The sequence below is a fragment of the Danio rerio genome, chromosome 3 (assembly GCF_052040795.2).
Source record: "Danio rerio strain M-AB ecotype USA chromosome 3, GRCz13ab, whole genome shotgun sequence".
Taxonomy (NCBI): Eukaryota; Metazoa; Chordata; class Actinopteri; order Cypriniformes; family Danionidae; genus Danio; species Danio rerio.
The window spans coordinates 1202577-1274665 of NC_141023.1; the positions used below are offsets into that span (position 1 = coordinate 1202577).

Consider the following 72089-nt stretch of genomic DNA (forward strand, 5'->3'; position numbering starts at 1 on the left):
AATAAAGATGTTTTAATTGACCCTTTTCACAATGACGTCACTTCACTCCCCCTATCGGCACCGCAGTGTATTTTTAGTTCAGGTTTAGCTTTGAATGAATGGGAGACTTCCTCTGAAAAATAAAAATATTAACATTGCACAATCTGATTTAAGACTATTACGATACTGGGCATGTGTTCAAACGTTTCTCTTTCAATACTGATCTGCTTTTTGAGTTAGAAAATGATTCTCTAAATTATTAAGAATAGAAATAAGCTATTGTTTATCAAGGAAAGTCTATGTTTTAGTGCTGCATCAAACGATTATTTTAATAATCGATTAATCTGTCGATTATTTCTTCGATTGATAGATGAATCAGATTAAAAAAACAAGAAAAGCATTAATTTCCAACCCCTTTTTAAAAAAAAGCTCATCCCTCAGCTGTTATAATAATAATAATAGTAATAATAATAATAATAATGTTACAGCCAAAACATTATTTTACATGTAGGCCTTGCATATTGTGTTGTGCTCCACCCTGCCCCTCTCTCTCTCTCTCTCTCTCTCTCCCCCCAGCTTTCAGGTTAATTAGGCCTCAGCTGCTAATCATTATGAACCTGCCTGAATTGGAGTGGTTTGGCTATAAATACTGCCTTCTGAAGCTAGTGAGCTGAGGAACACTCGGTTACTCCCCAAATACATCCAAGTAAGCGTCTGGTGAACTTAGAGAAGAGCAGATTCAACTTTATAGTTACTTTCACTGTGTGTATGAATAAATCACATCAGCAAATTATATTTGAATGGATTGTCAGACTTCCTTGTGTGTTTTAAAAACTCTAAATTTGTTGTTTTACTAGTACTTGTGTATATTTACATGTCTAATTCATAAAATAAGCATTGGGTGGTTTAAACGCTGCATAATTGTGATGATATGACACGTCTTTCTCTGGCTCAGCGCCAGACACCGCGCTAAAGCTCTATTTGAGTTCTTCAGTTGCCGCTCTAAGGGTAAATGAGCTAACGCTAACTTGTCAAGCTGGATAACTAGTAAAACATCAGCACCAGGTACTTTACGTTCCTCACTTCAAAATGGAACAAAACTCTGAATTCTGTAGTGTTTTACCCAGCTGTTGAACTCCCTCCCTCCTCATTCCTGTTTATGAGGTGCCGAACTCTATACCAGTGCTCGAGAGAGACCGTGTTCACTCCACTCTGCGCTAAACTAATGTTTTTTTTAAATAATTGAATAAATAAATAAAAAATAAATAATTAAATAATTTTCACGTCGCGAGACACAAATCGATTATGAAATTCGTTGCCAATGCTTTTAGTAATAGATTTTTATCGATTTAATCAATTCGTTGTTGCAGCCCTATGTTTGCAACCTTTTCACTTAATTTTATTTCCTCAATAATGGATTTATTTTTACTTTAATGCTGCTCTGAAAACTAAAATATATTATCTGTTATGTAAATGCTCCAGAATGAGTACAATTCTTTATTAAATCTCCTATTGCCTGGTATGTCGTGTATATAAATGCGATCAGTTTGATCATTGTATTATCTACTGATCTATTAATGTTTTGTTCAGTTTCTCCATTTGAATGAATTAATTGTTTCACCCCCACATTTTGGGTGGATTTAATTTGATATCTATACTACCTTTTAATTAATAATGGTAAAAACTAATTCATAATAGAATAATACTGAATTTAAATGCCGTCTTCTTGTATGTATTTTTGCAATTGTAAAGTTTTATAATGATTTTGTTCGATTAGTATGAGTCATATACAGCACTGTATTCTATATAGAAACAAATGTCAGCAGTAGAATGTGAATATGAATGTGTTTGTGAATCAGCTGTCTAAAGTAACACAGCAAAACACCCACAGTTTTATTTGTTTCTTATTCTTCAGGACATAAAATATGAAACATAATCTGACAAAATAAAAATGTAAACATCGTAAATCTTTATTTGACAAATACTGACAGGTACATATCAACTCCATCTGTAGTGAAGACAGCAACACAAAGCAATACTCAGTTTAAAGTCTTATTTTTACAGTTATAGCGGAAATCTGGATGATCTGAGGTTTTTTTAAGATGTCAGATGTCTCACCTTGCTTGGATGCAGACAACAAAAAACAGCCGTAGTCACAGTCTAACCGTATCTGAATCGAACGCGTTCTAAAGTGAAACAATGACGTGCTTCAGTGCGGACATCACAACTAAAGTGGACAAACAATATGAACCCCATGCTGCAGAGATTATTTCTAACAGGCAGTATATATAACTGTCCGTGTGAACGATCGCTGGGCGATTCATTTGCACGGATCTAAAGAGTCGATTCTTTTGAAGTCATCTTTAAATAAATCTTTAATTCCTTCAGAGCTAAACATTTGCTGCGTCTCAATCCGTATACTATCCGTCCTAAAAAGTAATTTGAAAATAAAAATTGAGCACGTCCCAAATCATAGTATGTTGAAAAGAGTATGCCCGGATAGTTTATTATTTTTTGGTAAAGTTTTCAGGTGTAGAAGCGTCCATACTCTAATTAATCCTGTAATAATATTGCATATGTCCACACTGCCAAGGAAGGATCTGTGACAGGGTGGACAACGACACAGAGGACATTATTGGCTTAAGATAGCATTTATTCAACACATGTTGTACCTGCAGCAGGTGAAGTGTTTCTCTATTTAAGCTCTAGCACACAATTGAAAAGCTTTATTTTTAATTTCTAAATTTTTTAAATATTGCTTAATATTTGACTCTGACTGGGTGGACATGTTAAGCTTACAACATTCAGTTTCAAACACAATATGACGAAACATAAGCGTGGATAGTGACACTTGTGTGCACAGCAGATGCTTTAACCTCCTCTGAAGAAAGGCAGAATGGGCACGGGGAGGCCAATGAGTACATCAGAGAGGGTCTTCAAGGGGCAAATACCACATCATAGTCACGTGCAAAATGATTAATAATGTTATAAAAACAAAATAAAAGTGATTAAAATTACTTATTTTATCAAAAAAGTTGTTAAAGACAATAAGAATATTTAAACCTTTTTTTTATTTGATCTAATTTTCCTCCTTTTTAGACTCACAGAAGTTGGCTGAGCAGTGTGTGGGACATTCAATTCAGTTTATTTTTATTTCTACAGCACGTCCACAATGTGGATTGCAGGGGCGGACTGGCCATCTGGCAATTCTGGCACATGCCAGAAGGGCTGGACCATTTTTTTAAATTTGGGCCGGTATGCTTTTTTTAAATTATTTTTTAAAAATGTATATGTATTGTTTTTACATGCAGGCAGCTTTTATCCCTTGCAAGATGCGAATATTAGGATGATGATAATAGTAATAATAATAAATGTTAAGCGTGGGCCCAATCAACAATGGCCGGCTGGTTTCAAGATGGGCCGACCCAATTAGAGGTTACACGGATGTAATCAAAATCTGGCAGGAATGTTGAAAAAACAACAAGCTAATTGTCAGAGATGGACTGTAAAAAAGAAAAAGCGTGTTTCAGTGTGGAGTTTGCATGTTCGCGTGGGTTTCCTCCTGGTTTCCCCCCAAGTCCAAACACATGTGCTATAGGTGAATTGGGTTGGCCTAATTGTCCGTAGTGCATGTATGAGAATGTGTGTGTATAGGGGTTTCCCAGTGAAGGGTTGCAGCTTGGAGGGCATCCGCTATGTAAAACATATGCTGGGATAGTTGGCGGTTCATTCCGCTGTAGCGATCCCAAATTAATAAAGGGACTAAGACGAAAAGAAAATGAATGAATGAAATGACTGTATGTATATTTGTTATAAACGGGTTGTTTTTGTTCCAGTCACATACATTAAAAGTTTAAATATCTATTACATATGGTACTGCTTATATTATTTCACCATCTGTACACCAATATAAGTTGTTAATGTGCGTGTCCGTGGGTGGGGCTGAGTCAGTTTGGTAATTTAGGCTGGTGTGGCTCCAGTGCCAGTGCTGATTTTTAGTCCCAGTCCGCCCCTGGTGGATTGTGTCAAAGCAGCTTCACATAGAAGATTATTGAAACCTCCAGTCCAGTTCACTTTAGTTCAGTTCAGTGTGGTTTAATTATGACATGGCAAAATCACATCCATATAATGAAAGATTATGGCAAAACGTGACAAAAACATTTATCAAAACACTTACAATTGGTTCAACATTTACACACATGCAGGCAGAATTATATTAAAGCATCATAATTTCATTATTTCACATACTGATTCAATCTTGTGGGACATCAGAGGTATGAAAGTGTTTTAAAATGAAATTGTTAATCTGATTTTCATTTCCAATGTTTATTTGATTTATTTAAAATTGGCAGGATTTAACATTATTAAGCTGTACCTGGAACACATAGTGTCTGTGGCGAGCACGTTTCCGGTGGATCTCTGCGTTGTTTTTGGAGTTTCGCTCCGCTGTTTCTGCTCAGATGTGAGTGACGTCATCGACCCGAGTCCTCATTGGGTAAATCGCCATCCGCTATTTTCCGCTGCTTTCCTGTTGTTTTGTTTTTGCGTCGAAAAGCAGAACCTCCAGGCAAACACACACACTTTCTTTCAGTCATGATGTCAGGAGGAGTCGCGAGCGGGATCTGTGCTCTGCTCTGTGTGTTTCTGCTGTGTGGGGACTTGCCGTCAGCTCAGGGCGGTGAGTGAGAGTAACTTCATGAGTTCATCCAAAGCGAAAGTAGAGTTTCAGCTTGATTTAAAACTCCGTCAGTACATTTGCAGAACTTAAATCAGAAGAAATGCACGTCGACATCATGTATAGGTGCAGCAAAACATTAAAAATACACTTTAATACAGGGTGAATGTTGTGTAATCTGGGATTTATTTAGTTATTTAGCAGTTTTGATATGCTGCGATTTATTTTAACGTGGAACACTTTATAATAACACATTTGACGTCTGTAAAACTCCTTAAATGTTTTCTAACCAGTCAAGGTAATGAATAAATACTGTAGATTTTACACCCAGAGAAGCTACGCCACATCTGTTATTGCCAAAAAAAACATGGCCACTTCATGTTGTTGCACGCGTGAATCAGGCCTTTATAAAGCACATATTTGCCATATACTTTATACTTTCTGCATGCCAAACAGCATTTCACAACTGTCACAATTACTGCAATCTTAAAAAGAAAATGTTTAATCCTATATCAAGAAAAACGATGTATTTTCCTCCACAGAACTAACAGTCTGCTGTGTGGATTCATTAAAAACTGATTAATTCATGTTAATTAATCCGGTCAAGAAAGCACATTGAATACTGTGAGAGAAGCTTGATTTTTAACCTGTGTTAGAGAAACACTTGTGATTCTAAAAGCAAATAAAACTTAAATAAACAACGACCAAAGTTCTCCAGCTGAATTATTTATTAATGTAGTTTAATCAGCAAAATGGCGAGAGATGGAGAGCCCAACAACATATTCAATAAATAACCAAACTACATTTTTGCCATTTAAAACAAAAATCAATGTAAATATGTGCAAACTCAGTACAAGCAAATACATCTCACCACATTTATGAACAAATAAAACAAAATAAAAATGAGAGAAAGTCTATTAACAGCATACAATCCAATGTTTAAACAGTTACCAGGGGTATAAATAAATAAATAAATAATAAACAATTGATTAACCAAATGGCACACTTTGGGTCCATTAGTACCAATTGAGCATGGTGTCAACGCCACAGCCTACCTGAGTATTGCTGCTGACCATGTCCATCCCTTTATGAGCACAGTGTCTCCATCTTCTGATGGCTACTTCCAGCAGGATAACGCAGCATGTCATAAAGCTCAATCATCTCAGACTGGTTTCACCTAGAAATATAACATCAGCACATGTCTGTTGGTCCATGTTGCATGCAGAAACAGCTTTACTTGTTCTTGCTTTAACAACAGTAGTGTAGTCTTTTGGTTTAACAGGAACTTAACATTTTTTCATCAAGTAATCGACTAAATATAAATATTCCATGATTGATTAAATATAGACTTGGAGAGTGAGGGATCCGCTTGCTTATGTATTAAAGTCTGACGTCATCAAATCATCCAATAGGAAACAGAAAAGCTAAAAGACAAAGCAATATCAATGTAAAGCAGTGAATTATGGAGCAGGAGTGGACGCCACACGTAACAACTTGTGTTTAGTATTAAATAAAAACCTAATTTGGGCAGTTTTCATTTTTATTTTTCCTTCTTGAGCGTTTTGAAAGCCATATAAAATAAGCAGGACACATCCTGTTTGCAGTTATTAAACACATAAACTGTGTGTGTATAAAGGGGCTTAATTATGTACTTGTGCTTCGGCTGATTTTCATCTGGTGTGTAGATTAGACAGTACATTCGAGACATCATTCGGCTCCTGCAGAGACGCTCTGTGTTCACGATGGGGTTTTTACTGCTTTATAAGCGCCATCTACTGGAGTTTTTATTCAGCCTGTCCGCTGTGTTCTTCAGATGTGTTTTATGTAGCATGTTATATCAGTCAAATCAATTATGTTTTTAGTTACCTACTTATTCTGATTAATTTAATTTAAATAAACAACTGGTCAAGCTTATAAAATGTGCATCAATTAAGTTCATATAGTTGCACTGGAATATTTAACAATTATAAAATATGCAATACGCTTGATTAGAGGGCACACGGCAGACACACGAGACACCATGCTAGCTGTGCTGTCAAATTTGGGTAAGGTTTTATATTAGCATAGTTTTTATCTTGTTTTTTTTGTTTTTTTACATAAGATTATTTTGCTTACCTCATTGGCAGATTATTTGACTTGTTTTAGGGAAAAACTCACTTCACTTTTACTTTTTTTTTCTTAAAACAAAACAATAATTTTGAAAAAGTTTTTCTTGTCTAAAAATGCTTCTTGATTTAGGATTCTTTTGATATTTGGACTAGAAACAAGACAAAATATCTAAATAAGAAAATCATTTTTTGCACTGTATGTTGACTAACCGTCAACAACAGGCCAAACAAACAGAACCACTCACCACTATAGTGGGAAAACAGCTGTTATTAAATCATTTTATTGGTATTATTGCAATCAGATTTACTAGAAAATAATCCTTTATTAAATAAACAAATCAGAAACTGACCAGATTTATAACCTTTTTTGTTGCTCTTCATCTTCAGAGAAGCACTCTCTGTATTACATCTACACGAGTTTGTCCAAACCTCTGGATCTGCCGGGCATCTATGAGTTCTCTGCTATGGGTCTGTTAGATGACAGACAGATTGACTCTTATAACAGCGAAGAGCAGAGAAAGATTCCCAAACAGCAGTGGATGAAGGAGAAAATGCAGGAGGATTACTGGGAGAAAGGCACTTGGTCGAGAAAGAGCAAAGAACAGTGGTTTAATGTGAACGTCCACATACTGATGGAGCGCATGAGACACAATATGTCAGGTGAGCAACACTCATACAATTTAACAGGCAAATACACACAGTCCTAAAATGTGTGATAGTGTATTAATGCTGTCATATAACAAACATTTCAGATCTTCACATTCTTCAGTGGAGACACGGCTGTGAAGTGGAAATACAAGGAAGTGAAGTGAAGTTTTCCAAAGGCGTTAGCGAGTATGGCTATGATGGAGAAAACCTCCTGTATTTTGATGATGCAGAGTCTCGGTGGGTCGCCCCAGTTGAAGAAGCGCTGCCAACCAAGAGAAAATGGGACAATATACCCATCCTGAACCAATACACCAAAGGCTACCTGGAGAAAGAGTGTGTGGACTGGCTCAACAAATTCAGAGAGTATGCAGATGAAGAGCTCAGAAAAGCCTGTGAGTAAACGTGCTTGTGCTTATTTTATGATCTTACTGGAGATGAAACTGTCTGATGGTCTGATTGCTGTGATTTCAGCTCCTCCAGATGTTTATAAATTGACAAAAAAGTCCACCAAGGATGAAACCAAGCTGAAACTCACCTGTCTGGCCACTGGCTTCTACCCCAACGACGTGATGTTGAACATTAGGAGAAATTGCCTGCCTGAAGATGAGACTGAATCTACAGGAGTTCGACCAAACCATGATCAAACCTTCCAGCTGAGGAAGAGTGTGGAGATCAAGGAGGACCAGATAGATGAATATGACTGTCACCTGACCCACAGGACCTTGAAAAACCCAGTTACTGCCACACGGGCTAAACAAAGAGGTATAGAGAGCTGGAATTTGTTCTTCACATATGGGGCTCTTCATATATGGTGCTGTTAGATGAATTTGATTATTGATGATTTGACATGGTTCAGGATAGTTCTATCCAAACATCCTTCTCTAGCCGCTTATCTGGGCCAGGGGGGGCATAGTCTGTTCAGCATGCCTAGGGTTGTCGATTGTGTCTCCTCCTGGACGTGCTACCTCCCTTGGTAGGCATCCAAGAGGCATCCTGGCCCTGCAAGTGTCCAGGACTTACTGCCGGCAATGTGAACCAAAATTTTTCTCATGGTAATCTGGGCGTATCTCATCCACTCCCGCTGCTTTTCCACTGTGAAGGTTGCAGACTACCTCAGTGACTTCAGCTTGGGTGATGGGTGTGTCCAGCCCTGCATCCTCGGTCTCTGCTTCCAGAAAGGAAGGTCTGTCAGTGGGATTGCATGGGGATTGTATTCTTTTCACCATCCAACACAGATCCCTACTTCCACTATAAACGATGTTGATGAAGAACTGCTTCCCCTTCCTGACGCACCAGACAGTTTACCAGAATCTCTTTCAGGTCAACCGGTAGTCCTCTTCTATAGTCTAGCCAAACTCTTCCCAGCATGCTTAGGCTGTTGGTAGCCATCAGCTGCCTCATGAGTCCCACAAACCATCCAGACCTGGTAAAAGTCCTTCTCCAGCTTGACGGCATCTCTTACTTCTGGTATCCACCACCATCTCAGTGGGTTGCTGCCATGACAGGCACCACAGGCCTTACAGACACAGCTTCTCAATGCTGCATCAACAATGGAGTCTGAGAGCATGGACCACTCTGTCTTGATGTCTCCTGCCTCTCTTGGGATCTGGTCAAAGTTCTTCTGGAGGTGAGGGTTGGAAACCCCTCTGACATGTGGTTCTGCCAGACGTTCCCAGCGGACCCTCTCAATATGTTTGGGTCTGCCGGGTCTGTTTGGCCTCTTCCTCTGCCAGAGGATTTAGCTGACTACCAGGTGGAGATAGTTGACAATTCTGCCCCTCTCTTTACCCGAGTGTCCACGACATGTGGCCGGAGATCAGAGGAAACAACCACAAAGTCGATTCACGTTTAACTTCGCCACAACTCCACCAATTCTGCCTGATTTGTAGTTTACAGTCTTTTTTTTTCTTGCTTTGCTGCTGTGTATTGTGTTTTGAACTATGACAGGACATGCTCTATGAGTTTTCTTAAGAGTCCAAGTCGTTTTCCCCTCTTCTGCATGTTGCTGCTAATTGCACAAACGTAATTATTATTAGTAACTAGTGCAAGACTTCTGTTTGCACAGCAGATTCATACTCATGCACAGCACACTCTTTCTACTGGATGTATAAGATACTGTAATTCAGTGCACTTAGCTTTCTTTCTTGTTTTGTCTATTTCTACATTTCTTATTGCTGCTGTTCTCTCTCAGAGCTGCCAAGGGAATTGTGTTGTGTTACTGCAATGACAGTAAAGTCTATTCAGGCTTTAATTTGTTGGAATGGTGTGTTTTAATAGGCCAGTTTTCCATGTTTGAGCATTACTCTATGAAATAACAAAACTGAGTAATATTCAGAAATTTCTGAAAGCTCAATAGTGTGAAATGAGTCACATTACTGTACTGATAAGCCACGGGCCAGAAAGCATTTTATTGCATGGATTCCTTTATGTTGACATGTTTCTGAATGTCAACAATAACTGTTTGTTTAAAACACACTCATTAATTCTTAGACTAAAACTGGCAGATGTCTTTGATCTATACTGACAGCACAGGCCAGTGTTTGTCACTATAGATTACAGTGCAAGTTAAAGCCACGTTTTGCTTGTAGTTTAGAAACATTATGAAGAGTGCTTGACTAGCCCATTGTCTTAATGGTGTGTCATGAGTTTCTCTTTAAATGACTAATGTCTTCTGTGTCGTGCATGCAGGTTTAATGCTGAAATTTGCTACAAAAGAAGATGAGGTGGCATCATCCAGCACTGCTACACAGGCACCCAGCAGCTGCACAGATACAGACACAGGATTCAGCACAGGGGACCGTCCATCTACCAGCCATGCAGGTACAGAAAGGCTTTTATTACTGACCTTTTGTAAATGTTTACATATAAAATGCAGACGACATGTTAATGTTTATTTGATGTAAAATATTATTTCAGAATGTCACGATTGTAATGTAGCATACATTTCACAGTTTATATATAAATGCATGTTTAAATCCGTGTGTGTGTGTGTGTTTTTCCTCTGAGGACACAACAGTAAATTCCTTATTTAATTCATTCATTCATTTTCTTTTCGGCTTGATCCCTTTATTAATCTGGGGTTGTTACAGTGGAATGAACCGCCAACCCATCCAGCACATGTTCTGTGCAGTGGATGCCCTTCCAGCTGCAACCCATCACTGGAAAACATCCATACTCATTCATTGAGGGATGGGGGGTTTCTTCGGAAAACGAAGATAAGGGAGTAGATCTTAGCTAGGTTATTTATAGTGAGTTTGGATCGATCCGATTGGCTAGCTAATGAGTGTAGATGAGTGGCCAGCTGCAGTCAATCATATCACGTGCTCCACTCGAAATTAGCTTGTGAAACTTCATTTCAAGAGTTCACACTTAGATACTGTTTGACAACTTGTTAGCAAGTTAGCAGGTTTGGCATGCTGTCCTGGGAGAGAACCCTGAGCTCGGAGATAGTTGAGCCCAGGGCTCCCGCCAGGTCCATAAAGCATGTGAGGGAAGTACGAGGTCAGGTGTTCTCGAGAGCTCCCCAAATGCTTGGGACTCGGGACAGCAGCCGTGTATTCGAAGAAACTCCCCGAAAGGCTTGAAATGCTATATCCGGCTGCTGGATATAGTGGTTTTGAAAAGAAAGCAAAGGGGGCTCCAATGGGAGCAAAGGGTGATACAGGCTCCTGCGGGAACCCGAGCAGAGTTGGCGTGGGCTATGAATAATCCTGCTGGAGTAGAGACTTAGGGAAACCCCTGCGGGGGTCAGAGCTGTGGGGTGGACGGGGATCCAGTTAGAGTCAAATAATAAGGAATGGGAAGTGAAGACTCCAGCTGGATGGGGGGTGACAAGGGCTGCAGGGGGGGTCAGGGACTCCAAAGGAGTAATTGCTAGAGGAACACTCCTTGCGGAGATAGAGCTGTGAGGTGACAGCCCTATATATAAATATATATGTATATGTATGTGTGTGTGTGTGTGTATATATATATATATATATATATATATATATATATATATATATAGATATATATATATATATATATATATATATATTAAGGGTGGAGCCGAACCCGAATACGGTATTCGGAAAGGCACGAATAGCGTGTTTTTACGAATACTTGATTCGAACAAATACTTGAAAAATTATTTGTATTCGGGAGCAAGAAAAACACTATATCAAAAAGCAGCGTTTCCTCATGAGACCACAGTGCATGCCCGCGTGAGAGAGAGAGAGAGAGAGAGAGAGAGAGAGAGAGAGGCAAAACGCGCCAAAGCCCGAAACTGAAAGCGAGACGTGACTTTTAAGGGGTTGTTTCATATGGATTTATTAATCATTCTTACTGTTCAGTGATCGCAAACTGCCGTAGTTTATTAAAGACGCAAACTCCTCACTGCACGACAGCTGCGCGCCTTCAGCAGACCTCCTCATTCTTGCAGCACGAGAGCTTTATGATTGTTTATGCGCGCCAAAAGTGGCGGATCTGTCCGGTGAAATATCTGACTGCGTGTCACCGCATCCCTAAGGACTGTTTGGCGAAATATTTGACTGCATGTCACTGTATATCAAACGACTGACACGATATAACTAGAGAACTCTCCACTGTGCTACTGGATGAGAGCGTATGGCAAGCCGTTTTAGCATTTAAACCTTGTTCAGACTATCCATAAATATATTTAGAGATATCTCTAATTATATTTTGACTTGTCATAATTATAATTCGACTAGTCAGATTGGAGATATCTGCAAATATATTATGATAGACTAGTCATATTCCTCCATTGACTTCCATTGAAAAATATTTGCAGATATCTCTAAATGAGTTTTGATTAGTCACAATTGTAATTAGAGATATCTCCAAATGAATTTTGACTAGTCAAAAATCCAATTCAAGATATCTACAACTGTAATTAGACTTTTAGTAAATTAATTAGAGATATCTTCAAATATATTTGTAAATAACTCTAAATATGATGAATTAAAGATATCTCTAAATGTATTATGACTAGTAAAAACTCAGAGATATCAATTACAATTGTTACTAGTCAAAATTCATCTGATTTCGTACTAGTACAATTGTAATTGCAGATATGTCTAATTGTCATTCTGAGTAGTGGAATTATAATTATGACTAGTCAAAATATAATTAGAGATATCTCTAATATATTTATGGAGTCAGAACAAAGATTTAAATGCTAAAAAGGCTTGCCATAGAGAGCGCTTCTCACTGAACAGAGCACCGCGCAACCTTCTATGTAATGTATTATCACATGCACTAAAAGCATCCTAAAAGCATCAACACAGCCATATTCTGCCCCAGCAAGTCAGTTTCAAACATAAAAAAAACAAACAAACAAACTTTGTGTCTTTTTTTGTGGCTGGCAGATGATAATAGCAGGGCTGTAGTATTAGTTTAGTATAAGTTCAGGGCTGTAGTTTAGTATTATATAGAATACTTTTGTTCTGCCAGATCTCCCGGGCAGGGTTTTATTTAGATTTATTTAGTTAATATTAGTATTTGGAATTCTGTGCATTGGAAAGAAGTTCTTTCAGAAGAAGAACAGTTTTTTGAAGTATTATTTGTTTTTATTGTCTATTCAGCGTCCTTCAACACGAACGGTGGTGGTGGGGTTCATAATAGTCACAATGGTATTTTATTAGTTGTTGGTTTAACCATGGATGAGATAATGGCTTCTATGTTATTTTCTTTTCAATGACATTTCTTATCACATGTTCAAAAACAACAGCCAATATTGCATATCTATAATTTATATAATGGGTATAATTAAACAATACTTTCACTATAACGTAAATTAGAAGTGTAATAGAAAAAATATATATTTTTGCGCCATTTTGAATTTTACTCGAATACAAATACAAATACTTTTCCCCCCTCAACAAATACAAATACAAATACCGGCTGCTCCGCACATCCCTAATATATATATAAAATGGGGTAAATTAAGGCCTTGGGGGGCCGATATTACCTGACTCCAGCAGGAGTCTAAGCTCTTTTGGGCTCTCCTGCGGAAGATAGAGCTGCAAGTGCCATCTCCAGCTAGAGACGGGAAGGATGGAGGGCGGGTGGAGGCCCCAGCTGAAGGGTGAATGGCAGTTGTGTGAGAATGAAGGTGTGTAATAAATGAGCTTATTGTAAGCAGGGAGAAATCTGGGAATATGGTGTTGTATGTGAAATGAAAGTGTTTGAATGTTTTCCATGCAGTGAGATATGCTTGTAAGGTCCTTGGAGCCACTGCCTGCAGAATGAGGGATATGGATGTTTGGTGCAGCTCATGCATTGGATGATTTATTGGAATATCATCTCTGAATAAGGAGGGATGGGAGTCGGGTGCTGCTTTGCCTCCGGCGCTAATTGTCTGAATCTCTGGAAAACAAAGCGAGAAAGAGAGTCAGCAATTTGGTTATAAAATCCGGGCACATGTACAGCAGTTATGATAAATTGTTTTTTGGCTGCAGTCCAAATAAGGTGACGGAGAAGCGGCATTAAAGCGGGAGAGTGAAATCGCCCTCTGTTAATGCAGTGCACAACGGCTTCGTTGTCACAGTGTATGAGAATGCTAGAGGCAGACCATTCGTCTCCCTATAATAAGGAAGCGGCTACTATGGGGTATAATTCGAATAAAGCAGACGAATATTGAGGTAGAGGAATTTCCAACATTTGTGGGGGCCAATCAGAGGCGAACCAGCGGCCCTGATAAAAACCACCGAATCCTACCGAGGGAGCTGCGTCCGTGTAAAGCTGGATGTCTACGGGGGATGAAATTAGATTGCTGTACAAGAATGAGCAGCCGTTCCAGCACTTAAGGAAGGAAATCCACAGGCTGAGTTTGTTGCGGCAGGGTTCGGATAAAGTTATGTTTTCGCCTAAGCTGTGGACGGAAGCTGCGAGTTGTAGGAGGTGAGTGATAAACGGGCGTCCCTGAGGAATGATACGCATGGCGAAATTAAGATGTCCTAATATTTATAGCAGTTCGCGTTTAGAACATTCTTGTTTTTCCAAAAATATGGAAGATAGAGAAATGATTCGATCGATTTTTTTCTTTGGGCAGCGAAGCTTCAAGTTTTTAGGAGTCCAAATTTATGCCCAGGAATTCTATGCAAGTGCTGGGTCCAGCGGTTTTTTTCTTCTGCAAGGGGAATACCCAGCTTAGCGAAAACAGCTTTAGTAGTCGCTAGGTGTTGAGCAGGTGGTGTATGAGGGGGAGAGATGATGAGGAAATCATCAAGGAGGTGGACTACGTGCGGGATTTCGTAATTATTAGCGAGAATACAGCATATGGCTTCTGAAAGCATATCGAAAATTTTGTGGCTGCTTCTGCAGCCGAACGTAAGACGGACTGCAAAGTAAAATTGGGATTTCCAATTGATGGCGAAAAGATGCCAGAAATCGGGGTGTTATGACGTAATGTCAACTTTAGCGAGCCAAGCGTTACGGCCGAGGAGTTTAATTAGAGAAATTGCTTGGTCTATATCATGGTAGTTCAATGAGAATTTGTCGGGTGAAATTAAACTGTTAATGCTTGAAAAGGCGGAATTATGAGGAGAACACAGGTCGATTATTAGTCGTTTTTTCTCAGAAAATTTTCTGGTTGCTACGCTAATTGGGCTAATCCGATAGGTGCTAAATGGGGGGTAAGAAAGGGACCGATTATAAATTTGTTATCGATCTCTTTCTTGATTAGATGCTCCACCACATCTGGTTCAGCGTTAGCGGATTGAAGATTAGGCCATGCGAGGTTATAGGAAGGAAGGGTCGAAACACCAGGGTGGAATCCGTTAGACAGACCTGAAATGAGAAATTCAGAAAAGTTAGGATCAGGGTGCAAGCATAATTCAAAATACACATTAGAAATATCAACAGGAGTCGACAAGTAGTTTCTATGTTTTTTATTTGCTTTAAGTACTTGGCAGACGACAAGAGCGTGTGCACCGTTGCAGTAATTGCAAGTGTGCAGGAATTTGCACGGGTGGCGAAAGCATCTAGCAATGTTGAAGTTCTGACAGGTTTGAGAAAAAGGAGGGTGTTGAGAGGAGGGAGGAGGAAGTAGAGAGGGGATAGCAGAAGTAGAAGGGCGAGGTACGTAGCTGGTGGATTTTGGGGTTTGTAGTTCTTTATCGGCGGAGGGAATTACGAAGGGACAGGAAGTGGTCGGGTGTAGGTTAGAGCGGCAGACCACGCAGGATAGATTGCGACATCCTAAGAATACTCTGTTGTGGAGATCAGTGTCCAAAGCCCCCCAATAAGTGCACTGATTCCACTGAGTGACGCGAATTGCGCATTTAGCTAAGAATAATTTGTGATATGTGTAGAAATGTGTTCCCCCATAGGAGAGCGCGAGCTCCGAGATGATGGCCATATAGTCGTTCAGCTCGCGCCTCCTATGGGGAAAAACTGAGCAGATGGTTTCTGTGTATCGTGCGAAGGCTACGTGGAATTCGGCAATGGAAAGTGTGCGAGTTTGTGAACTAACTGGTGGTTTAAGGGTAATAGTGAATTTGCCGCAATCCACCTGTCGTTCTGCCGAGGGAGGTGCTATGGGTGAAAGGAGTGTAGAAAGGTCTATGTTGGCACCTGATTAGATGAGGTTTCTGATGGCATTGGAGATCGGGGGTGATTCCAGGACTGGAGTATTTTGCGGAATGGGAAGGGGTGTGGCGGTGCTTAGAGTGAACGGGGGCCGTGCGGAAGAGATGTTTGTACGAAGGGTAGACTGTTGGGGAGGGTTAGTAATGACGGTGGGTGCTTGGTGGAGGGATGTAGAGGGGAAAAAGGGGGTATTAGAAGAGGGGAAATTAGTAGGAAGAGGAACAGCGTTAGGGATCGTAGGAAAAGTTTGAGTAGGAAAAAACTGAGTTGAAGAATGGGGAAGGTTAGAAGGGAGAATAGAATGAGGAGGGTTGAGAGAGGGGGAAATGTCTGGAAGAGCAGGAATGGATTTTCCACTGAAATGTGGAGCTGGAGGCCAGAGGAGGGGAGTGGGAAGTCCTGGAGGGGCGTAATTTTCCGGTGGATTATCTGTGTTTTGAAAGGTAATAATAACGGGTGCAGACTGTCCAGTAACTCGAGGTAGTTATTTTATTGGTTTTCCTGTTGCTTTCTTGGGTGGTCCGGGGTGATTTGTTGCTTGCTGTGCAGAAGTAGGTTGAGGATAGGGGGTGTGCGTCGAGTGAGTCTGCTGTCCTGAGGGGGAGGAGTTGGTGAAAGGATGGCTTCGGAGAGCTTCAGTAAGTCGGCTTTGTTGCAACGGTTGGGGATGGATATACCAGCGTTTGTAATGGTCTGGCGGAGTTCGGCGACTGTCATTTTATTTAAAATGAGGGATGAAGATCTTGCTGATGCGTATGATGAAGCTGGAGAAGGTAAAATGCGGTTTGGAGTTATGGGGGATGGAGATTGTGTACAGCGATGGGTCCTTGAAACTGTAGAGTGGATGGGTCTTCTGCCTCATATGGGAGCTTCGGTGCTGGTTTGGTTTCCGGTCGGGGCTTGTTGTCCTTGTGCTGGTGTTCCTAGGGGAGCGGGTGTATCGGCTCTTTCCATGATGTTGTTGTTGGTTGTTGATGATGTGTCCGTTGAATTTTTTGGGTTTTTGCTGTTGCTGTCGTTGTTGATGTTGCAGTAGGTTGTTGTTAATGTAGCAGGCGATGGTATGGTAGATGAAGAGATAAGAGAGGATTTGAAGAGGAGCTGTGTCCGTCCTTCTATGCTGTCTTCGGAAAACAAAGATAAGGCAGTAGATCTTAGCTAGGTTATTTATAGTGAGTTTGGGTCGATCCGATTGGCTAGCTAATGAGTGTAGATGAGTGGCCAGCTGCAGTCAATCATATCACGTGCTCCTCTCGAAATTAGCTTGTGAAACTTCATAGATGAAATGCTTGTAAATTAAAACTGCTTCAGTTCAGTAGTCATTTTTTGCAGTGCATGTTGACTAACCGCTCCATTGTGTGCCGATACGGGCCAAACAAACAGAACCACTCGCCACTATAGTGGGAAAACAGCTGTTATTAAATCATTTTATTGGTATTATTGCAATCAGATTTACTAGAAAATAATCCTTTATTAAATAAACAAATCAGAAATTGACCAGTTTTATAACCTTTTTTGTTGCTCTTCATCTTCAGAGAAGCACTCTCTGTATTACATCTACACGGGTTTGTCCAAACCTCTGGATCTGCCGGGCATCTATGAGTTCTCTGCTATGGGTCTGTTAGATGACAGACAGATTGACTCTTATAACAGCAGAGACCAGAGAAAGATTCCCAAACAGCAGTGGATGAAGGAGAAAATGCAGGAGGATTACTGGGAGAAAGGCACTCAGTCGAGAAAGAGCAAAGAGCAGTGGTTTAATGTGAACGTCAACATACTGATGGACCGCATGAGATACAATAAATCAGGTGAGCAACACTCATACAATTTAACAGGCAAATACACACAGTCCTAAAATGTGTGATAGTGTATTAATGCTGTCATATAACAAACATTTCAGATCTTCACATTCTTCAGTGGAGACACGGCTGTGAAGTGGAAATACAAGGAAGTGAAGTGAAGTTTTCCAAAGGCATTGACGAGTATGGCTATGATGGAGAAAACTTCCTGGCTTTTGATGAGGCAGAGTCTCAGTGGGTCGCCCCAGTGGAAGAAGCGCTGCCAACCAAGAGAAAATGGAACAATATACCCATCCTGAACCAATACACCAAAGGCTACCTGGAGAAAGAGTGTGTGGACTGGCTCAACAAATTCAGAGAGTATGCAGATGAAGAGCTCAGAAAAGCCTGTGAGTAAATGTGCTTGTGCTTATTTTATGATCTTACAGGAGATGAAACTGTCTGATGGTCTGATTGCTGTGATTTCAGCTTCTCCAGATGTTTATAAATTGACAAAAAAGTCCACCAAGGATGAAACCAAGCTGAAACTCACCTGTCTGGCCACTGGCTTCTACGACAAAGACGTGATGTTGAACATTAGGAGAAATTGCCTGCCTGAAGATGAGACTGAATCTACAGGAGTTCGACCAAACCATGATCAAACCTTCCAGCTGAGGAAGAGTGTGGAGATCAAGGAGGACCAGATAGATGAATATGACTGTCACCTGACCCACAGGACCTTGAAAAACCCAGTTACTGCCACACGGGCTAAACAAAGAGGTATAGAGAGCTGGAATTTGTTCTTCACATATGGGGCTCTTCATATATGGTGCTGTTAGATGAATTTGATTATTGATGATTTGACATGGTTCAGGATAGTTCTATCCAAACACCCTTCTCTAGCCGCTTATCTGGGCCAGGGGGGGCATAGTCTGTTCAGCATGTCTAGGGTTGTCGATTGTGTCTCCTCCTGGACGTGCTACCTCCCTTGGTAGGCATCCAAGAAGCATCCTGGCCTTGCAAGTGTCCAGGAATTGCTGCCGGCAATGTTAACCAAAATTTTTCTCATGGTAATCAGGGCGTATCTCATCCACTCCCGCTGCTTTTCCACTGCAGAGGTTGCAGCCTACCTCAGTGACTTCAGCTTGGGTGATGGGTGTGTCCAGCCCTGCATCCTCGGTCTCTGCTTCCAGAAAGGAAGGTCTGTCAGTGGGATTGCATGGGGATTGTATTCTTTTCACCATCCAACACAGATCCCTACTTCCACTATAAACGATGTTGATGAAGAACTGCTTCCCCTTCCTGACGCACCAGACAGTTTACCAGAATCTCTTTCAGGTCAACCGGTAGTCCTCTTCTATAGTCTAGCCAAACTCTTCCCAGCATGCTTAGGCTGTTGGTAGCCATCAGCTGCCTCATGAGTCCCACAAACCATCCAGACCTGGTAAAAGTCCTTCTCCAGCTTGACGGCATCCCTTACTTCTGGTATCCACCACCGTCTCAGGGGGTTGCTGCCATGACAGGCACCACAGGCCTTACAGACACAGCTTCTCAATGCTGCATCAACAATGGAGTCTGAGAGCATGGACCACTCTGTCTTGATGTCTCCTGCCTCTCTTGGGATCTGGTCAAAGTTCTTCCGGAGGTGAGAGGTGGAAATCCCTATGACATGTGGTTCTGCCAGACGTTCCCAGCGGACCCTCTCAATATGTTTGGGTCTGCCGGGTCTGTTTGGCCTCTTCCTCTGCCAGAGGATTTAGCTGACTACCAGGTGGAGATAGTTGACAATTCTGCCCCTCTCTTTACCCGAGTGTCCACGACATGTGGCCGGAGATCAGAGGAAACAACCACAAAGTCGATTCACGTTTAACTTCGCCACAACTCCACCAATTCTGCCTGATTTGTAGTTTACAGTCTTTTTTTTTCTTGCTTTGCTGCTGTGTATTGTGTTTTGAACTATGACAGGACATGCTCTATGAGTTTTCTTAAGAGTCCAAGTCGTTTTCCCCTCTTCTGCATGTTGCTGCTAATTGCACAAACGTAATTATTATTAGTAACTAGTGCAAGACTTCTGTTTGCACAGCAGATTCATACTCATGCAGAGCACACTCTTTCTACTGTATGTATAAGATACTGTAATTCAGTGCACTTAGCTTTCTTTCTTGTTTTGTCTATTTCTACATTTCTTATTGCTGCTGTTCTCTCTCAGAGCTGCCAAGGGAATTGTGTTGTGTTACTGCAATGACAGTAAAGTCTATTCAGGCTTTACATTGTTGGAATGGTGTGTTTAATAGGCCAGTTTTCCATGTTTAAGCATTACTCTGAAATAACAAAACTGAGTAATATTCAGGGATTTCTGAAAGCTCAATAGTGTGAAATGAGTCACATTACTGTACTGATAAGCCACGGGCCAGAAAGCATTTTATTGCATGGATTCCTTTATGTTGACATGTTTCTGAATGTCAACAATAACTGTTTGTTTAAAACACACTCATTAATTCTTAGACTAAAACTGGCAGATGTCTTTGATCTATACTGACAGCACAGGCCAGTGTTTGTCACTATAGATTACAGTGCAAGTTAAAGCCACGTTTTGCTTGTAGTTTAGAAACATTATGAAAAGTGCTTGACTAGCCCATTGTCTTAATGGTGTGTCATGAGTTTTTCTTTAAATGACTACTGTCTTCTGTGTCGTGCATGCAGGTTTAATGCTGAAATTTGCTGCAAAAGAAGATGAGGTGGCATCATCCAGCACTGCTACACAGGCACCCAGCAGCTGCACAGATACAGACACAGGATTCAGCACAGGGGACCGTCCATCTACCAGCCATGCAGGTACAGAAAGGCTTTTATTACTGACCTTTTGTAAATGTTTACATTTGAAATGCAGACGACATGTTAATGTTTATTTGATGTAAAATATTATTTCAGAATGTCACGATTGTATTGTAGCATACATTTCACAGTTTATATATAAATGCATGTTTAAATCCGTGTGTGTGTGTGTGTGTTTCCTCTGAGGACACAACAGTAAATTCCTTATTTAATTCATTCATTTATTTTCTTTTCGGCTTGATCCCTTTATTAATCTGGGGTTGTTACAGCGGAATGAACCGCCAACCCATCCAGCACATGTTCTGTGCAGTGGATGCCCTTCCAGCTGCAACCCATCACTGGAAAACATCCATACTCATTCACTACGGACAGTTTTGTTTACCCAATTCACCTATACCACATTTGCACTTGTGGGGGAAACCGAAGCACCCGTAGGAAACCCACGCCAACATGGCGAGAACATGCAAACTCCACACAGAAATGCCAACTGACCCAGCCGAGGCTCAAATTGGCAACCTTCGTGCTGTGAGGTGAACATGCTACCCACTGCGCCATCGTGCAGCCTTATTCAGTTCAATTAATCTTTATTGCTATAGTGCTTTCTACAATATAGTTTGAGTCAAAGCAGCTTAACGTAGATGAAATGCTAGAAAATTAAAACTGCTTCAGTTCAGTAGTCATTTTTTTCAGTGCATGTTGACTAACCACTCCATTGTGTGCCGATACGGGCCAAACAAACAGAACCACTCGCCCCTATAGTGGGAAAACAGCTGTTATTAAATCATTTTATTGGTATTATTACAATCAGATTTACTAGAAAATAATCCTTTATTAAATAAACAAATCAGAAACTGACCAGTTTTATAACCTTTTTTGTTGCTCTTCATCTTCAGAGAAGCACTCTCTGTATTACATTTACACGGGTTTGTCCAAACCTCTGGATCTGCCGGGCATCTATGAGTTCTCTGCTATGGGTCTGTTAGATGACAGACAGATTGACTCTTATAACAGCGAAGAGCAGAGAAATATTCCCAAACAGCAGTGGATGAAGGAGAAAATGCAGGAGGATTACTGGGAGAAAGGCACTCAGTCGAGAAAGAGCAAAGAGCAGTGGTTTAATGTGAACGTCAACATACTGATGGACCGCATGAGACACAATATGTCAGGTGAGCAACACTCATACAATTTAACAGGCACATACACACAGTCCTAAAATGTGTGATAGTGTATTAATGCTGTCATATAACAAACATTTCAGATCTTCACATTCTTCAGTGGAGGACTGGCTGTGAAGTGGAAATACAAGGAAGTGAAGTGAAGTTTTCCAAAGGCATTGACGAGTATGGCTATGATGGAGAAAACTTCCTGTCTTTTGATGAGGCAGAGTCTCAGTGGGTCGCCCCAGTGAAAGAAGCGCTGCCAACCAAGAGAAAATGGGACAATGTGCCCATCCTGAACCAATACACCAAAGGCTACCTGGAGAAAGAGTGTGTGGACTGGCTCAACAAATTCAGAGAGTATGCAGATGAAGAGCTCAGAAATGGCTGTAAGTAAACGTGCTTGTGCTTATTTTATGATCTTACAGGAGATGAAACTGTCTGATGGTCTGACTGCTGTGATTTCAGCTTCTCCAGATGTTTATAAATTGACAAAAAAGTCCACCAAGGATGAAACCAAGCTGAAACTCACCTGTCTGGCCACTGGCTTCTACGACAAAGACGTGATGTTGAACATTAGGAGAAATTGCCTGCCTGAAGATGAGACTGAATCTACAGGAGTTCGACCAAACCATGATCAAACCTTCCAGCTGAGGAAGAGTGTGGAGATCAAGGAGGACCAGATAGATGAATATGACTGTCACCTGACCCACAGGACCTTGAAAAACCCAATTATTGTCACACAAGGTAAACTAAAACAAATCGAGACCTGGGGTTCGTTCTTCCTATGTGGTGCTCTGTTAGCTGAATTTGATAATTGAGGATTTGACATGATCCAGGATGGTACTATCCTTTCATCCTTCCTTTGTCACTTATCTGGGGCCGGAGGGTGGGGGGTCTCTGCAGAACGCCCTAGACTTCCCGTTTCCCAGAAATCTTCCTTCAGGTTAGGGTTGGCTACCGTTTGTGTTTATTTCGATACCGGTGCTAAATCAATACTTTTTTTAAATGGTGCTAATTGTTATAGTCCATACACACATGGCTGTTTGATGCCATTCTTTGCACCTATCCAGTCAGTAAAGGACCGCCGACACCTGCATTGCTTTTTTATTTCCATCAATCCACTGCTCCAATACTTCCACGGCAGTGGCAATGAACAAACTTCACCAATCGACGAAACTGAAGGAAAAAACCCTAAACTGTCTGTGGAGCTGAGAGAGATTATCTCCAGTCCATACCGTTACACCTCCCGCACAAGCTCAGGCTCCTTCTCCCCATTTCATGCCTGTCATGCACCAGCAGCTTTCGGTTCCTCCTGCATTTTTGGCTTGGAAGATCCTACCAGCGACATTTAGTTCCCAACAACATCGCTACTAGGAACTCTTATGCTGTGTTCACACCAGACGTGGAACGCGCGGATAAATTGCGCTATTCGCGCGTAAATAGCTGCGTGAACATTTGAGTTTACTCGCTTCATTCGCGTGTCAAACCTCGCTTCATTCGTGTGTCAAATTCACTTCAGAACAGACGTGGATTCGCGTGATGGGCAGGGCTTCTCTCTGCCCGAAGACTCTAGCTTCATAGCTAAATGGCTAACATGGATTTTATGAAGAAAATAACAGTGTTTATGTGCTTTATGAAGACTGAAAAACAGCGTAGATACGTTTAGGGTCGTGTCTGAGTCCACTACATGCTTTCAGAGGTGCATCCAGCTCTGTGAGCTCATAAACTCCTCCAGAAACTGAACCTGGATGACGGAGGCTTTCAGCCATGCTTCTGACTGAGCCCAGCCCAGTTTGATGAACTGTTTCTGTTTCTGTTTGTGTTTGGTTCTACATCACAATCACGCCCCCACAAGAGCAAGCTTCTGATTGGTTAACGCGGCGCGAATGTACACTGAAGTTCAGATTTTCGAATTCGAGAGATTTGCGCGAAACGTTCGTTAAGTGCGTCAAACGCGCAAAACTCTCAATTTGTCTCGCGCCATTCGTGCAATTTGCTTCATTCGCGCGTATCGCGCCGCAGGATGTCTATTCGTGCGTTTGCATTGACTTAACATGTAAGTCACTCGAGCTTGACGCGCGTGCCGCGCCTGGTGTGAACGCAGAATTATGCACTCAAACTCCTCCTGATAAGGTGGCGGTTCATAGAGGACCATTTAATTCTTCAAACTCTTTCAGGAGTTGTTGTCATGGCGACAGGTCTTCAACCTTTTTGTACACTTAAATGGATTTAACAAAATTGATGATGAGCTTGAAGTTTTCATTCATATATTATTTTCAGCTTAGTCCCTTTATTAATCTGGGGTCGCCACAGTGGAATGAACCGCCAACTTATCCGGCACAGGTTTTACGCAGCGGATGCCTATCCAGCTGCAACCCATCACTGGGAAACATCTATACACTCTCATTCACACACACACACTACTGACAATTTAGGTTACCCAATTCACCTATAGCGCATGTGTTTGGACTGTGGGGCAAACCGGAGTGGAAGGCTTCAAGTTTAAAGATATTATTTAAAGATGTTTTTTTTTTTATTTCTTACATTTTTTTAGATTTGTAGATTTATTTGTTGCCCCAGTTTTATACAGTTTGAGTGTAAACCTTAAAGACCCTTTTCAGTTGACAGTATTAGATGAGCAGTCGGATTATCAGTTATCATGATTAAACATTAAGGATCTGCCAAATCATCTTAAGTGTGGTTTATTCATAAACTAATTTCGAGAGGATCACGTGCTTAAAATCAACACGGCTGGCTCCTTACTAGCTCCGTAATCAGCCCTATTAGATGATTACTGAAGCATTATAAATAACCTGAGTTTTTCACTCCAGTTATCTTCATCTTGAAGCTACCCCCTTTCCACCCCTTCATCCTCCTCCTTTCCTGATTGGGCGACACAGTGGCCCAGTGGCTAGCACTGTTGCCTCACAGCAAGAACACTGCCGGTCCAACCTTTCGGGCCGGTTGGTGTTTCTGTGCGGAGTTTGCATGATCTCCCCATGTTCGCGTGGGTTTCCCCCGGGTTCCCCGGTTTCCTCCCACCATCCAAAACATGAACCATAGCCAAATCGACTAAAACAAATTATCACCCAATACAACCTCAGTTCACACTTCTCATGGTGACAAGCAGGGGAGTTTTCGAGACCTACCTGACCTCGAACTCCCCTCTCGCCTTTCTAACGGGAGGGAGCCCCGGGCTCGAGGATATTACGAGCTCAGGGCTCTCTCCCGGGACAGCATGCCAAATACGCTTTGATTCAAGTGTGAACTCTTGAAATTGTTTAAGAGAGCTATGAAGTGCGGACCCCAGAATATAACTACTGCATACAGTTTTTTGATGCTGATATCTTCATTTTCATCTGTTTTTGTTGGTTTGTGCCGCAGTGAACTTCACTCCTCCTGTGGTGGAATGACTGGAGACGCCACATTGGAAGCAGATGTGAACGGAAGCGGTGGGAATCAGCTCAGCGAGCTCTTCAATCCTTTACTTCAGTCAGTTTAACATGATTTTGGGTTGTTTTACACGAGCCACATTTATGTGCACCATATACTCTTATATAACTGCATTAATGGCTGGAACAGGAATGCAAACCCTCAATCAGAGCTCAATGTGCATTCACATTCAATCACATTAGAAGTGCAACAGACCTGAAGTTTAAACATAAAGCATTAAAGGGATAGTTCACACACAATTGAAAGTTCTTTCATCATTTAATCGGCATTTACTGTTTCTGAGTTTACTTTTGAACAATATTTTGAAGAATACTGAAAACAGGAAACCACTGATTTGCATAATATTTGTTTTTCTTCACTACTGAAGTCAATGGTTACTTGTTTTCAGCATTCTTCTAAACATCTTCTTTTGTAAGAAACTCTTAGATCCACTTGAGAGTGAGCCAATAGTGAGCACATTTTCATTTTTGTTGTGAACTGTCCCTTTAGTCTTAAGCGTTTTAAGCGTTTAGGCTTGATCCTGAGATGTAATGCTTGTTTGCATGAAGTTAGAAATGTGTGTTTGTTTTTAGCCTTTATACAGAATGAGCCTGACCTGAATATTTACTGAAATTACTGTCTTAATCAAATATCTATCAGAATTAGCAGCAGCACACACACATGTAGCTCTGTGTGCCTTTGTATTAAGATGCTACAGGAATATATATATATATATATATATATACACACACACACACACACACACACACACACACACAAATACATTATATATATACATACAGTTGAAGTTAAAATGATTAGCCCCTCTGATTTATTAGCTCCCTGTTTATTTTTTTCCCCAATTTCTGTTTAACGGAGAGCAGATTTCTTCAGCACATTTCTCATCATAATAGTGTTAATATCTCATCTCTAATAACTGCTTTATTTTCTCTTTGCCATGACAGTAAATAATATTAGACTAGATATTCCTCAAGACACTTCTATACAGCGTAAAGTGACATTTAAAGGCCTCACTAGGGTAATTAGGTTAAAGTTAGCATAATTAGGCAAGTTATTGTGTAATGATGGTTTGTTCTGGAGACCATCTAAAATAAACAGCTTAAAGGGGCTAATAATTTTGTCCCTAAAATGGTGTTTAAAAAATTAAAAACTTCTTTTATTCTAGCCGAAATAAAAGAAATAAGACTTTCTCCAGAAGAACAAATATTATCAGACATACTGTGAACATTTCCTGAATCTGTTCAACATCATTTGAGAAATATTTTTAAAAGAAAAACAAATTTAAAGGGGGCAAATAATTCTGACTTCAACTGTGTGTGTGTGTGTGTGTGTATATATATATATATATATATATATATACATATATATATATATATATATATATATATATATATATATATATATATATATGTATATATGTATATATATGTATACACACACACACACACACACACACACACACATACATACATACATACATTTATATGTATACAAATGCCTATATGTTGAAATGATGATTTTTATTCATATAATTGCATGTTTATTTTGACCACAGATGTTTCACTGTGACTATAAAGCTGCTGTCATCAGTTTTTGTGTGTATGAAGGTTTACCTGTGCTAAATCAATACACTCAGAAATTAAGGTGCGCGAGCTGTAACTGGTGTGGAACCTGTCCAAAAGGTACAAACTTGTACCTAAAAGCTCCATATTAATACCTCAGGTACAAGACCGGTTACTCACTAAAGCTAAGCAGGGCTGAGCCTGGTCAGTACCTGGATGGGAGACCACTAGGGAACACTAGGTTGCTGTTGGAAGTGGTGTTAGTGAGGCCAGCAGGGGGCGCTCAACCTGTGGTCTGTGTGAGTCCTAACGCCCCAGTAAAAGTGAAGGGGACACTACACTGTCAGTGGGCGCCGTCTTTCGGATGAGACGTTAAACCGAGGTCCTGACTCTCTGTGCTCATTAAAAATCCCATGGCACTTCTCGTGAAAGAGCAGGGGTGTAACCCCGGTGTCCTGGCCAAAGTCCCTCTATCGGCCCTTACGATCATGGCCTCCCAATCATCCCCTTCAACTGAATTGGCTCTATCACTGTCTCTCCTCTCCACCAATAGCTGGTGTGTGGTAAAGCACTGGCGCCGTTGTTCTGTGGCTGCCGTCGCATCATCCAAGTGGAGCTGCACACTGGTGGTGTTGTGGAGAGACCCCCTCATGATTGTGAAGCGCTTTGGGTGTATGGCCATACATAATAAATGCGCTATATAAATACACACATTACACATTACATTACATTACATCTTAATATGTGTAGGTACTAATATATATGTTTGAGGTACAAATATGGACCCTTTAAGTACAAATGTCTACCTTTTGAAAAGGTTCCACCCCAGTGACAGCTTGCATACCTTTATTTCTCAGAGTGCAGCATAAATTCAATTTATTTCCGCTTAGTATGCACTGCTAAGGACTTAATTTAGACAACTTTAAAAGTGATTGATATTTATTTGCACCCTCAGATTTAAGATATTGAAATAGTCAGATCTAAAACAAAACTGGCACTAAAGTCAATACATCACCCGAAGGCTTAATTATGGAGCTTTCAGATGATGTGGACATTTCAAGTTCCCATAATTTACATTCAGACTTGTTTTTGTGGATCATGGTCCCATACAGGCAAGCCGGTTATTAAAATAGAGAGAACTTCAGTTGCAAACGATCAGAAGAGCGAATGAGAATTAGTCAGATGTGTGTCAGAGACGAGTGTAAGAGACTCACTGCAGTGTGGTTGGACTGGAGAGGGCAGAAGTATCGCCAATTTCTCAGTTAGACTCAACTGGCAGAAATTAAAAAAGGAAGTAATGAAACACTCTTGAGTGCAGGCAAACTCTACAGAACAGAAGTCACCAATCTCGGTCCTGGAGGGTCAGTGTCGCCGCAGGGTTTAGCTCCAACTTGCCTCAACACACCTGCCTGGATGTTTCATGTATACCTAGTAAAGCTGCAGTCACACTGGACTTTTCTCCCCATAGACTTCCATTCATAACTATGTGAATACGTCAGACCGGATACGCAAAGTCGTGTGGCAAGTTTCGTAGTTCACCGTGTTGCAAAGTTCAAGCTTGGTGAACACTGACCTGCGAAAGCGCTTCACTTGACTGCGTGAGACCAATCAAAGATTAAAACATGACCTCTCTGGACAGAAGTTTAAAACATGGAGCAATTGCTGGCTTTATTAATGTCTAAACATCTTGTTTAATCCTGCCCCTTTTCATATTGCGGTACGACAGAATTTCACAAGCTCAAACTCTAGTGTGACCGCAGCTTAAGAGCTTGATTGGCTTGTTCAGGTGTGTTTGATTAGGTTTGGAGCTAAAATCTGCAGGACACCAGCCCTCCAGGAACAAGTTTGGGGACCCCTGCTACAGAAGATAGCTGAGAGGGGTCTGGATGCAGACTTAGTGCTGTTGCAATCTGAGCTGCATGAAATTCCCACCGCTAACCCTACCCCTGCACATTAACATCACTAGCGCCATTGAGTCTGACATTGCAAGTCTGAGAGATGCAGTCTCAGCTTGCAAATCCCAGTCTGCATCCAGATACTGTTGAGCACTGAATTGCATCAGACTCAACTGCAGCGTTAATGAATTTACAGTCTTGCTGTCCGTGTGTGGAGAGGATTTATTATCATACATACTGCAATGATTGTCCACAGCTGACTGTACTGGACACCAATGGAGAAGCAGAAGTATGCAGCAAAGAACGCATTGTAGAATAAAAATGTACAAACACAGATTAATATTAGTGAGTCAGAAGCTGAGGTGATGGTTAAACAGCCAACTCAAGAAAATGTGGCACAATCAGAGGAACAGAGAGAGTAAAGGGAGATTATCTGCTTAAAACAATCCACTAGTAAGATCTGGGGTGCACTGAAAATACAAACCTGTGCATTTACTACATTATTAAAGTCTAAAACAGTTGATATGAGGTGAATTTAAACAAATTAAAATTAGTCATGCTTAATAGTAACTTGTGTAAATTCAGCTTAGGGGTGGCACTGTGGCCTCACAGTAAGAAGCTCGCTGGTTTAAGTCCCGGCTGGGTCAGTTGATGTTTCTGTGTGGAGTTTGCATGTTCTCCCTGTGTTGGCGTGGGTTCCCTCCGGGTGCTCCAGTTTCCCCCACAGTCCAAACACATGCGCTATAGGGGAACTGATCAATTAAACTGGCCGTAGTGTATGAGTGTGTGTCTGAATGAGTGTGTATGGGTGATTCCCAGTACTGGGTTGCACCTGTAAGGGCATCCGCTGTGTAAAACATATGCTGGAATAGTTGCCGCCGGTTCATTCCGCTGTGGGAACCTCTGATAAATAAAGTACTGAGTCGAGGGAACATGAATGAATGAATAAATTCAGCCCATATACACTGCTTGCAACCACTTACACAGAAAAAATAACTCTCAACAAATCCTCATAACAATTTGCACAAACAGATTTCCAGTACATGTTACTGTCATATATCAGGCACAATTTACTTAATTAATTTCAAAGTGCAAGGTTAAACATTAAGTAAAATTTAATTGAATGTCTTTAATTTTGAGTCTATATCTACTTAAGTTAATCAAGTAAAGTCAAGGTGTTGTTTTAGCAGCGGGAAGGTTGCTTTTATCAGTGTAAATAAATCTCATTAGCTACGAATTAGTACATTTGGTGTAACTCAGTTTAATGAAGACACATTTCCACTGATATGAAATGTGCTACTTCACTTTATTTAAGCTATTTCTAAACATTCTCCTCTTAATCCTGGCATCTACACATCCATTATGACATATCTATAATTAAAATTGACATAATATTGCTGGCTTTGCTACCATTAGAAAATATTTAAACATCAAAACTGAATGAACATTAATATTTTCCACTCATTTCATAAATAACATCAAGTAAATGTGTAAATATTAAATATTTACCTGGAAAATTCTAGTTATACTTCACATTTAATATTGCAAGTTATAAATTGTGAGTAAATTTATTAGATTTTACTACACCAAACAGTCATTTCTATCAGTGTGTCTTAAAAAATTTTAACTTTAACTTCAGCTTATTCTCTTATAGCGCATGTGTTTGGGCTGTGGGGGAAACCAGAGCACTCGGAGGAAACCCACGCCAACTCCACACAGAAACACCAACTGACCCAGCTGAGGCTCGAACCAGCTGCCTTTTAGCTCTGAAGCCATAGTGCTAACCACTGAGTCACTGTGCCGCCCTTTCTTTTTTAGACAAAACAGACCTTAAACGCGCCAATTTCGCAATGGCATACAGGCAAATTAAAAGTCCTTTAACATACTTCCACACATACCCTATAGCAGGGGTGCTCAACCCTGTTCCTGGAGCTGTACCTTCCTGCTGATTTCAGTTGCAACCCATAATAACCCCTTAGTGTTCCTGTAAAATTTGCTTAAATACCAAAACAAAACTGCATACCCAAAGTAAATTGCATGCTATGTTTGAACAATTTTAATATATGCATGGTTTTGGTCTCTTTTGAAAGGTGACACACTGAGGTTTATTCCTTAATAGTCAGAATCACTGTAAATGTTATTGGTATTAAGTAATTAAACTTAAGACTCACTGAAGAAAATAAAAATCCGCCTTTAATTTTTATCTTGATAAATGCCTGCAGAAGACTAAAATTAAGAGGTATTGGTTTGAAAAGACAATTAAATGAAGACTTACCAATCCAAATTTTCTGTTTTAATAACAGTACCTTAGAAAATTTGTGATAGTTACACCTGCCCGTATTTATCCAGTGCTGTTCAGGTCCTGGTTAATTGGTTCAGGTGTGTTTGATCAGGGTTGGAGCTGAACTCTGTAGGAAGGTAAATCTCCAGGAACAGGGTTGAGCACCACTGCCCTATCCGCTTGTTAAGTGTGACGTCAAGCGGAGCAGCTTCCGGGTCCAATCGCTCTACTCAACTAGATGGGGAGATTCATGAAATGGTAATAATAAACGTTTACAAAGCGATTTAATACTTTCCAAAGTCACGATCACAATATATATGTCCATGCCTAATATCCGATGGCCAGAAAGTGATTCATTGTTTTATAAATTGTTAAAACTTTGGTATTTGTTATGCAGCAAGCCCAGAGATTGTTGTGTACACTATGACTTTAACTTTAATGTGCGATATTAATAAAAAGTGATCATGAACGAATGATTTCTCCACTCAAGTGAATGACGGCTTGGACCCGGAAACAGTATTACATACGTCACAAACACGTCACCACTTAACAAGCGGATAGAAAAGAGGTAAGGGATGTTACAAGAATAAGTGGGCACACAGGAGTAAATAGGTCTTTATACTGGATTGGAAAAAGCACAATGATGGAGGAGAGTAGATCATGCTTTAACATCCTTCTCTTCATCTCGTATTTCTTGCATTGCATTATTGATAGCAAATATAAGTGATGTTCTTGAAAAAAAACTACAGATAATAAGGAACAGAAACGCATAACACTTAGAAAATATACTAAATATAAAACGAGTTTTTTTAATATAAATAGAGCTCTAGATCTTTGGTTTACTCTCCAGGCCAGTGGGTGGCGGTGGTGCTCCTGAAAGCTGTTTGCCAACCCCCAATAAAAGCAAAAGAAGTCGGGCGGCCGCTTTCAGTTTGTAAGGAACTGTTCATTATCCACACGAGGGGTTGACATTTATAGCCACGAGTTTCAACAAAAGCTTCGCTCTGCTTCCTGTTCATCTCCTTCATGTGACTTTTCCTTCATTTCGAGCAGATAAATCCTCAGCTTTATCTTTAACACAAAAACCGAAAGTGAAAGTAGCTCGCTTACAGTCAGTTCGTCCTGGGAAATTGCTGCTAGGAAAGCACTGGAAAGATTCATCGCGAAATCACGCTAAATTTATAAATGAGGCATTAAAGTATGATAAAATAGCTGTAAAATAACCCTACTGTGAATATTTCATTGACATGTTTCCCAAGTGCTGTTTATATATGTGTTTCAACACGTTTTAAACACGATAGCTCTAATAACTGATGTCTTCAGTCTTTGCCTTTAGTAGGTATTCTGCAAGATACTGTATGGAGAGACGGACAACATCTATAAAAGCAGAGGTGAACTACACTGAAAAAAATTATTCAAAGACGATTCCTTGAATTTACTTAATTTTTTTAAGTTAAGGGGTTGTAAACAATTTGTTTGTTGAATTTAAACAAATACATTAAGTTGAACATCACTAAGTTTAATTTGTTTGTTTAAATTCAACACAAATAAATTGTTTGCAACAATTTTGCAGACATTTTTTTTTTCAGTGACAACAGGAGCTGTACGTCAGAAGTGTAGGCAGTTTTCATTCTTTCATTTTCCTTCAGCTTAGTCCCTTTATTCATTATGGGTCGCCACAGGGGGATGAACCGCCAACTATTCCAGCATATGTTTTACACAGCGGATGCCCTTCCAGCTGCAACCCAGTTCTGGAAAACACCCATACAAATTCATCAAGTTTTTTAATTACTGTGAGGGTAGGGTTAGGGTTACCACTTTTAATACAAAAAAATAATGGACGCATACTGCAGCGGTGGCCACATCCCCGATCACAGGCCCAATAGCATGCCAGTGGTGGTAAATCACAACTTAAAATATTTTTCAGGAAAGTGTGAACACCTGGACATTAAAAGAAACTTTATTGAAATCTGTGTAAACGGATTCAGTCAGTCTCTCTCTATTACAGCTCTGCAGCACTGATATAGCAGATGTTGTGTTTAATAGTGTGGTACAACTGCATTAACTCAGAGGAGAAAACACTAATGAAGCTAATTTTAAAGGGTATTGATAACAGATGTGGGCTCAAATATTTGCAGTAAGACCTATCCAAACATGGAAACAGCACAAACATAAACTAGAGACAAACATTAGCTAGTAAAGTAGCCAAATAGCCTATTTCTAATTTAAAAATATAGAAAGTTGCAATTTACTACTTTATTTTCTTTACATGGGCATTATGGTGTTTATTTATGTTTTAAATGCAATGCTTCATGTAATAAATTAATGCTTATGAGCCTGACTTAACCTTAACAAACAAATCATAACATTACACTGGGTTATGATCCACTTACATTGTGTTTACAGAATTTTTACACATTACAACATGTGACCCAGTGTGTGAAAACCAGGCCACATCTAATGCTGAGATCAAGTTTGACTGTAGCCATGTGATTTCAGCTGTTGACATGGTTTTACTCAGCTAATATTAAATACATTTATTATTATTATTTTCACAGACTGCTCTTTATTTCATGAAGAAAACAGTAAATTACAAAAGAAGAAGACTCCAGCGAGATTTTCACAGACTAAGTCACATTTTTACCATTATTAAGCAATGAACTTAAATATTGTTAATAATGATTACACTGTCATTACCATGTCTGCTTCGGGAGAGATTTGGGTATGAAGAACTGTCTGACTGCGCTTTGATTGTTTGTGAGCTCTGTCATTGCGGGAATGCTGCTCTCCCGAGGCATGTTGTCGCATGTCTGCCAGAGCCACAGACTCAGAGAATGCTCTCCGACAAATCGTGCAGTTGGCTTAATAATAATTTCTATCTGTTTCCTCCCACTCTCTGCAGTACTTTAGCAGTCGCTCGCGTTTAAACGCGGGGGGGTTACCTGGAGAAGCTGCCTTTACTCTCTGTCAAGACTTGACAGACTCCGCTTAAAAGACCCGCCCTCCTTACTGGACAAAGACCAATCAAACTAACGATGACGTCAGGTATTACCCAATCAAAAGCAGTAAACGAGGCCTCTACATAATATGCGTGTGGGATGATTTGGATGAAAAGCTACATTTACAAAAAACGATACGGGACAAAACCCATCCCGTATTGTGTAACACCTGTTTTTCTTTGCGCAGGGGGCGTGAATTGCTCTAAACTGGAGGTTAGGTAGAGAGAGAGAAAGACGTTTTACAAACACTAGACGCTTCAGCCAGTGTAATGTTGAGTCTGGAACAGTGTAGACATCAGTGAAATCAACATAAGGCTTTTCTGATGATTATGGACGTCAAGGTTTTGACTTTGCTTTGTGTTTTTCTTCTTTATGGGGCTTTACCTTTATGTCGAGCAGGTAAATGATGAACTTTAATGCGTTTATTAAAGAATGAAAATGAAAGCAGCTTTCTTACTGCCATTTTAGAGACACTATAGAAACTAAAAATGCTCGAATTACAGACGTAGTACATAAAATATTAACGCATGTTTACATTGGCAGATTACATACTCGAATGGTTATTCGGCTCTGTGCACAGCTAGAGTTTTTCTAGCCATTTTCTATAACTACTTTAACTTTCGCAAGGTTGTTTTTACAGCATCGATGTTGTATTGTATAACAATACATTCAGTTAAATAGATTTAAGCATTCATTTAGTTGTTTAAGTATAAAACGAGATGAAGGACTGTCGTAACCGCTAGCGCCGTCAGTATAGCAACAGGCTAGCTCAGAAAATCCATTGACAATACTGTGTTAAAATAAAGTGTCATATTTTAAAGACATGGCGGGGGGAAATGGGATTTAATGCAGGGCTTCTTGTCTGATCTGAGACCCACTTTATATCGTATATCTAACAGGCAGTGAAGATCGCTGATTTTTAAAGAAATCAGATCTTAAACGTGATAGTTTTGTAATAGAAAGTTCACCGGAAGCCCTGCGGCTACCTGACTGAAAATTAAAAGTCCGTGTGAATGAAGCCCGTTCACGTTTAAACAGTTTGTTTCATCAACCTGTAATGATTTGTCCAAAAACTGAAGTACAAAATAAAAAATACTCTGACAAAAGTGTATTACGTCGATGGACTTGTTTGATAAGGATCGATTAAAGGAGGTAGAGTTGTTTACGGCTCCACTGTGAGTATTGGGTGTGAAATCAGCTTCAAAACAACATTAGCGCTATTTAATTGACCTTGAGCCATGCTGTACAGTGACAGTCGTTGGCGGCTAATATGATTTCCCGATTCAGAATGTGCAAATAATAATTTTCTGAAATTATCTTATTAAGGAGAATGCCTGACTGTAATCAACTTTACCTCAGGATATTTCTCTTGGCTTTGGGAGTTTGTCTGTTGTTTCTGAGAAAACATAAATTCTTAAGCTCTCAGATGAACGTACATTCATATCTAATTTTCAGAGAAGCACTCTTTGTATTACATCTACACGGGTTTGTCCAGATCTGTGGATCTGCCGGGCATCTATGAGTTCTCTGCTATGGGTCTGTTAGATGACAGACAGATTGATTCTTATAACAGCGAAGAGCAGAGAAATATTCCCAAACAACAGTGGATGAAGGAGAAAATGCAGGAGGATTACTGGGAGAAAGGCACTCAGTCGAGAAAGAGCAAAGAACAGTGGTTTAATGTGAACGTCCACATACTGATGGAGCGCATGAGACACAATAGATTAGGTGAGCAACACTCAAACACATACAAGCAGCTTTATGATCATTATTACCGTCGTGTAGCAAAGATATCTGTCTTCTCTCCATTTCAGATCTTCACGTTCTTCAGTGGAGGACTGGCTGTGAAGTGGAAATAAAAGGAAGTGAAGTGAAATTTTCCAAAGGCATTGACGAGTATGGCTATGATGGAGAAAACTTCCTGGCTTTTGATGATGCAGAGTCTCAGTGGGTCGCCCCAGTGGACGCAGCGCTGCCAACCAAGAGAAAATGGGACAGTGTGCCCATCCTGAACCAATACACCAAAGGCTACCTGGAGAAAGAGTGTGTGGACTGGCTCAACAAATTCAGAGAGTATGCAGATGAAGAGCTCAGAAATGGCTGTGAGTAAACGTGCTTGTATTTGGGTCAGTGACGTACAGTATCTCTTCTTGTATTAATTGCATACATGATTACTGAAAAAACATCAAATTCACTATAAAACCCCATATCAGCAAGTGTGGCAGTTGTAGATAAAGCTTAAAGGAGTCAAATTTCTAAGGGGTCAAGGTGGTGAAAGTGCAATTTGAAAAAAACATTTGTTTTAATATTGAGCAAAAGACCACACAACTGGACATAGTCTCATCAAGGAACCTTCTCTATGTTTAGGGTCTCTAAGGTAAGACCCCATGAACGCTTTAATAACTGAACGTTATTATAAATTTGGGTATTAAGATTAAAAATTACAATTCACTCACATGCCATCTAGTGGCATAAAGTATTAAATATTCCACTTTCGTTATCTTATCATGGTGGAGGGGTTTGTGTGCCTGAGTCATCCTAAGAGCTATGTTGTCAGGGGCTAATGCGCCTGGGAGCGTCTCCCAAGGCAAAAAGGTTTTCGGTAAGAGGTCAGACTAAGTGCAGTTCAAAAACCTCTTAGAGTTCAAAAGTATTAAGGACCGTCGGTCTGTTTGGTGCAGCCAGGCCTGGGCTTGGAGCTCTTATGTGAGTCCCTGATGGCCTGGTTTTATCCCATGGATTCTGGCCAGGCTCAGCCTGAAGGAGTGACTGTGGACCATGGGGCCGGTGCATTGTGGAATGGGTGGTGGTCGAAGGTCAAGACCAAACAAACTGATCTTCAGGCACAGAAATTGGCTGTTGGGACATGGAATGTCACCTCACTAGGAGAGAAGGGGTTGTTGCTAGATCAGATATGGTTGTGACCTGAAGTTAACGAGAATTATTTTTAACATTTATTAAATTTCTTATTTATTGTATTTTATTATTGCCTATCCCCACCCCAACCCTAAGCCCAACCGTCACAGTGCTGTAACAATATTAAATATTGTTATCCAGTGTCATAAAAAATGCTACTATAATTGATGTAAATATCACACTTCTGGCCAGCCGCGGATCCAATCTAGACTTTACCAAGGGAAGGAGACTGAGCTTGTACAGAAGGTTAAACAGTACCTACTAGAGATAGTCGGGCTCACCTCCACGCACCAGCTGGGGCTCTGAAACTCAACTACTTGAGAAGGGCTGGACTTTCTTCTACTCTGGAGTTCCCCACGGTGAGAGGCAGCAGGCTGGTGTGGGATTCCTTACAGCTCCCCAACTCAGCTGCCATGTGTTGGAGTTTTCCCCGGTGAATGAGAATATTGCTCCCCTGCACCTTTGGGATAAACACTAGTGCCGAGTACCCGGCGTCCATGGGAGGAGTGCTGGAAGGTGCTCAGACTGAGGACTCCTTTGTTCTACTGGGACAATTCAATGCCCACGTGGGTAATGACCATGATACCTGGAGAGGCGTGATTGGGAGGAACTGCCTCCCTGATCTGAATCCGAGTGGTGTTCTCTTGGACTTCTGTGGTAATCACAGTTTGTCCATAATAAACATGTTCAAGCCTAAGGGTGTGGCACATGGCACCAGGACACCCTAGGGTAGAGGACGATGATCAACTTTGTGGTTGCTTCATCTGATCTCCGACCATATGTCTTGGACACTCAGGTAAAGAGAGAGGCTGAGCTGTCAACTGATCCGCTGGACAGACCTGGTAGACCCAAACATATTGTGAGGGTCCTCTGGGAACGTCTGGCTAAACCTCAAGTCAGAGGGATTTTCAACTCTCAAGATCTCGAATACAAGCACCTGAAATGAGTTTCCTTTGCAAGGTGGCAGGGAGCACCCTTATGGATAGGGTGAGGAGCTTTGTTACCCGGGAGGAGCTTGGAGTAGAGCTGCTGCTCCTCCACATCAAGAGAAGTCAGCTGAGGTGGCTTGGGCATCTATTTTGGATGCCTATCAAGGGAAGTGTTTCAGGCATTTCCCACTTGGAGGAGGCCTCGGGAAAGACCCAGGACACGCTGAAGGGACTATGTCTCTTGGCTGACCTCGGACTGCCTCGGAATCTGCTGCCCCCGCAACCCGGCCCCAGATAAGCAGAAGAAAATGAATGAATGAATGACTTGCTTTAGCAGTTAAAGTATTTGACTTTTTTAGGTACACTCAGTTTGTTAAAAAATGGTGCAAATGTCATTTCTAAATATGTCAAATCAACAGAAATGCAGTGTGTACATCTAGCCAACTGTCACTGATCAATTTGCTGACAGATCTGCATCAGATGAAGCAGGCTGATGATCTGATTCTTGTGTTTTCAGCTCCTCCAGATGTTCATGTGTTTGCAGTGAAGTCCATCAGTGATAAAACCAAGCTGAAACTCACCTGTCTGGCCACTGGCTTCTACTCCAAAGACACGATGTTGGTCATTAGGAGAAATCGACTGCCTGAAAAAAAAACTGAATCTACAGGAGTTCGACCAAACCATGATCAAACCTTCCAGCTGAGAGTGTGGAGATCGAGCAGGATGAAACGGACGAATATGATTGCTACATGACCCACAGGACCTTAAAAGGGCCGGTTATTGCCAGATGGGGTAATTAAAGCAGTTACAGCATGCTTAGACAGAAATGGTCTCTTTTCAGGCACTAATCAAATGTTTTCTTAGTTACTAACATCACAAATCTATCAAAATTCTTATATTTTAAAATAAATATTAATAAATCTCCACTGGCCATCAGTGCTGCATTCAATACTAGTGATTGATATAACATTCTCCTGGAAATCCTTGAATATTATGTTAGTATTAAAGATACAATTTGTAGGATTTTTACATTAACATAATTCAAAAACAGCTAGAAGTGAGTTACATACATGCATTGTGCCAATGTTAGAATGTTCAAATGCAGCAGTTTTAACTAGAGGGGTAAAGCATGTGTGTGTGTGTGTTCATGCTAATGAGGTCAAACACATCTTCAAACTATCATGATATTTAGTGTTAATACTTTATTCATCCATCAAAATGATTTCTGCAGGACTCCAGTAGCATGACGAAGACTACAACTCCCATAATTCCACACAGTCATTAAAGTATGCCTTTGTTTGTTATGAATGCATGCCCTCTAGTGGCCAAAACATATCGTGCATTTAAATGAACTGCACTGACAAACCAACATTAATTTCCGTCCATCATGAGTTTGAAGCTGTAATTTAAGATATATCAGTGAAGAGTTTCAATGTGGAGTGCCTCAAGGCTCAGTACTCAACCATGTGGGTTTTTTTTTTACAATATACCTGCTACAATATATCTAGGCCATTAAAAATACAGACCATATAGTTATTGGCAAACTGAGACTTCAATTTGGGCAAATGAAGGAGTAAAGCTTCAGAGAAAGCCTAAAAAATAAAGACGGTCCGTATCAACTTGATTGTTCACTTTTTAGCTGTGAACTTCCTCACCTGCTCCACTCTGATATCTTTATTTGAAGCTATTTTTTATGTTTTTGCATTTTCACAGATGGGAAATGTAAGGACTGCCTGCCAAACCTAAACTGGATCTGGGTAGTGGCTGGAGCTGTGCTTATGCTGGGAGTTGTTGCTTTACTGCTTGTCTTACTGAAGAAAAAGATCATTGGTGAGTGATCAGATCAGTTTTCTGCAGAGTTTTATGGTAGATCTGTCTCATCCTGACAGCAACATTTGATTTACATATATTTATCTTTATAACCAGCGACCAACTTCCTGTGAGGTGCTAGTTAATGAGCCAGTTTATTTAGGTCAGATTAATTAAAATTAATTAAAACTATTTGTCCTAGTAATGTTGATAAATTAAAATAAAGTGGTTAAAAAAAGAAAAATGTCCTAATATTCCTAAATGGATCACTAAAATATACAATAATTATCAATATAATTTGTTTTTCCGCCCAGCTCTATGACCACATTACCCCTCCTCGAAAGGGCCTCCATTGGCTGCCCGTCCAATTCAGAATAGATTTTAAAGTGCTTTTACTGGTGTATAAACCTTTTCATGATCTAGCCCCATCCTATCTCTCAGAGCTGCTGCATTATTGCACTCCTGTGAGATCTCTTAGGTCAAGTGCTCAAAATCTTCTGTTAATTTCTCAGTCTTGACTGAAACGCAGAGGGTACAGAGCTTTCTCTGTGGCGGTCCTCGGTTATGGAACTTTGCTCCTTCAGATTAGAATGGCTCCAACACGATCTTTATTTAAATCACTACTAAAACGTAGCTGTTCATCTTGGCCTTTAAATATTAGTTTAATAGTCCTTTCATTTCTCTGTTTCTATATTCTCTCTTTTTACTTTACTGTGACTGATGTGCAGCACTTTCGTTTTTAAATGTGCTTTTATAAATAAATGAACTTGAATTAAAACACCTCTGTTCCATTGAAAACGGTAACCATTCACTTCTATTGTGACTTGAACAGTTTTGGTGTAATTGAAGAGTTCAAATGCAGTAACCTCTAATGTTCTCCTGAAATGAGCATTTTTCACAGCCTCCCATGTTTATGTGAAGTTAATTCAGTTTAAAGGCAATGAATAGAACTTTCATCACTATAAAATACACGCACAGCACTCATCAAATGGCATTTAGAGGTTTTAGCATCTTAACTCAGTTATTTTCCCCTACTGCAAATGTTTCTCCAGCAGGTGGAGATATTGCTAAACTGAAGGTTAAACAAAAAGTGATTCTTATGAATTAAACTGGGCTGCGTTTCCCAAACAACGACGTACAGTAACTCGCAGCTGAACTATCATAGTATGATGCATCGTTTGTAATATGAATGATGTAGTGACGAGTGTTTCCTAAAACCCGTAATATCTCTGTCAAAGACCCATCATTTGAACTAGGTTAGTTATAACATAAAAGCGTCCATAATGATGCTCTAAACGGAGTGAAGTAACAACTTCTTAGAGAAGAACCCCGTCATTTATTTGTGCAGATTATATTGTTTTACACACACACGCATTTAAAAGACATTGAGAACATTACATATCCTAATCTAAAAATGACTCTAAAATGACTTACAAAAGCTAACATGTACCCTAATATCATATATAAATCATATGAATAAATAAAGAATGAGGCGATTTATTAAGAAATGAAATTTAATATTTATTGTTTATTAGGAAATGAAAAAAATCATAGTTTAATAATATAATTCACAATATTGATGATGACGATTATTATTATTATTAAGTAGGATATTGTTTATTTATTGTTTATTTTGTTGAAAAGTCTACTTTTTCAATTTGACCTTGTTAACCACTGCAGAACTGTTCTAGCCAGCAGGCCCATGTCATATACAGCACAGATTCTTAATAAATAACCTACTATAAGTTAAAACCATTAACATTGCTTTTTGTTTTTACAAGCTTTGTAGACGTAACATAAATTCAGCTTTTAAATAACAGGTCACCGATAGCTTTCGCTTGAGGCTGTGTTCAAGATGACATCCATGTTTTCAAAGTGCATTGCAAAGGGAGCGCAATTGTAAACATGAGGATCGCTAAAACTGAACTGTAGAAATACTCTGAAAGCAAATGACAGCTGAGAGAGATGAGCTTAATGCTTTATTTTTATTATTCCCAGTTTAAATGTCAGAATGTTCTAAATGAATAGGGCATAGGGGGGATAAGTGGGAATAGAACACAGCTCCAGAGGTGTACAGTAGTTGCAAGTGCTCAAGTTTGCGACACAGTTTGCGAATGTTCCTTGGAACGATGAATTTGGGAAATGCCAAATCAGCTAACTATCTATGTAACGACAGAACTTGCGACCTTAGTTGGCTAACCATGGTTTTTGAAAACACACCCCTGAATATCAGTTGACTTTTCTGGCAGTAATGAATTACATTAACAAACCATTGTGTGTGTGTGTGCGTGCGTGCGTGCGTGCGTGTGTGTGTGTGTGTGTGTGTGTGTGTGTGTGTGTGTTTTTCAGATTTGAGGCAAAGACTATCAGGATCACAGTCACCGTTATACCAGATCCAAGCGGATTCAGAGTCAGAGGACTATAATCACTGAGGGATCTGTGGTACCCGTCAGTATCAAACCAACAGTGTGTTATCTTACTTCATCCATTATATACAGTATTTGGTGTCTATAGGGTTTTATATATAGGGTTAGGGATATAAGGTTGGTTATATGTATATATTTGGTTCTTGCTGATCATATTGAAATATTTGGATGGATTAATCTGAGATTTCTGTGTCTTTGGGTGGCACGGTGGCTCAATGGTTAATTCAGTTCATGTTTACTTCTATAGCACCTTTACAATGTAGACTGTCACAGCCGCTTAACATAGCCGCTCTAGTAAAGTCCAGATTTCACAAAAAAAGCACTGGTTAGCACTGTGGCCTCACTGCAAGAAGGTTGCTGGTTTGAGCCTCAGCTGGATCAGTTTTCATTTCTGTGTGGAGTTTGCATGTTCTCCCTGTGTTGGCATGGGTTTCCTCAAGGTGCTCCGGTTTTCCCCACAGTCCAAACACATGCGCTATAGGGGAATTGATCTACTACACTGGCCGTAGTGTATAAGTGTGTGTGGGAATGAGTGTGTATGGGTGATTCCCAGAGATGGGTTGCAGCTGGAAGGGCATCCGCTGCGTAAAACATATGCTGGAAAAGTTGGCGGTTCATTCCGCTGTGCCGACCCCTGATTAATAAAGGGACTAAGCCGAAAATCGAATGAATGAATGAATGAATGAGTTACATATGGTAAATATTGAAGGCTCTTGCAGGAGTGCAAGAGCAGCAGCAGTAGTCCGTAATATTCACGATGCTTGCCAATAGGCTAAAAAAGCAGGCCAAACACCATCAACAATCAAGTTAATCATAATGCATACTAAGCACTTAAATCTTCAAGCTACTTCAGTACCTCTGCATTCAGCATTACGTCTGTCCTGGAAAACATTTCCAATAAATCTGACTGACCTCTCTCCTATAGTGGAGCTCAGTCTGCTTTATCTTTCTGCTAAAAACACACTGATGTTCATCAATGATAAGGCTGGAAGGCCATCCGCTGTGTGAAACATGCTGGAATAGTTGGTGGTTCATTCCACTGTGGTGACCTCTGAAATAAACACTAAGTGAATGACTGAGTAAAACATTGATTGGTTGGTGGAAGTTGACATTGCCTGACTGATATTCAGTTATCAGTCATGTAAGCTAAATTACATAAACACTAAATGATATGAGATGATGTTCAATGATCGTCACGTCATCATTAATGTAAATGATAGTGAGTAAATGTTCATTTAAAGGAGCTAAAGTTACATGAGCGGGCTGATGACATTGTGGAAAGCTCAATATCAGGGAATAACTGTTCACTTTTGGTTAATCTGTGGTATAAAGAGACCACAGCTTGTTCCTCATGCAGAAGCGGTATTCTGTGGTTGATGTTTGTTATGATCATTGTTTGTAATGTGTAGCTGTGTCAGACTGTGGTGTGGTGCTTGTTCTCCATTAATCCCTCTATGGGGAAACTCCTTCAATACCATTGTGCTTTACAAATAAAGCATACCAAAAAATGACGAATGTTTTCTAAGCTAATCTAATCATCCTGGATTCTGATTGAAACATTTCAATGTTATTTCCTGATAACAACCGCTGAATAAAGCACAGTAATACATTCACATCCATATACTATGGTACATATTTACAGTATGCTTGTCTGTCTATAACTCATGCTCCATTTAGCGGGTGTCTTGAGTCGTCTTAGTGTGTAAGTAAAGATTTAATAAAGTATTACAGCTCAGATCAATGGTTTGTGTCTGTGTTTTACGTTTGTCATAAGTGGGATAAAGTACATCCGGTCGGCTATTTGCTTTCAGTCTTGTACAACAGTGCTGTTTAATGACGACTGGTATGTGTAACTGCTGTATCCCTCATGTAAATCATTTATGATACTCTCAGATTCATTTCACTGTTTCTCCAACAGGTGGAGACACCGCTATTGAACTGAAGGTGATTATTATATATTAAACTGAGCATCAGTTGACTGTGTGTGTGTGTGTGCGCGCGTTTCTACAGAGAACTGGAAGGGATGTGATAGTGGGGGAAAATATAGGTGGAAGAAAAAAAACAGAATGACAGAAAAACATTTTTTTCTTTTTTAAAGTTTTTGCGTTTCCTCTCAAAGATGTTTTGCGCTTTCTTCCTGTTCACTTTATACATGCTCCATTTTTTTTTTCTGGGATTCTACCGTATTTTACTATTCTGTCCCTCTATCATCCTATCATTAAGTATTTTTCCATATTTCTGATCAATTTTTAATCTTGAAAGCTGGTTAAAATTAATATATAAACATGTCTGCATTCACTTTCAACTAAAGCTGTGTCGATCATCACCCTTCCTACATGCAACATCTGAATGTTAAAGTGCGGAGATGAGTGGCGTGTTGGGAATTATGAAGAGTGGGGTGGCGTGTTTGGTGTTCCTGGTCTGTTCTATCTGGGGATGTTGCTAAAAAAAAAGAGCTGAAGACTGGGGGTAAGGGGGTGAAATTACAGAAGTTTTCCGGGATGCAGAACAAAACGGGAGATGGGTCTGCAAAAGCGGGAGACTCCTGGGAAACAGATGTGCTCTGTTTGATAAACCAGCCTGATCTCATGAGGAAACATAAGTTTTATTGTCAGTTTTGTGGCTAATTCAGTCGTATGAGTTCAGTTGTACAAAAATGTATGATTTTTAAAAGGAGGCGTGTCACCTAACCCCATCCCTAAGCCCAACTTTCATTGGGTGATGAACAAATTGTACTAAATTGACGCATAGCCCTTCGCCGTGGCTGTCAGCGTCACTGACGTGCACCTCTCAAAAGATGTAACTACACATCGCAACGACGCGTAGCGCAAGCTCTGTGATTGGTCGGCTTGGTAGCGTTGACGAGTCTGGGCGGGATCGAGAGCCGTGCGAATGGCGCGAGCCTGATGTAGCGATTGTTAACAAGTGTGGAGTCCCGTGAAGGAGCTCCGGATGGAAAGTTTTGTTTTGTGTTTACCTCATAGTTAAAGTTGTTGCACGTCCGCCAGTTCCTGCCTCATCATGAGCGAGTTTGAGTCACTTGTACATCCCGGAAGTGTTCAGGAAAAGCAAAACAGCAGTGAAGAAACTCGACACAGAGGAACATTTACACCTCACTGCCCACTAGCGTTTCAGAAGTGTTAATGCAGACCAACAGAGACAGCGCGCACAAGTATAAATGCACAGCCACGCGCGTTGCATGCGCCGTGGGTTACACCGTTCACTTGACGCAGAAGTATAAACCAGGCATCGTAAGAATTCATACGAATTAGCCACTAAATCAAAAAGTTATGAATTGCCGTGAGATTGGGTTGCAGCAACTGATCCCAGGTCAGCTTCTGTAACCGCCATTTAAAGAAAAGCAAAAGTGCAGGAAAGTTTGGGATTCGGGTGAGTGTTTAAACAGACAGATACACTTAATAACATGTAAATATGTCTGTTCTGCGTATTTTATTTTAAACACAACTAATTTTCTCTCAAATGAGCACAAACATTGCTGGTTCAAACCTCGGCTCAGTTGGCGTTTCTGTGTGGAGTTTGCATGTTCTCCCTGCGTTCGCGTGGGTTTTCTCCAGGTGCTCCGGTACAGGTGAATTGGGTAGGCTAAATTGTCCGTAGTGTATGAGTGTGTGTTTCCCAGAGATGGGTTGCAGCTTGAAGGGCATCCGCTGCGTAAAAAAGTGCTGGATAAGTTGGCGGTTCATTCTGCTGTGGCGACCCCAGATTAATAAAGGGACTAAGCCGAAAAGAAAATGAATGAATGAATGAATGAATGAATGAATGAGCACAAACAGTTAGGCCTGCTAAAGTAATGGAATGCTTTCATTATAGATCTGTGCATTCTTACAGTGACTCCTCTGCTAACAAACAAGACGAGAGATTCATTTGCTGCTCTTCACTTGTTTGATAACAGAAGTGTCACTTAATGGGGTGAACAGAAGCTGAACTGGGATCAGTTGATCATATTGAGCGCGTCCGTCTGTCAGCGCTCATACATGCATTCGCAGGTTCAGAGGTTGCATATGAAGAAGGGCGATGATTGATGCACAGCTTTAATGGAAACAAAGTGAATACATTTTAATATTTCAGCGTGCTTTCAAGATTTAAAACATATCAGAAATATGAGGAAATACTTAATGATAGCAGGATAGAAAGAGAAAAATAAAACAGAAGGGTTTACATGTATGAAGTGTACAGGAAGTGTTTCAGGAAAAACACCTTTGCGAGGGAAGGCAAAAACTTTTTTTAATATGTTTTCCTATCACTGTTTTTTTTTTCTTCCACCTATTTTCCCCCACCAACATGTCCAGGCTAGAAAGAAGAACAGACTAATAGAACTCTGGATCAGTTTTGATCTGAAGATTTGTGGTTCTTGTCAATGTCCAAACAAGCAGACTTGACAAATAGGCCACTAGCTGCATATCATCTCTCTCTTTATCTCATGTGTTTATATAGGCTATTTTTTAACAGCTTTCATACAGCATTTATTCTGCTTGAAAGCACTTTGTTCAAGTTTTTGATGTTTTTTGTAGCATGTCCTCTGTTTAAAGTGAACTGTCTTTTTCCACTAACGGGGCAGACTTTGTTTAATTTTTTTTTTTATAGTTTTGAAACATTACATAAAGTAAAAATACAATAATTCAGATATATATTATATCCATAAACATTACTATAGTTACAAGATCCAAAAATGATGAAGTAATATATAACAGGAGAAAAAAAAAATTATAAAAAGTTGCAAAAGAAAAAAAATTTAATAAATAAGATAAAAAAATACAAATATTCCAAAATACTTCTATACATATAAACTAAAATAATAACTTAGGATACACTCATCGACTACAGCGGGGGATCAGAACTAGAAAAAAATTCCTTCATGAAAACTAACATTAAATCATTCTTTTTGTTTTTAATTTGCATTAGAGACTTTTTCAGATTTTCCATTTCTAATAAAAAAATATTACATTTTGGTACGCATTCCGCAAATTTCTGTTTATGTATAAAATATTTACCTTGTAAAATGTAGAAGTTAACAACATACTCGAATGTTCTTTTTGTGTGTGAAAAAGTGCAAATCGCATCTTTTAAAGATAGCCTGTAATTAACATTTCTTTGCCCAAATAACACGTCACTAACATCATTCCAAAATTTACGAGAGGCATCACAGTTATAGAAAAGATCAGATAAGTCTTCCTCATGTATATTACAAAATGTGCAAGTATTATCAATATCCATGAATTTAGATAGAGTTGCTTTGCAAGGATACATTTAAAGTGCACTTCATTAACCTTATTTAAAAGGCAAAATTTAAAGGGTATTAACCAGGTAGCTTTCCAATTAATATTAATAATTTTTTCATTCCAATAATATTTCCCTCTAGGGGATATTTTGTGTTTAGATTGAAAGACTTGTCTACTTTTTTTATTATTATATGATGGAGAAAGTATGTCAACACCGTCAATTTTTAATTCTGGGAGTATCTTTTTAACGCCTCCATAAGAAAGGGGATTATTAATTAGTTGTATTAAGCCAGCTGGAATAGCCTTAATCACTTGGTGAAATTCTTTAAAAGGAATTGGAAAGTTATGTATCCTCATAAAATCTTCATAAGATGGTATGTTTCCATTATCATAGAACAAATCTGTAACAAAATATATGTTTCTTTGATACCATTTATGTAAAAATAAAGATTTGTTTCTAGAGGTAATGAGATAATTATTCCATAAGAGAACTTTATGAGGAGATCTAACGGGGCAGACTCCATCTTTCTTCGTGATGTACATATCGCACTTCCGCCCAGCCGCGTATCCTATCTAGACTTTACCGTATCCCCTTCTAGCATCAACCGTTGTTTTTTGTGTGTGTGTATGCGGCGTGATTTGGGAGAGAGAAAGAAACACCACGCGTCTTCAGCGAAATTATCATTCTGTGATGATTATGGATTGCAATGTGCTTTGGGTTTTTCTTCTTTATGGGACTTTAGCTTCATTTCAAGCAGGTAAATAATGTTAAGCGTTTTTAAAGAGCGAAAGTGAAAGCAGCTTTTATTGAGCTGCCATTTTAGAGACGCATCGCGCGTTCTGATCCAAAACGACCAACGGTAGCGTTTAATCTATTAGCGGTCAAATATAAATCTTTCTTTACATTTGGAGATCCGCTCATTTGGCCAATTTAATGAAAGATTAAGCAGGACAGGATTTTGCTTCAGCAATCTGAAGTGATTTCATCCAAACATCTTAACCTTACTAAATAATTTAAAAAAACTGACAAAACAAGTGTATTACGTCGATTTTGTTTGCTCCTGATAGGATTGGAGGAGGACTTATATTCGCACATTTGTTCCTTTTAACGGTCCATATGCTGTTTACTTGCCTACTTTCAATATTGAGTCTGAAATCGCATGTATGAATGACTTTAAAACAACATAAGCACCATTTTATGACCGTCGTTGGCTACTAATATCTAATATCATTTCCCTATTTAGAATCTGCAAATAGTATTTTCTGAAATTAGGCTATATTATTAAGGAGAATGTGTGAATATAAAACCAACTTTACCCCCAATATAGGATCGCTTGTGTAGGTCTTCTCTCAGAAAACTGGTCTAAATTCGTCAGCTATCACAAGAGCTCATATTATCATAACAAATGTACCACATTTGTATATATTATTTTAGTTGATTTACATTTTTTTTGTTGCTCTTCATCTTCAGAGAAGCACTCTCTGTATTACATCTACACGGGTTTGTCCAGACCTGTGGATCTGCCGGGCATCTATGAGTTCTCTGCTATGGGTCTGTTAGATGACAGACAGATTGACTCTTATAACAGCAGAGAGCAGAGAAAGATTCCCAAACAGCAGTGGATGAAGGAGAACATGCAGGAGGATTACTGGGAGAAAGGCACTCAGTCGAGAAAGAGCAAAGAGCAGTGGTTTAATGTGAACGTCCACATACTGATGGACCGCATGAGACACAATAAATCAGGTGAGCAACACTCAAACACATACAAGCAGCTTTATGATCATTATTACCGTCGCGTAGCAAAGATATCTGTCTTCTCTCCATTTCAGATCTTCACGTTCTTCAGTGGAGGACTGGCTGTGAGGTTGAGGAACAAGGAAGTGAAGTGAAGTTTTCCAAAGGCGTTAGCGAGTATGGCTATGATGGAGAAAACTTCCTGTCTTTTGATGAGGCAGAGTCTCAGTGGGTCGCCCCAGTGAAAGAAGCGCTGCCAACCAAGAAAAAATGGGACAGTGTGCCCATCCTGAACCAATACACCAAAGGCTACCTGGAGAAAGAGTGTGTGGACTGGCTCAACACATTCAGAGAGTATGCAGATGCAGAGCTCAGAAATGGCTGTGAGTAAACGTGCTTGTGTTTGAGTCTGTGACCTATATTTCCTTGTGGAACACCTGGGGATATACTGTACCTATAGAGGGGCAGGTTTGTAATTCTCTATATTAACACACTGTGTGCGACCAGACAGGTGCGATTCTATTCATTTTAAATTGTGTGGGGTGAAGTTAAAACCTGCTAATTTGGACATGAGATTTCTATGATTTACAGTATCAAAGGGCTTCCTGCAGTCAAGAAGCACAGCCCCAATGACCCCCCCATTATCTATTAAAGACTTTTTTGGTGACGTAGAAATTTGCCATCTCGCTTGAGTAGAGTTTGCCCTGAAGCCGAAATGCAATGGATCTAAAGCAAAAGAGCTATATTATTTAAGTAATTTGTGTGGCTGTCAGTTTCTCTGCAATCTTTGAGACTATCTACTGATAGGTCTGTAATTACTAGTAGAGTGTGGATCACCACTTTTAAGTATAGGCACAATGACAATTTCCAAGCCCTAGGAAACATCCCCTGGGAAATGGACAGATTGATCATTTTAGTGACAGGTTAAACTAAAGACGCACTAAGCTTTTTTAAAATGATTACATCCATCCGAGATATATACTTTGCTTTAGATCAGACATGAACAAACTCGATCCTGGAAGGCCGGTGTCCTGCAAAGTCTGTTTCTCAATTCCAAGAACGCAGAGAGCAGACTTGCGTTCCTGTGGAGAGCGGTCTCGCCAGGTGTCCTCTGAAGAACGAACTCAGGAGACCGCGAGGGCAGAGAATGCGTCCTTTGAGAAATGAGATGCTGCGTTCTTCCTGATGGTCACATGACCTTCACGTGTTTTAAATGTTAAATTATTTAATCATTACAGCACTCATACAACCATTTATTGTTTCCCCTTTTCAAAATAAATACTTTGCATAAAAACATTATAAATATACTCTGCACAATAAAAATAAAACAGATTTTAATACGAATTTCAGCAAACAAACACCCTTAATGTGTTTATTCCTTTATTAAGATGTTCATGGTGATGTTTTAGGGAATCTCCTGAGGTAAATAAGTGATATCTCTGAAATTTAATAATAAATCTAAATAAAATGCTGCACTTCCCACCTCCAGGCACAATGACTTCTGGGACTTCTAGTGCGAGTTCGGTGCTCAAGTCTGCATCGGTGCATCCTTGATATTAAGATCACATTCAGAAAGTTTCACGCGTCCTCTGTTCTTGCGGTCTGGAGTATTGGAACTGAATTTAGGCTGCTGATGATGAGGTTGCACGCGGACGCAAGACTGCTGAAGAGTGCATATTGAGAAACAGCATAAGTTAAGTTCCAACCCCAATCAGACACACCTGGCCTAGCTAATCAAGGTCTTTCTAGGCTTTCTAGAAACATCCTTGCAGGTGTGTTGAGGCAAGTTGGAGCTAAAATCTTCAGGACACCGGCCCTCCAGGACCGAGTTTGGACACCTCTGCTCTAGATGATTTAAGATAGAGCTGTGAACCTACACTAGTCTCATGGTTCGGTTCGGTTACGATTATCATGCCATCGATTCGGTTCAATTCGATATTTCGGTGCATCACGGTGCATTGACGTGCTTTCCATACACAGTTTTATATTTTCTTCACAGCAGCAGTTCTTGTATTAAAATGTATGAATATATTTATATTTATATACTATTTGCAATACAATTTTGTTATTTAATACCAACAGTCATATATATAAACTGTACCTTTAAACAAAACGAGCATTTAGCAAATAATATAAACAAATATAAATATCCAGCTCAATTTCTAATCCTTGTGTAGTTCTCTTACACCTCTTTAATTGGTCACACCCTCAGCAAAAACGGTTGCGATTTGATCCAGCAAACACACACACTGAAATTGTGCACAGTTTATGAGTTTTAAGTAGTTAGAGTGTATAATAATACTTGTGTATAGTAATACTTGCGATCGCCTCCCTCGCGACAGAGCGCATATGAGGTAAATGACGTCAGTAATAACCGGTTATGATTATTACTGAACCGATACCGAATTGTCTGCGTCTGCTTCGCGGTGCGAAGAAACAATTAATTTTGACTCCCCTAATTTAAGAGATGTTAAAGCTTGTGAACTTCTGAGTAGTTGAGGGAGAAACGCTGTGTGATTGAGGCTACCGAGTCCACAAAATAATTATTAAATACTTCAGCTATATCAGCTGGCTTATTTATCAGTTCTCCATGTACCATCAATTCAAGTGATTCATGTCCCAGGAGAAAGCCTTGAGTTCATGAGATCCTCGAGCCCGGGGCTCCCTCCCATTTGCAGGGCGAGAGGGGAGTTTGAACTCAGGTAGATCTGGAGAACTCCCCTACTGTAGTAGCTAATGAACAGACAGTGATTGCTCTTAGGAGATAGCTACTTACATTGCATGTCTATGGTGCTGATTTGGATTAGTCAATTAACTTCAGCTGCATGTTTTTGGACAGTGGGAGGAAACCGGGGAACCCGGGGGAAACCCACGTGAGCACAGGGAGAATGTGCAAACTCCGCACAGAAATGTCGGCTGGCTTGGTAAGGACTAGAACCAGTGACGTTCTTGCTATGAGGCAACAGTGCTAACCACTGGGCCACCCATCTAGGAAAGGAGGAGGAGTAGGGGTGGAAGGGGGGATTCTTCAAAACGAAGATGGCTGTGATATGGAACTGAGGGTGTTTATAGTGGCTTAGGAGTCATCTGATTGATCAATCATAGATTGAATAATGCGGGACCGGCTGTAAGAAATCACAAGCACGTGATCCTGTCGACATATATATAAATAAATAATAAAGTTTATAAATAAACTTCAACTTCAACAAAAATAGTTCAACTGGTTCTGTATTAATTTGGAATTATTTATTGCTGCTTCAATTATTCTTACGAACAAAGCCACCTTTGCTTTTCTCATACACTTTACCACCTTGTTTCGTAACATAGCGAAATGTTGTCTATCATGATGCTTTGATCGATTTGCAGTTTTTGGAGCAAGATCCCGCTTTTTTATTTTTAAAATATCAGAATTCATCCAGGGGACTGTATGTTTTTTGTTTTTAGGCTTGTTGACCAGACAAAACATGAAATATGTTCCTATTGTCTGCAATGAAATACAAGTCAAAGTAGATGTGGAAATCACTACTTTTTTTTATTTGCATTTTCCATACTGTCCCAACTTTTTCTCATTTGGGGTTGTACTTAAAATCTGCAGAAATGCATTTTGTACATAATTTGAAAGCATGCATTAGTTAAACAATACTTTTTAATTTCTCATCTGCATCAAATGAATAAGACTAATGATGTGACGTGTCTGTGTTTCAGCTCCTCCAGATGTTCAAGTGTTTGCAGTGAAGTCCATCAGTGGTGAAACCAAGCTGAAACTCACCTGTCTGGCCACTGGCTTCTACCCCAAAGACGTGATGTTGGTCATAAGGAAATATGGCACATCTTTGCCTGAAGATGAGACTGAATCTACAGGAGTTCGACCAAACCATGATCAAACCTTCCAGCTGAGGAAGAGTGTGAAGATCAAGCAGGATGAAAAAGCCAAATATGATTGTTACGTGACCCACAGGACCTTGAAAGAGCCAATTACTGTCACATGGGGTAATTAAACTACGCTTAAACAGAAATGGTCATTTTTTCAGGGAGTAACTGAATGTTTTCACAGTTACTAACATCACAAATCTATCAACGTTTTCATAGTTACGTATAAAAAATGCTTGCATTTCTTATTAAAGGGGGTTGGCCAACAGTGCTGCATTCAGCACTAGTAATTACCACATTCTTCTGGAAAGCCTTGAAAATTGTGTTAGTATTTAAAGCACAATATGCAAACCAACATCATTTTACAACCATTACCAATTTATGGCTGTAATTAAAGATAAACAGTGCATGCGGACAGTATTGATAGCGCTTCACTTTTTCCACATTTGTGTTACCGTCTTATTCCAAAATGGTTTAAATTGATTGATTTCCTCAACATTCTACTCACAATCCCCTATAATGACAACAAAAAGGTTTTTAAAATTGTTGCAGATTTATTACGAATAAAAAAGCTGAAAAATCACAGAAGTATTCACAGGCTTTGGTGCGAAGCTCTACATTGAGCTCAGGTCCACTCTGTCTCCACTGATCATTCTTGAGATGTTCCAGCAAACGAACACTGCGATATCATTATTTGAAGTTATATTTTAATGTTTTTGCATTTGAACAGATGGAAAATGCGAAGACTGCCTGTCAGACGCTGTCATAGGCGTGATGTGTGGAGTGGCTGGAGCTGTGCTTACGCTGGTAGTTGTTGCTTTAGTGCTTCAAGTGTTTCTGAAGAAACAGATCATTGGTGAGTGATCAGATCAGTTTTCTCTTTCTCGTCTGGTCTTGTGTGCTGCAATGTTTCAGGCAGATCTGTCTCCACCTCACAGACCACTATGAGCACTCGCATCACTTCAGAAAATTAAAGCCACTGCCTTTACTGAGTGCAGTTTGATGATGTGTTTATCAGGACAATATGGAATTTGGTGTAATTTAGGATTGCAAAGAATATTTAAAACTGTTTTCATGTTCAGTTTTCAGAAGCAGAAAAGTTCGCTAAACTGATGAGATTCCTCCGTTCCTCTAAAAAGGTACAAGCATTCACTTTTATTGGGCCTTTTTTGGTGTAATTGTTTTACTCTTGATGTAAATGTGAGTTTTCAACCTTTACTGGTCTCACAGTTTGGTTACGATAATCATGCTGTCGATTCGATTTAATCACGGTGCATTGACGATGCTTTCCATGCACAATTATATTTTACTTCACAGCACAAGAAAAATTTATAAATATATTTATATTTATACAACAGTTCTGTTTGGATCTCGAATCTGATTGGCTGATATATTTAAGTAATATCAGCATCCGTACAGCCTCTTTACACTTTGTGTATTACTCCGCCCATATACAGCCAGCAACAAGCAGACACTACAGTTTGACAAGTATTACTGACAACAAAATATACTTTTGAGGCTTTTTTATTTCGAGATACCTATGCGGTTTATTTACAAGAATAGTGCCTATTTTAAAACATATACAATTTCTGAGAGCTCGTCTGCGACAGTTGATGTTTTCTATCCAAAAGATGGCGACAGAACCGCATAATAAGCCCTTACGTTTAGGCTGCTTTCACACCTGTGAATGGATTCAGTTGTTCTGAAACAGAGATTAAAATTGTTACTGTGTTGTTCTTTGCTCTTGGAGCGGTTCGCTTTCACACTGCAAAGTTTCTAATCGGACTAAAAGAGCAAAAACAAGTCACATGTGAGTAAACTCTCTTCACATTGGTCAGAGTGTCAGGGTTTATTTTGCAGAGTCCCGCTCAGCTGTCAGGAGAGGTGGTGGTTTGGTGGTGATTGACAGGGTGCGAGCGCAACGTGTCTGAGGTGGGGAGGGGTGAGAAGGGTGCGCGACGATGCCTATTTGAGGACCGGGAGGGAGACGCAAGATTTCCGGGAGATCATCACTGGTTTGCGGGCATCCGGAGACTCGCGAAACTTCCCGCCCTAATCATAATTCTCTCTTCATATAGCCGTATGCCTATTACATATCCATAAACACTGTGATATAACTCGGATCGGATCGCTTTCTCACTGTAATCGAACCGCTCCAGGGTTCGTTTCAATCGAGCCGAGACCACCTCATTCAAGCTGTAAATGACCTATTTTTTTAAATTTATTTTGTAGGGGAACGTAATAGGTTTGAATGGTGCTCGAATGTATTACAGTGGATTTTGTTTTGAAATTGTATGCTTCATACTGACGGACTTTTATTATGAAACTTACCTCCCTGCGTTAGTAGTTCCGGTAAAAGGTTCACGCAAAAGTGCGCCAAAGAGCGGATGGAGATCGCTACTTTTCTAAAGACGGAAAGTCTCATTACATGAGAAAAGGTTCAATATTGTATGCTTTAGCACTCTCCGAAGAGGCACAAGGTTAGTGTTTTCATAATACTGTATAAAAAAAATAAATAAATAAAAAAATAAAATAAAATAATACTGTATATATTGTGTGTTTTAGCCTTGTGTGGAAGCATTTAGAATATAATATTAAGCAGCTAAGTTTGCATTTAAGCTAATTCATGCACTATTGTATTAATGTATTTTTTGTTGTATTCTGTTTAGCTCTTACGTTGGTGTTTGATTCAATAAATCAATAAAACCATCAGTTAAATCTTGACCATCAATCGGGGAGGACGCTACACAAGCGATCTCGGAGCGATTACTTTGGCGCGGAACAGAGCGCGATTGCCCTGTTCACATATGCCAAACGAACCGCGCTAACTGGGCAAACGAGACACGTTCCGAAATAAAAGTGTAGGTGTGAAAGCAGCCTTAGAAGATATAACAGTTTGATTTCTAACTACAGCAGATCAAATCAATATTAAACTGGTAAGCACACCTGCCAACACTTCCGTTTTTCATGGGAGTATGCCGTACTTCAGACGAATTTCCCGCAAACATCCCGTTTTTCCTTCTGAAAAAAAAAAAAAAACGATTTCACCCACCCCCCTCTTTGGTACAGTCTGTAAACTAAACACCCATGGGTTGCCAACATTGGTATAGTACTCGGATCGAAGCAGCCCCCCAAAACCTGCTGTATCCTGTTCTCAACCTCACCCCCGAACACCACCTAACCTAATCGGTTATGATCATTACTTAACGAGTACCGAATTGTCCACGTCTGCATCGCGGTGCACCGAAGAAACAAATTATTTTGACATCCTTACTGCGATTGAAACTGAAGGTTGATAAAAAGGTGATTATTATGTATTAAACAGATCATCAGTTGACTCTTATGCCAGTAATGAATTACATTGACTGTGTGTGTGTGTGTGTGTGTGTGTGTGTGTGTGTGTGTGTGTGTGTGTGTGTGTGTGTGTGTGTGTGTGTGTGTGTGTTTCAGACTCTATGAAAAATCTATCAGGATCACTGTCACCGTTATACCAGATTAAAGCTGATCCAGAGTCAGAGGATGATTATCAGAGAGGGATCTGTGGTACCCGTCATTATCAAACTAACCTTCTTAATTCACTTAATTCACTTTTTCATCTACAATACTGCAAATAGAACATACACTTGAACATACTTAAGATCAGCCACCTGTAGGAATGGTAGCTGGTTACTTTAGTACAGGGGTCACCAAACTTGTTCCTGGAGGGCCGGTGTCCAGCAGATTTTAGCTCCAACCCTAATCAAACACACCTGAACTGCTAATCAAGCTCTTACTACTTAAAACATCCAGGCAGGTGTGTTGAGGCAGGTTGGAGCTAAACCCTGCAGGGACACCGGCCCTCCAGGACCGAGATTGGTGACCCTGCTTTCGTGTCTCAATTTTTACTGCTGCCTCTAAACTTTATTTTGACATGTCCATTTCAGATCAAAAGGGATACCAATACATTCTAATGTGTTTTATTATTAAGTAGACATTACATCCTGAGGTCTGTTCTTCACGTCTGCTTTAAACATTCTAGGATGACTTGGCAGATCCTGGATAGTTGTTCTCTGGCTAATTTGGTTCTTCAAACTATTTTGCTAATCATATTGAACTGTTTGGATGAATTAATCTGGGATTACAGTGTCTGCTCATGTTTATTGTGAAGAGCAGGGCAGTAATTGGCTGCTGGTGTCATTCGATTAAAAATCACTTGTCAATGCAAGCAAGATTATGTAAATGTTCAATGTTAAATCGTCATTATTATAATTTCATTATGGCATCATCACAATACTCTTGTACAAAAACATCAGGCGCTGATACAGACGGCATCCCCTTCACTTCATTTAACCCAATCTAATCCTCTTCATATGGAATAAACCTGATCTTCATGGTTGCCATAACAACACCTCCTGGATGAGTTTTGGAGAACCAAATTATCCTGCTTTATTATTTTGTTTTCTTTTTTTTTTCTTTTTTGATCAAGTCACCTAAATTATTTTAAAATAAGAACAAAGTGTGTGTGTGTGTGCGTTTGTGTGTGCGTGTGTGTGTGCGTTTGTGTGTGCATGTGTGTGTGTGTGTGTGTGTGTGTGTGTGTGTGTGTGTGTGTGTGTGTGTGTGTGCTGTTGGAGAATCGATCAACATATTATTAGTCTGTTTACATTAGATTAACTACACAGCAATAGCATCAACAGATTACTAAATAAATAGAGGCCCTAGCTGAACATTGAGGATGACCTCTGAGTGGTGGTCTACAAAATTACACTAAGAACAGACTTGTGCTGAAAACATTGTGTCCACTAGTCTCTTTAGCTGAGGTTAATGTTAAAGTAGCCTAAGTATCAAATGACTATATACATTATAGCCTGTGGTTGTTGGACTGTTGCACTTTGTTTTGTCAATATGCTTGTGTTTATAAAGCCTTCGTAGGTGCAACATTAGTATGTTATCTATCTATCCGTCCGTCCATCCATTCATTCATCCATCCGTCTGTCTTTTATCTTTTCATCTGTCCATCCATCATCTGTCTGTTTGTCCCTCTGTCTATCTATCTGTCCATCTGTCTATCTCTCCATTCATCTATCTATCCATCTGTCTGTCTGTCTGTCTGTCTATCTATCTATCTAGATGTCAAACTGAGTGAGTATAGCCTAGAACAGGGGTCACCAACATGGTGCCCGCGAGGATTACATGAGTTGCCCGAGGGCCTGTTCTAAAAATAGTTTACCATAGCACCACTTACCAGTAAGTTGCATCTAGTATTTTTGTAGCTATTCTTTTTACATTACTCTTTCATTGGTGTAAATTTGAAAAAGACATAAAAAAATATTTCATATTAGAGCTAGCTGGTCTCCACAGCAATGGTTGCGGGTGCAGTTTAGCAGGGGAGGAGATGATTTGGAAATACGACAAAAAAAGAAAAAATGCATATAGTTTTCACAGTGAACAAGAGGAACAGTTTGTTTTTATTTCATTTGGCGACGACAAAGCAGCACAATGTTGAGAGACATTTCAAAACATGTCATGCAAGCTAACATTACCATGCTATCTACCCCCGGGGCAGCGCATTACAAGTGGAAAAGGCGGTCTTTTTTCATGAGACCGATGAAAACTCCCAAAAAGCAACCAAAGCCTCATTTAGAGCTACATATGTTTTGCTTGAAAAAACAAGTGATTTTCCGACAGGAAATTAAAACTGTGCTTAAAGACTAGAATGCATATAATCTCTTCTCTCTCCGATGTCCAACTCGAGGCAACTACGATGGTTAGAAGAGTGTCGGCTATGTTAAAATGCTGTAGAGTTGGTGATAATTTCAGTAAAATCTGAAAGTTGATTTGTGTTACACAATTAATTGATAAACATAGTACAGTACATTGCAGTGCATGATCTGTGAGAAATGGTTAGAGGCTAGTGAAAATATTGTAGAAGTGATCATTTTAAAATGTGAATACTTGCAGAGATTTATACAAGCATTGCAAACTGATATTTCTGTTTCCTACCTTGTTAAATCATTGTTAACAACTTTTGTGAGAATCATTAACATGATCAGTTTCTTCACTGAGATGAATATTAACTTTTAGCAATAACATAATTTAAAGTAAACTGAGCAAATTAGTTATTTGAGAAGTGTATATCAAACTGGTAGCCCTCCACATTAAACTGGTACCCAAGAAATAGCTCTCAGTTTCAAAAAGGTTGGTGACACCTGGCCTAGAACAACAAACAGAAAGCAGCTGAGTTTAGAGGACTAGATTACCTAATGCACAAATCAACGATGAAAATCAACAACATAAACTTGCCTGAGCTTCCTCTCTCAACCATGAACAGGTGAGAAGATATACAAAATAAAATAAGGCACTGCCCCCTTTTAGGCACACCCGGAAGTAAATCTCAAATTAAATACACAAAATAATAAACAGTAATGGAAATGGAGGCAGAAAAATGAGGCAAAGATTAATCCAACTACGACAAACGCTACTGAGCTGAGGAACACTTCTCCCCAGCGCTTAAGTAGAAAAAGGCAGTCTTTATAACCAAACTAATCCGACTATAGAGCACTATATTTATTGATTAGCAATCTGTCAATGTTGGGATGTAAAAAAATATGGGACAACAAATAGCTTCAAATGATAGATTACATAGCAAACATTAGAAAACATTGACAATAAAATAAAAGGTTTAGCCTATTAACATCAATGGCCTATCCAGAAATTAAATAAAGCTATAAAATCTACTTCACTTTTGATCGTATTTGGATATTGATTAAAGGTACTATAGTTTAGTGAAGAGCAGCAAATGAATCTCTCATTGTGTTTTGTTTGATAACAGGTGTTAAAACACGCAGGATAGAGCAACTCCCTACAACTTCAGAAATTTCTAGTCTTATTTCCAAATCTCTCATTTAGATTCTCTCCCCATTTTTCTAGTTAAAGCCTGTCTCCCTTCTCTCATCCCTCTCATTTTAGCCATTATTCACTCTTCTCTTTCTTCTGGAACTGTTCCTGCTTCCTTCAAAACTGCAGCAGTTATTCCAATACTCAAAAAACCTGCTTCAGACCCATCTAATTTTAATAATTTACGACCTATTTCTAATCTACCATTTATTTCCAAAATCCTTGAAAAATAGTAGCAATACAACTCCAATCCCACTTATCTCAGAACAACCTGTGTGAACAGTTCCAGTCTGGCTTCCGCCCACTCCACAGCACAGAAACTGCCCTGATTAAAATCACCAATGACCTTCTCATGGCAGCTGATTCTGGACTAATGTCTGTTCTTATTCTCCTAGACCTGAGTGCGGCCTTTGACACTATTTCTCACAGCACCCTTATCAATAGACTATCCACTCTTGGCATCACCAGTACCCCACTTGACTGGTTTAAATCTGATCTCTTTGTTCATTCAACTCAAATTATTCACTTCTCAGCATTTTACAGTTTCTTCGGGTGTTCCCCAGGGCTCAGTCCTGGAGCCCCTACTTTTTATCATCTATCTCCTTCCACTCGGTAATATTCTCTGTAAATATAACTTACAGTTTCACTGCTATGCGGATGACACCCAGCTCTATCTCTCTGGCAAACCCTCTTCTTGTTTTCCACCTACATCCCTTACAGTCTTCTTAGCAGAAATCAAGTCCTGGCTCTCTCTTAACTCCCTCAAACTAAATAGTTCAAAAACTGAGGTTTTGCTTGTTGGTACCAAATCAACACTCTCCAAAACTGACAGCTTTTCTTTTTCAATTGACGACTGTTCCATCTATCCCTCTAAACAGGTTGAGAGTCTGGGTGTCATCCTTGACAGCACCCTATCTTTTGATTCTCACATCAATAACATCACCCGGTCTGCTTACTTCTACCTACGCAACATTAACCGTCTCCGCACTTCTCTTACCTCTCACGCCACTGCTGTTCTCGTTCATAGCTTTGTCACATCTCGTTTAGATTAGTGCAACCAGGCCCGGCGCCAGGAAGTCAAAACTGAGGGGGCACTTTAAATCCATAGGGGGGCACTAGACCTGGTGACTGATTTTGGTCTCTTGTTTCTTTCATTTAGGTTATTTATTCACATTTATTGTTACTTTGCATTACTGCCTAAGTTACTGACCTAAGGCAGTAATATAGGCTACGTTTTAATAGGAATAACAATATGCAGTTTCGCTATTACGAATTTTTTTAACGATGGTTAATAAAAGACTATTCGTAACCGGTAAATAAATATAGTGAAATCAGCTTAACCGAGTCATCCTGCTTCCTATATTATCCAACCAAAATCTTTGTTAGGGAAAAGCTAAATGTTACAATTTAATGTCATTTAAAACAATTACTTAGTTACATTTTAAGGTATTAGTGTAGCCAGAAAATTACCTAAAAAAGATACCAAAATTCACAGTTATTACCGTGAAAATTGGTTAAATTTTGGCACGGATAACACGCAACTCAATATGCTATATAACTTTTTTTTTTAATTATTTTAAATGTAAAAACAAAGATTTATCTTAGGCTATCATAACTGTGCTTTTTTCGTGATATTGTAAACCATCATAAACCATTATGTTACTGGCCTACCCGTCATTTTATTTATTAATTATTTCATTTATTGAGCCTTTTTTTAATAGCTTGTTTTCAGGTTATTTTCATTTTAGGGCCATGAGTTACAAGTCAAAACAAACTTGATATGTTGTATTTTAGCTCTTAAAATAGATCTACAATATATTTTATGTTGTTTAATTTTGCATGAGCAAATAGCTGTATAGCCTAAATTACATATTTTAAAAGATTTCATTCAGCCACCTGCAGCGCACGAGGTTTCTTGGTTGATCCGCGGTAAATCCACTTAAGCACTATACCTATTCCATTTATAACACTGCAAACTTGACTTCGCCGGCCGATCATCTTTAAACGCAAAAGGCATTTATTATGTGTTATACCTTGACTGCTGCTGCATAATGGGATGTTTCTCTGCACAACTGTAAAAGTGCGCTTTTTAGCAAAATGAAAGCAAATATTTAAAGGGTTCTGTGTTATCAATTTTAGCTTAATTGTAATATTAATAATAATATTAATAAATAAATTAAAATATTATTTATAGTGTAGCCTACTGTGGGACTGTGCAGTAAACTATTTATTTTTATTAAAACATTATATTAGGCTACATCTTCCCGAACTAATAAATGACTGGCAGTTGTGTCTCTGCTAAAATTAATTTAACAGCAAATTTCTTATGTGTTTTTTTTTTTCCTTTTAGCACTCAAGAGAGTTGTGTTTAAATAATTAGTTAACCAAAACCTGTAATGAATTAAGCTGCTCCTATCATGTCACCCACTTTTCTCCCTTGTGAGTTGAGTGCGCCTCCATCGCCGTGTGCGCGTTTTAAAGGCTATTTACAGGCGCACCTGACCTGATGCGGGGACCGGATCTCTGAACTATAGGACTAGCTTTAATCTCACCATTTTCATAATTCAATTGCTATGTCATATATTTTAAAATATTTAAGTGTGTGTTCTGAGGGTTGGAACGACGGGAGTGTTAATAATTAATGACAGAAAGAATTTTCAGTTTGAGTGAACAATCCCTTATGAAAACTGGGGGGGCACAAACTCTTTCTGAGGGGGCAATGCCACCCTTTGCCCCCCAACCCCCCATCCCCCCATCCCCCCCCCCCACCCCCCACCCCCCCCCCCCCCCACCCCCCATCCCCCCCCCCCACCCCCCACCCCCCCCCCCCCCACCCCCCACCCCTCCCCCGTAGCGCCGGGCCTGACTGCAACTCTCTTCTCTTTGGTCTCACTCATAAATCCCTTTGTAAGCTTCAGTTGGTCCAGAACTCAGCTGCCCGAATCATCACCAGAACCCCTTCTTCTCATCACATTACCCCTGTCCTGCAGCAGCTTCACTGGTTACCTGTTCATTTTCCAATTGACTTTAAAATCTTGATGTTAACATTTAAAGCCATCCACAATCTCGCCCCTGCATATTTGTCTTCCCAGATCCACATTTCTGCTCCTTCTCGCACCCTGCCATCTTCTTCCTCCCTCCACTTGTCTGTTCCCTCTTCTCGCCTTTCAACTATGGGCAACAGAGCATTCAGTCGCGCTGCTCCGCGGCTTTGAAACTCACTACCACCTGCCATCAGAAACACTGACTCCCTCACACTGTTCAAATCAAGACTCAAAACCCACTTATTTAGGGTGACTTTTAAGACTTAATTTTATTTGCACTATTGCTGTGTATGTTTTATTATTTCTCTTGTTGTTTTATTGCTCTTGTTGATTGTACGGTGTCCTTGAGTTGCTAGAAAGGCGCCTTTAAATAAAATGAATTATTATTATTATTAATATAACTGTAACTTATGCTCCGTTTATCTGGTTTCTTTGGTCGTCATTATATTTAATTTAAGATTGAATCAGCTATTACAGCTCAGAACGATGATTTGTGTTTATGTTTTACATTGTCATATGTGATGTGATGTGCATCATCATGTCAGAATGAAGGGCTCCAAACGGATTATTAAAGCTTTAAACTTTCATAAGTGGGATAAAATACTATCTACAGCCTTACATGCTTACAGCTATGTTTTTTTTTGTTTGTTTGTTTGTTTTACAAAAAAATATTTCCTTTGCGCGTGTGTGTGTGTGTGTGTGTGTGTGTGTGTGTGTGTGTGTGTGTGTGTGTGTGTGTGTGTGTGTGTGTGTGTGCGTGTATAAAACTCTTTAGAAAAATGCCAGTTTTGTGAAATGTATTGCACAAATGTAATGAACGGACCACTGCATTGTTTACTGTGACTTGTTTTCTTTAAAGATATAAGCGGTTTAAGACTATATGGGATGATTTATTGCATTTACTCCTTGTATAGATGAGCTTTCAGTGATTGTGTGCTGTTTATTTTTAGTAGATGTATATATCGTCTGTCATTGTGCTGACTTGTACTGTACCATTTTGAAGTTATGGTCCTATGATATGTTAATAAATGATCGTTGCACTGATGGTCCAGTTGGTGGTGCGGTATCTCAACCATCTTAAGTAAACAGTTTAACAAAAACCTATAGATGAAGTTTCACAAACTAATTTGGAGAGGAGCACGTGATATGATTGACTGCAGCTGGCCACTCATCTACACTCATTGGCTAGCCAATCGGATTGATCCAAACTCACTGTAAGTAACCTACAGTAGCTAAGATCTCCCTTAACTTCGTTTTCCGTAGAAACGCCCCATCCACCCCTTCTCCTCCTTTCCTCTTTTGCCGAGGAGAGCTCTCGAGAACACCTGACCTCGTACTCCCCTCACATGCTTTATGGACCTGGCGGGAGCCCTGGGCTCAACTATCTCTGAGCTCAGGGTTCTCTCCCGGGACAGCATGCCAAACCTGCTAACTTGCTAACAAGTTGTCAAACAGTATCTAAGTGTGAACTCTTGAAATGTTATTTAAACGGTGGTGTGAAGTAACTAGTTACAAATACTCAAATGACTGTAATTGAGTAATTTACTTTTCCTTGAGTACATTTTTACCGCAGTATCAGTAATTTTACTCAACTACTGTCCTTCATCCTGCTGTCTCTACTTTGATTTTTCTAATCCCCATAGACGAGAAAAAATAGTCCTGTGACTGATGCAGGTCACTGATGAGGAGATGTTTACTGTATGATGACCAAAATGGCCATTAACACCCAGCAGGCACGAGACGTCAACATGGCGTCAGATTGACATTGTACCCCAAAGTCATAGGGATGTTACATTTTGTATGGAAATGAAAATCCAGTTGACATCAGAACCCAACGTCAGGCTGACATCAATGTCCAACTTAAAATCAACCAAATATCAACGTCTAAAGGTGTTTCAGCTTGATGTTGTGTGGATGTTACCATGATGACGTCTATCAGACGTTGGATTTTGGTTGCGATACCTGATGAATAAATGTCAGTATTTGATGTCAGTATGACGTTGATTTAAGATGTTGCCTCAACGTTAAATTTCGAACACAGCCTAAAATCATTCAAATATCAACGTCATTTGGCGTCATTATTGGACATCAAAATAACAATGTCTTTAGATGCTGACTAGACATTGAATTTTGGTCACACTTTGATCTAAATCTAACCTAATATTAACGTCTTACGACGTTGTGTGCCTGCTGGGCAATGATGATTAAATGCACTACAGAATGTTACGTTTACAAACACACGCACAAATGACATGTAAACACATCAGCTTTTAACAGTGTAACATCACTGCTCAGTACTTTTAAAAGGTCTACTTGTTAATCATACTTTGAGTAATATTTACAACAGACACTTTTACTCTACTGCGCTACATTTTTAGGCAAGTAATGCTACTTTCACTGGGTGTGATTTTTCAGTACTCTTTCCACCACTGTATGTAAGTTGTTATTAAGTTATTTAAGCTGTCACTATAGAGCCAACAATGAAAGCATCTTAACAACTTATAGTGTTCTGTAAAATAGAGTATTATTAATGAGAGTGAGAGAAAGTAATATTATTGATGAAGCAAGTCTGGTTACACCTGCTGGTGAAATATAGGGTCCTATCATACACAAGGCGCAACGCAATTGTTGTTTGCTAGTTTCAGCTTGTGCAAGAGTCGTTTTGACGTTTTGCAGCACGCTGTTTAAATAACAAATGCATTTGCGCTTATATGTGCGCCCATAGGCGTTCTGCTCTAAAAAAGGAGGTGTGTTGAGGTGCAGTGCTATTGCGTTGCTATTTTGAGGAACGATAATAGACTGTTTTATAGGCCGAAACAAAGCCAGTCTTAAGTCCAGCGCAGAGCGCATCAGTTGTGCGCCTCGCTTACAAACTACTTAATAAACACAAGATATATAGAGCCATACGCAAATATCTTTACAAATGAAAAATAATTAAAGGGTTAAAATATTACAAACATTATTATTTTCTACATCAATGTAAACACCACCGCCTCCATGCCTTCTTCATCTTGGGAGGCTTTTTCAGTTTATTCATGAAAATTTGCTTTTGTATAATGTTATTATTATTAGCCATATTATTTATTATATCCATGTTACACCTGGCTCAAGGATGTAACATAATGAGGGAGACGACAAGGAGAAGTATGATCAAAAAGAATATTTATTTAGCTCAATTTAAATTATATAATCAAAATATCAGTATCAGTATGTTCAATCAGTGGGAAATGCAAATGAATGGATGCGGTAAATGTTGTCAGTGATAGTGTATGGATGCGAAAGAAAGCATAAAGGCCAAATGGAGCACGGCTCTGGCCAACTGCCAAGTGAATGGACAGCGGCCCCGACAAACTCTCTGCCGGGGTTTAAATAAGGGCGCTGACCAGCATCAGGTGCGCTGAAGGCACGCCCCAATCTGGAATCAAAATCAAACACAAACAAAACAACGCAGTCCTAACACACCCCCCTAAAAAATAATCCCACATCAAATTAAATCAAATAATAACTATGACATACATACAGGAGTAGGTCAGGGACATCAGTGGGAGACCAAAAATACCGCCTCATCACTCCACCACAGGGGCACGTGACAAGGTAACCACGGCGATGCCCAACTCGAACACAACAGTTTTGCAATGTTATTCTTCAGCATGTGCTGAATCTCGGACTCTAATTTAATGCATTTATCAAAAGGGACACGATAAAAACGCTGGCGTTTGCGTGAAGCGTCACCCACATCAAGCTCTATAAGATGCGTTTGTGATGGAACATCCCCAAATAATGATGGAAATTCTCGGATCAAATGTGACAGCTCCACCCGCTGCACAACAGTTAGGCGAGACAACAAATCCTCCAACTCTTTCAAAGTCTCAGAATTATTTAATCGAGGTGGCACTACAGCATCATCTAAAAACTTACCCCCCTCCCGGTCTCCCGCGGAGGACTGTCCCAGCGCCTCAATCGCCGGACTGATCACCCCAGAGGATTTAATATCAGCTTGACAATCTCGGGAGAAAAAGGGTTTCAGCAGATTTACATGGCAAATTTGGGTTATTTTCTTTCTGTCTGGAGTTGCAATTTCATAATTAAGATCAGACAATGCACGCACTACAGTATACGGTCCCACAAACTTTGCGCAGAACGGAGAGCTCACTAGTGACAGCAACGCCAAAACCTGATCCCCCGGTTTAAATACGCGCTGCTCAGACCGACGATCAAAAAGAGTTTTCATTTTTATCTGTGCCTTCTCCAAATTCTCTTTAGCTGCCTGACCAGCTAAAATCAAGCGCCTTTTAAACCCATTCACATATTCAAGTAAGCTTTGTGGTGGTTGTTTGCCTTTTAACTGATCGCCGAGAACAGAAAGTAAACCTCGAATTTTGTGGCCGAAGACTAAATCATTTGGGCTAAAGCCCAAACTAGATTGCGTGACCTCCCTTGATGCTAACAACAGCCACGGAAGCCCTTCTTCCCAGTCGCGATTTAATTCGACACAATACGCCCGCAAAAGACACTTCAGTGTTTGGTGAAATCTCTCCAGCACCCCTTAACTCTGAGGATGCTGCGCACTGGAACGATGATGTTTAACTCCTAATTGCTTTAAAATCTCTGCGAACATTTTTGAAGTAAAGTTCGTTCCTTGGTCACTTTGAATGACCTTTGGAATACCGAAGAGGGAAATGAATTGAGACAGGGCTTTTACTACGGACCGGGTAGTGATATTACGCAACGCGTAAGCCGCTGGATACCGAGTACTTTGACACATTACTGTTAGAAGGAATTTACTTCCCGATTTTGAGGGAGGTAACGGACCAACACAGTCTATTAACAAATATTCAAAGGGCTGCTCTACTGGAGGAATGGGATACAGTGGGGCTGGTTTCAGTGGCTGATTAGGTTTTCCGGTCACTTGGCATGTGTGACATGTTCTAATAAACCGCGAGATATCTTTTTTCAACAGCGGCCAATAAAAGTGCTGCAAAACTCTAGAATATGTCTTTTTTACACCCAAGTGACCAGCTAGATCGCCATGAGACAATTTAAGTACAACATCTCTGAATTTCTCTGGAACAACAACTTGAACCACTGACTCACCACCACCATCCTCGTGTAACGCAAGCCACTTGCGCAGAAGCACCCCATCATTAATATAATATCCAGTCGCGGCACTCTCTACCTCCTCCGGTGGGAGAACAGCAGCGAACATTTTTTCTAATCCAGGATCATCCCTCTGGGCAACAATGAATTCTGCACGAGAAATTTTTGACAAGAGAGACAATCCAGGAGCGACAGACTCAACAGGAACACGGGTATCATTCAGGTTAGACTCATTCAACATTTTAGACTTAGATCGAGTCACTACACATGACACATCTTCGGATAACTCACAACATTCTTGATCAAGAACAGAGGACGTGGTGACAATCGGTGCAGGTGTCATTACAGGCCACACACTCTCCCCAGCCAAATTATTTCCCAAAATAATGTCCACTCCCTCCACCGGCAAAGAAGGGCGCACTCCCATAATAACTTCGCCGTTCACCAACTGGGATTGTAAACTAAACTTGTGCAAAGGGACAGACAATGTTTGAAGTGCAATTCCTCGAATTAAAACATTCTTACCGACATACGAGCTGGATGAAAATGGAAGTATGGACTCCAAAATAAAGGACTCGGACGATCCCGTATCCCTCAAAACTCTTACAGGTACGCTTTCATGTTCCTCTAAAAGAGAAACACAACCTTGAGATATAAATGGTGCATACCCAGTGTTACCTTTAATTTCGGAACAATTTCCTTTTATCACGGAGTCATCCGTACTGCAAACAGCTGGAGTCTGCGGAAAACAATTGGTCAAAAGCACAGGTGCAGTATTTTTTTTTTTGCCACGTATCTGCTTATTTTTTAGCAAAGGGCACTCGTTTTTCCAGTGCCCGACCTCCAGACAATACCGGCACGTTGAATCAGATATTGTTGTACGAGAATGTAAATATGGATCAATTTGCTGCGACTGTTTAAAGTGAACATTTCCATTTCCCCGATTCCCAGAACTAAATCGGTTTTTATGAGTCAGAACAAAGTCATCTGCTAATGATGCAGCTTCAGCAGCAGTGCGAGGTTTATTCTCATTAATGTAGACAGCAATTTGATCAGGAACGATATTTTTCAGTTGCTCAATAATCATCAATTCCCGCAACTCACTAAATGATTTTACATTAGATGTAGTACACCAGCGATCAAAATGATTACCTAGCTCTCTAGTTACTTCCACGTGTGTTTGTCTCTCACCTTTTCTCCACGTCCTAAAACGTTGGCGGTATGCCTCTGGAACCAACTCAAATGCCTTTAATACAGCAGATTTTACGCTATCATATTTTTCCTTTCATCAACAGAAAGAGCAGTATACGCCTCCTGGGCTTTTCCCACTAATACGGACTGAAGCATAACGGTACGGTCAGTCTCAGGCCAATCTCGTTCATCAGCAATGCTTTCAAACAACGAAAAAAATACGTCTGGATCTCGCTCATTAAACACCGGCAACAACTTCAAATTATTAATGAGATTGAATGAGCCGTCTGTGCGATGAACAGGTGACCCGCTCGCATTTTGGAGTTTTAAACTCTCAAACTTAAGTTGAAACTCTTGGTTTTGTCGTTCTTCAGCTAACTTTTGCTCATGTTTTATTTTCTCGAATTCCATCTCACGCTTTCTCATCAAATCATCCAATCTAAGTTTTTCGATTTCCATTTCACTAACGCGCATCTCTTTTTCGTGCAACTGTTGCATTCTAATCAGCTCTTTTTGCTGCTCAAATGACAAACCAACAAATGACATTTTCTCAGCTGCGGGATTAACCCCAGCTGTTGCTCGTCTCGACGTAACTGGCAAAACCTTAAGTTCACTCAATTTAACTCTAATCATTTCTCTAACCTCATCCTTACGCATTCGCTTATCAACGCCACTCAACTCGTATCGATCTACAATTTCCCAAAGCTGCTTTTTCGAGCACAAATTCAATAGCTCATCCGAAGGAGCACTACAAAATTCTTCCACTGACGTCATTATCAAAATCAACCAACCAAAGTTACAACAAATAACCTACTCCCAATTACAATTTACGCAGGTAATTCTTACGGTCAAAACTGTGCACAAATTCATTAATTCCCCACCTAATCCTATCGAAAAAAAAACCTCTAAATAACTATTCCTAATCTTCATGCGCTCCCAAGAGTCGAGCCCTTTGAAGCACTCAGATACCGCTGGTGTGGAACTGAACAGATAGTTCAGAACTACTCCACGGCAGTGCACTCAACCCAGAAGCCGCACAAAAACAACAAACTAAAATAAAAAAAACAACGCAATGCGCTGCTACAACCTAACAGGGGAAATTTACATTAACACAGTTTTAAACCGCAAGAACTTACCTTTTCCTAATCGGACTAGAAACCCAAAGCCGCTCCAACAAACATCTCCGCCTCCTTGTCTCTCCCACCTATTACACAACAAATACCGATTACGAAAGCCAAAAATCAAATCAACTAAATTTAAATTAGACGAGCCCCCATATGTTACACCTGGCTCAAGGATGTAACATAATGAGGGAGACGACAAGGAGAAGTATGATCAAAAAGAATATTTATTTAGCTCAATTTAAATTATATAATCAAAATATCAGTATCAGTATGTTCAATCAGTGGGAAATGCAAATGAATGGATGCGGTAAATGTTGTCAGTGATAGTGTATGGATGCGAAAGAAAGCATAAAGGCCAAATGGAGCACGGCTCTGGCCAACTGCCAAGTGAATGGACAGCGGCCCCGACAAACTCTCTGCCGGGGTTTAAATAAGGGCGCTGACCAGCATCAGGTGCGCTGAAGGCACGCCCCAATCTGGAATCAAAATCAAACACAAACAAAACAACGCAGTCCTAACAATCCATATTTATATTTGTTTTATTAAAAACAAGCTTAGATTTGTCCACCTGTCAGGTTTTGGACCATATGGGGCACAGCATGTGTGTTTTAGGATATAACTCAGTACTTTGACCACACTTTATTATTATTGTTCATTTATTCATTTGCTGGAGATTAGAGCTGAATTTAGAAATAGTTTTAAACAAATCTTTGTGCTTAACAAACTAAATTAATTAAGTATAGGCTAATGGATATTTGTGTGTACAACATGTTTCTCTATCCACGAGAGTGAAAGTGAAGAATGAGGAGGCTCATCGCTCACTCTGGCGCTGCAGATGCTCTGTTTAACTGTGTTCTCTCTAGTGAAATGCTCAGTTTTTCCACTTACAAAGTCGCCATGTAAATAGCAAATGCACTATAGCGTGACACAATTGGCTCTTAAAGGGAATGGGAGATGAGACTCTGATTGGTTTATTCTCAAAACACACCTATAACTCATTAAGAGAATAAGCTCAACCCTGTTAGACCATGTGCCACGGCACAAAGCGGATTTTTCTGTCCTTATATTAGCAGAAGGGGATTCTGACATGCCCTGAATGCTTTTGCGTCCTGTGCTTTGCGCCTGGATCGTCAAAATAGAGCCTATATTCTTCAGTTTTAGTCTCATCATCATAAACAAGAGATTAAATTACTGCTGAAGAAAGAGTACCGCTCTGTAACACTGCATAGATTGTGTCATTGTTCCTGTTAGTGTTCAGTTTTCATATACTGCTGTATAAATCTTTTATTCTTTATTCCACAGTATGCTTTATATATTAACATTACTGTGCCCAATCTAAACAACAATTAGAACAAAAGGCACAATAATAATGTTGTCAATAGGAATTAATTGTCCAAATCTGATTACCATTGTCTTCAGAAGGGGTTATGATTATAATACCAGACTGGTTCCAGCTGATAGAAAGGCAACAGTAACTCAAATAAGCACTCGCTACAACCGAGCTCTGCAGAAGAGCATCTCTGAACACACAACACGGCCAACCTTGAGGCGGATGGGCTACAGCAGCAGAAGAGCACACCGGGTGCCGCTCCTGTCAGCTAAGAACAGGAAACTGAGGCTACAATTCACACAGACTCACCAAAACTGGACAATAGAAGATTGGAGAAACGTTGCTGCTCTGATGAGTCTCCATTTCTGCTGACACATTCAGATGCTCGGCTCAACAGCATGAAAGCATGGATCATCCTGCCTTGTATCAGCGGTTCAGGCTGGTGGTGGTGGTGTAATGGTGTGGGGGAGATTTTCTTTGGGTCCATTAGTACCAATTGAGCATCAACGCCACAGCCTACCTGAGTATTGCTGCTGACCA

The 72089-nt window shown here is 39.9% G+C and overlaps 2 protein-coding genes across 3 annotated transcripts; both read left to right on the plus strand.

Moving 5' to 3' along the window:
* Positions 1–17534: 17534 nt before the first annotated feature.
* mhc1zfa (major histocompatibility complex class I ZFA) lies at positions 17535–42048 on the plus strand (the record flags this gene model as incomplete). Its single annotated transcript, NM_001287098.1, is given in 6 exon segments — positions 17535–17807; positions 35777–36064; positions 38325–38509; positions 38512–38599; positions 39521–39637; positions 41966–42048. Coding segments are annotated over 6 exon segments (1034 nt in total), but the record flags the coding sequence as incomplete, so codon positions are not given.
* A 5831-nt stretch (positions 42049–47879) lies between these two features.
* On the plus strand, positions 47880–59581 carry LOC147845359 (H-2 class I histocompatibility antigen, Q10 alpha chain-like). 2 transcript variants are annotated; one of them, XR_015480259.1, is made up of 8 exons: positions 47880–48040; positions 48754–49026; positions 49113–49400; positions 52723–53007; positions 53618–53743; positions 53970–54026; positions 56338–56561; positions 56715–59581. XR_015480259.1 is itself a non-coding variant. In XM_087243791.1 (7 exons), exons 1-6 carry the CDS (start codon positions 47974–47976, stop codon positions 53993–53995), a joined length of 1065 nt encoding a protein of 354 aa, XP_087099917.1. In that variant the 5' UTR covers positions 47880–47973; the 3' UTR covers positions 53996–54026; positions 56338–59581. The 2 variants fall into 2 exon arrangements, 1 of the variants encoding a protein (XP_087099917.1); XM_087243791.1 differs by having other exon boundaries at positions 56338–59581.
* Positions 59582–72089: the final 12508 nt, after the last annotated feature.

Excerpts from the sequence above, each read along its gene's own strand:
- LOC147845359 (XM_087243791.1), top strand. The coding sequence starts at position 47,974 with ATGATTATGGATTGCAATGTGCTTTGGGTTTTTCTTCTTTATGGGACT. Across the intron at positions 48,041-48,753 it reads TTTAGCTTCATTTCAAGCAG|AGAAGCACTCTCTGTATTAC; the intron begins GTAAATAATGTT and ends CTTCATCTTCAG. Across the intron at positions 49,027-49,112 it reads CATGAGACACAATAAATCAG|ATCTTCACGTTCTTCAGTGG; the intron begins GTGAGCAACACT and ends TCTCCATTTCAG.